This window comes from Diospyros lotus, chromosome 5 (assembly GCF_014633365.1).
Source record: "Diospyros lotus cultivar Yz01 chromosome 5, ASM1463336v1, whole genome shotgun sequence".
In the NCBI taxonomy this organism is placed as follows: Eukaryota; Viridiplantae; Streptophyta; class Magnoliopsida; order Ericales; family Ebenaceae; genus Diospyros; species Diospyros lotus.
The window spans coordinates 19,562,300-19,634,388 of record NC_068342.1 but is presented as its reverse complement, the minus strand read 5'-3'; the positions used below and the strand labels follow the sequence as shown (position 1 = coordinate 19,634,388).

The 72,089-nt window shown below is 36.2% G+C and overlaps 2 protein-coding genes and 1 pseudogene across 2 annotated transcripts; all 3 read left to right on the top strand.

Annotated features, from left to right (window-relative positions):
• Window positions 1-761: 761 nt before the first annotated feature.
• On the top strand, window positions 762-2,120 carry LOC127802141 (receptor protein kinase CLAVATA1-like; annotated as a pseudogene).
• Window positions 2,121-19,182: 17,062 nt separating this feature from the next.
• Window positions 19,183-69,327, top strand: LOC127801043 (histone-lysine N-methyltransferase ATX3-like). The gene is made up of 24 exons (XM_052335843.1): window positions 19,183-19,478; window positions 19,618-20,587; window positions 20,693-20,748; window positions 28,310-28,508; window positions 30,198-30,320; window positions 30,492-30,560; window positions 30,666-30,734; window positions 30,845-30,936; window positions 31,056-31,148; window positions 38,999-39,134; window positions 39,796-39,868; window positions 39,984-40,083; window positions 40,230-40,354; window positions 40,447-40,592; window positions 40,993-41,097; window positions 49,785-49,849; window positions 54,662-54,884; window positions 66,327-66,410; window positions 66,567-66,623; window positions 66,713-66,802; window positions 67,089-67,175; window positions 67,538-67,612; window positions 68,785-68,882; window positions 69,031-69,327. The coding sequence occupies exons 2-24, from the start codon at window positions 19,838-19,840 to the stop codon at window positions 69,110-69,112; spliced, it is 2,997 nt and encodes a 998-aa protein (XP_052191803.1). The 5' UTR covers window positions 19,183-19,478; window positions 19,618-19,837; the 3' UTR covers window positions 69,113-69,327.
• A 315-nt stretch (window positions 69,328-69,642) lies between these two features.
• LOC127802140 (non-specific lipid-transfer protein-like) lies at window positions 69,643-70,142 on the top strand. The gene is made up of 2 exons (XM_052337837.1): window positions 69,643-69,995; window positions 70,112-70,142. Exons 1-2 carry the CDS (start codon window positions 69,643-69,645, stop codon window positions 70,140-70,142), a joined length of 384 nt encoding a protein of 127 aa, XP_052193797.1.
• Window positions 70,143-72,089: the final 1,947 nt, after the last annotated feature.

Sequence of the window (72,089 nt, the reverse complement as noted above, 5' to 3'; positions counted from 1 at the left end):
AGAGACAGATGTTTCGAAATATGAAAACTAGGTTTCGAAACATACTTTAGAAATATGTTTCAAAACATGTTGAACCAGAATACACTGCTGACAGAAGTTTCGAAATATACTAAATATGTTTCGAAACATAGGCTTAGATTTCAAATAGATTTCGAAATACATCATATAGATTGAGCAAAACTTGAACCCTTTTTAATATGCATCTTGAAACAAGTTTAGAGACATGGCAGACTGATGTTTCGAAATATGGGAACTATATTTCGAAATACATCATATTGAAGAGCATTTCGAATAAACACTACAGAACTATGTTTCAAAACATAGAAACATAGTTTTGAAACATGATGAGATAAAAAAGGATTTTTAAAATATTTGACCTTTAGCGCCAAAACACTAATCATACATATTTCGAAATATGAAAAACATATTTCGAAATATGAAAAACATATTTCGAAATATGAGATTTTCATATGATTTTTCATCAAACACATTTTCTCATATACCAAAAAATATGATATAACAAAACACTAGTAAGGTGCACTTAAATACCTCACCAACTTTTCTTAATACCTTATAAGCAATCAAACTGCTTTGCCAAACTAGCCCAATAATCTATATGTTGTTAAAACCTAAAATTGTAATTTAATTGAACTCGATGAATAATAATCTATTCATTCGCAATTCTCCTACTATGTATTTGCTTATTTAAGCAGGCTGCTCGAACCTGTCGGAACAAACCCAATAAAGTAGGAGATATGAGAATGCCTTGTTCATCCCTAATTAACACTTGTTTTCTTCTCCTCATCTTCCTGTTACAGTGCTTTTTGCTTTCATCTTATGATGCGTATTCGAATCTTGAAGTGTTGATGAAGCTTAAGTCTTCCATGATCGGAGTGGCGGGCTCTGGACTTGATGATTGGAACCCAGAAACCTCGTCCTCACATTACTCATTTTCTGGAGTTATTTGCAATGAGGCCTCCTGGGTTATTGCTCTCAACATCTCCTCCATTCCTTTATTTGGCACCATTCCTCCCGAGATTGGCCTTTTGGACCGTCTCCTCAATCTCACATTCTCCATCGACAATCTCACAGGTCCTCTTCCCCTTGAGATGTCCAACCTCTCCACTCTCAGGTTCATCAACCTTTCCTCCAACAACTTCAGCGGCGACTTCCCTGGAAATATGGTGCTCACCATGATGAACCTTAAGGTTTTTTATGTTTACAATAATAACTTCTTCAACAAGTTCCCTCTGCAGTTTGCCGGCCTGAAGCGACGTAGAATGCTCCATCTCAGCGGAAACTACTTTTCCGACGGGATTCAGGAAGCCTATGCCGATATACAGAGCTTAGGTCTTCAAGGCAACGGTCTCATGGGAAGAATTCCAACGAGCTTGGCTAGGTTGTCCAACCTTCAAGAACTATGCCTAGGTTATTATATTCCGTACCAATAAGGTATTCCGCCAGAGTTAGGATTATTGAGCTTGCTCCAACTCTTGGATTTGGGAGGTTGTAACCTCTCCGGCAGGATTCTGCCGAGTTTGGGAAATCTAAAGATGTTACACACTCTCTTTCTCCAGCTTAATAACCTTTCCGGCATCATCCCTTCGCAACTTTCCCATTTGGTGAGTCTGAAATCACTTAACCTCTCCATCAACCAATTCGATTGAGAGATACCTGACAACTTCATTGAACTTCAAAACCTCACCCTACTGAACCTCTTCCAAAACAACCTTCAACATCATATTCTATCATTAATCGGCGACTTGCCGAATCTGGAGGTGCTGCAGGATTGGGGGAACAATTTCACCTTGAAATTGCCCGAGAACCTTGGCCAGAAAAGAAAACTACTCCATCTCAATGTCGCGATCAATCACCTAACATGTACGATTCCTCACGATTTATGTAAGGGAAGTAGACTGAAGATGCTGATACTGATGGAGAATTACTTTGTGGGGCCGATTCCTAAAGAAGTCGGTGAGTGCAAATCACTGACTCGGGTTTAAATCACGAAGAACTACTTGAGCGAAACAATTCCCTCTGGCTTATTTAGCATGCCGTTATTGGACTTGCTTGAGCTTAACGACAACATGTTCACCGGCCAATTTCCTTCCAAGATATAAGGCAAGACACTCGGCTTACTGTCCCTGTCTAATAACAACATCTCCAGCGAACTTCCTACTTCACACCACTTCAGCTGCGTGATCTGGGAAGTTGCACCCGAATAGAAATGGTCGACAACCTTAAAGGGACCTTTCAACAACTTCTCGCTTCCCATCTGAACGATTGATAATTTAGGGAAATCGTTTGACATTTTGGGTATTTAGCAAAACGGTTGACAACCATAAAACAATCAATCGATCGTTGCCTCTTGCCACCTAACCCTTAAGCACCCTGCATGCATCACAACGTCAATGCCACTATAAAACTTAGATGACACAACAACCTAGCCCCGTAAACTGATCATTATAGTTATTATTCTTGTAACATCTCGCATCGAGCGATATGAAGGACCAGAAGAACTTATCCTAATGGGCCTGCTCGAACTTCCCAATGGGTCACCCATCCTTAACTACCCTAGCTTAAGCACGCTTAACCCCGGAGTTCTTTGCCTACATTCAACCCAAAAGCTATTCAACTAGTGTTGTTTCTTTCCTTACTTATCCTCGATATATACTACCCTTCTCTAGGCTCTCGGGGTATTACATTCTCCCCCATTGAGCACATGACGTCTTCGTCATGGGATCTTACAACTGGTCCTATATCTCCCCCCTTGCATGGCCGATGTGGGATTCGCCTAAGGTGCTTACATGCACCCCCCTTAGGGACTTAGTGACTTCGCTGAGGTTTGCCCCACCACCGCGTTCAGAGACTTAAGGGTCGACTCTAATACCACATGTAACATCCCGTATTGAGCGATAGGAAGGACCAGAACAACTTACCCTGATCAGCATATGCGAACTTTCCAAGGGGTCACCTATCATTGAACTACCATAACTCAAGCACGCTTAACCCTAGAGTTCTTTGCCTACATTCAGCCCAAAAGGTATTTAGCTGGTGTTGTTTCTTTCCTTACTTATCCTCGAGCACATGACATTCTCGTCATGCTATCTTACAACCGGTCCTAGATCTCTCCCCTAGCATGGCCGATGTGGGATTCGCCTAAGGTGCCTACACGCACCCCCCTTAGGGACTCAGCGACCTCACCGAGATTTGCCCCATACTTACCCTGATGGGCCTACGCGAACTTCACAGGGGGTCACCCATCCTTGAGCTTCCCCATATCAAGCACGCTTAACCCCAGAATTCCTTACCTATATTCAGCCCAAAAGGTATCCAACTGCTATTATTTCTTTCTTTACTTATCCTCGATATATACTACCCTTCTCTAGGCTCTCGGGGTATTACAATCCTTGTCATATTCTCCATAACAAAACCCTAGCAAAGGGCACACCCGTTGGATCTTCAAACCCGTTGGATGCAACCTATTTACTTTGTTTCCCATCATTTGAATTTTAGTTTAGTTAATTTTCTCACAAACAATTTCAACTAATTTCATGTCATTGTTTCTTATCCACCTAATTTAATTTGGTTGCAAAGAATTTTTTTAAAAAGCCATGTCGTATTTCCTTATTAGTAGAAAATAACAGGGTGTGATGGTTACAATTGAAGTTAAAATAAAAGTTGGATATCTCAATTGCAAGAATCAAAACTTGTACATACAATTTAAAGAAAGTTGAAAGTTGGTATTTTTTAGGTAATTTGCCATGGTATTTTTACATAGCAATTAAAACTTGATTTTTGGGATGAATAATTTTAATTAATTGTAATTCTAATACTAATTATATAAATTATATTATTAATTAATGAGTATTTTTTTAGTTTTATACTCAACTTGTAATTCTATCAACAGGGGCATTCAACTTTCCACTTTAGTATCAATTTTAGAACATCATTAGGCCATATTAATTCATGTTGTCAATTGTTGATACTCTACTTCTCTACCTTTTCTACTGTTTCGTTCACGACAATAAACCCAAAGAAAAAGTGTTTGAAAATTTTCTTTAGTAGAAATTGAGTGTTTCTTTTTATGAACACATAACAGATGAAGGTAATCAAAATTAAATTAAACTTAATTTATTCTTAATTTATTTAATTAGTAAATTTAAAAAAAAAAAACAATAAGGAGGTAAAACTATTCACTACAAGAAATTTGGGATTTAGCGACCGTAAACACCTCTGCTCGGATATCCTAACCATCCAAATTACCCGAACGGGAGCGCTTACGGAAGGAAAATGAGTGAAACACAAGACAAGAACTACACTGGCATGCATACACAAGAAATAAAACAGTGAAAGCAAAACTATACATATGCACGCACACGATTATCCCGCTAGTATAGCGGTCACATAGTATATAAATACATACAGACACATGTGCCAACATATAAAAAATACAAGGAACGACCTGGCACAGTAAAAAATAAAGGGACAAAATCCTATCAAAACATCAGAGACAATGATGGGGAAAACTGACTGTATTCCATACTGACGCGGCTGCTAGGTACTGCGATCCTTGCCCTCGACTTTAGCTTTACCCTTATCTGGAATGATGGAAAGCAAGGTCAGTCGCAAGACTCAACAAGTTTATAAGAAAAAGAAAGGTTATAAGTTGAATAGAAGGATCGAACTCCCTAGACATAGTCTCACACATACACACAAACCATGAGACGCTACAACACAACAGAATAGCATAATGAAAGCACATACCGGTCCCCAGGGCCCACATAAGACACCTGACACCCAACTCTCATACCAACTTACCGCTACCCTGAAAGGAAACATAACTCTTCAACAAACATGTGCGCACTTTCTCGGGTCGGTGCTCCTGACACCCGAGCCTCTGAATAATGGAGCCCTAGGCTCCCTCGGAACAGTACTCCTATCCGAGACTGTTGAACATATAGTAACCATGCAATGCGCATATAAGATACAAGGCGTAGTAAGCATCAACTAGATACACTAGTGCCCATACATCAAGGCATCAGGCAGATGCTTCGCCCACATAGTAAACCACACGCGATGCATATGCCCGTGCCAAATCTAATCTAACAATACTAGGATGTTCATGTCCAAGCATAAACAGAACATGAAAACCCCAACATGCACCCCGTACCCATGTGCATACCAAAACCATGAAACAGTAATAGAATATATCAAATCATGTAATAAATCACATAATGAAAGAGTTAGTCAGCAGTGCCTGGCACCGGTCGACGGTCAGTGACTAATAGTGTCCGGCCGATGGCCTAAGAAAGACCGTACAATAGTCAACTCCAATGTCACCAAACAGCCGACCCTTGCCCCCACTGCTCAATAGCTCTAGCCTACTTACAGCTAAAGATCCATAACTATATCTGAACATCTAAAAACCTAATCCCCAAATGAGTTCGGCATCATTCCCAAAGGCATGGGGGTGGCACAAACCCCCGTAGACAACCAACAAATAAAATCCCCGAAGATAGCTTATTAAATTTAATTTACATCAAAATGACTCATAACTCCATAATTAATAAAATGACCAAAACAAATGAAGGGAGGCTAAATAAATTCACAACAGAAGGAAATTCGTAGAGGGAGTAGGGAACTTGCCTCGTAGAGTGATTCTTGGGCTTTTTTTGTCCAAATACCGCAAAAATTATACAAGTTGGAACATCGTGTTATTTTGCCAAAATTAATAAAATTAAGCGCTAAATAAAATTTTGACAGTACAAAATGTAGTACTTGGCTCCGTGAATTATCTGGTATCTTTGGACTGCGATTAAAAGTGAGATTTTCTCAAAAAAACCCAATTTCCTCTTATTTTTGCTGCTTGTTCGTTGAACGTTCGCGTCTACTGCTACTCGAAATTTCCTCTCTGTTTTGCTTCAAAATCGCTTCAAATTAAGCGTTAAATGAGGATGTTGAACGCTATTAATAGGGACAATTAAAGGGCTGGATTTTGCTCTAATTTAAAAGAGATAATACTTGGTGGAGGGACAGCCATGGGCGGCCAAACTGCTGGTCGCTTGGTTCAAATGGCACCGTTTTTGGCGCTTCAGCTTGCTGGAAAATAATTTTCCAGCAAAATTAGCAAGCCTTCAGCACATGCAGCCCCCCATGCTCGATCCTACATCTGCCTGCAAGCTCCCCACGCTCCTGCCGTCCTTGCTAGCTGCATATTTACTTAATTGCGTGCATCCATTTAGTCTTAAATGTTAACTTGAGGCTGCTTCTATTTAAATTAGCATTTCCAGCGTGAAGTGCACAGCCACCCTCACCCATCCAATTCCTTAGTCATATTATAATATATTCCCATAACTTATATATTAAATATGAGTCCTACAACAACCTCTAAATTCCTTTATTTTTGTTATTTTTTTATTATTATGATTGTTATTATTATTATTCTTATAATTATTATTGTTATTAACAAAATATATTAATATCCCCTTTAAATTAAATTAACACAATAAACTAATAATTAAATTAAATTACGATTTATGGGTCATTACAGCTATGGTCTTTTAGCGATGGAAATTTTCGTCGCTATATTGCGATGGAAATTTTCGTCGCTATATTGCGACGGAACAAAGACGGATTTACACCGTAAATGTAACGACCTGTTAATGTGTCTAGGGTTTTAAGAGAAATATGGTTTTATTAAGTGTGATGTGATTCAGTCATTGTCCAAATTAAATGGACCAAAATATTTGATGCGTTTATAAAAATGCAAAATTATGAAATGTTCATTCATGAAAATTATGTGGAATGATTGATAAAAACTAAAGTTGAAAAGTCAATGTGAAATTAAGTAAAGTTGTAAAGCCCATTGGGGTTTATGATGGAAATGGGCCATTATATTTAATTAGGCCATTGATTTGGGTTTGGGCCCATGTATTAATGAGTAATGAAATAAATGGGAAATGAAATAAAAAAAAAGTGCAAAATGTCTAAAGTGGGCTTATGTATTATATATTGTGTAAGAAAAAGAAAAGGATAAAATGATAATTGGCATAATGGGTTGAATAAAGAAAAAAGAAGAAATGGTAAATGAAGCTAAATGACCACAAAGGGCATGAGATATTTGTGTGTGTGTGTTTTATGTGAAAGGCATTATGGCAAAAGCAACGGGGAGAATGGTTGGCAGACCACTCCCTTCCCCTCATCTCTCTATTCCCTCATATTCCTTCCAATACCCAATATCTCTCTCTCTCTCTCATGTCTCTTCCTCTTTTTCTTCTTCTTCTTTTTCTTCTTCAATTTTCTTCTTTTTGCTTGGAGCTTCAAGGAGTGAGGGGTCTAGGTTCGTTGGAAGGCTTTTATTCTTCTTTTTCGGTTTTCATCATCAAATGCAAGTTCTCTTACACTCTTTTTTTTAAATGGTTGTGCAAGTTCTCCTTGCACTTTTATGGCATTTTGTGCAAGCTTTCTTTTTCGTTTTAGCAATGAAATGTTTCATGGTTGTCCTCCCCCTCATTGTTAAAAATTATTTTCAATATCGGTTGTATATTTTCTCCATTTTTTTCCTTTGATTCGCATACCATGTCAAAGCGTTTGTTGGGTCTTGTTGATGGTTTCGTTGGAGCTTGTTTACCCCATATTTCATTCATGGAATGACATTTGCGGGTTAGGAAGCTAGTGTTGTTTGTTTTGGGGTGGTTTGTGTTAATCTCGTGCATTTTGGTTCAGTCAAGTCGACTTGTAATGGGTTAAGTCGACTTGGCTAAAGCTAGTTCTTTTGGCCATTTTCCCCAGTTCTCAGTCGATTTGACTCGTCAAGGAGATCAAGTCGACTCGATTTGCCCTCATGTCGACTCGGCTGCATTTTGACAACACTGTGCATGCTTCGCCATTTTGGCCGTAACTTTTTATGTAGAAGTCGAAATTGCAATTCGTTTAAAGCGTCATAAACTAGACTTTGAGGGATTCAATTTGATATATAATATCATATGTTTTGGTTATGATTTGAGTTGCTTAAGGATTTTCTCAATCCAAATCAAGTAAGATTGTTAAAGTAAACTACTATTAAATGCTTCTTTTGATATCACTCAATTCTCAAAAATGATAAGATGTGTTTGAAGATATATATATATATGTAAATACATGGGATTCATGAGATAATAATATAATTGAGTTGCATGAAGAAGTATAATAATAATCATTGAGAGGTTGCTAAGAAATGTTCTTGGTTGATAATAATATAATCGGACTCATGGATGATGCATGGCTAGCATTGTATGAATTATTGCCCTTAAATGATGGGGCTGCCATAAATGGATGTGAATGAAGTCATATGCATGATTATGGTGTGATGTGGCCTTGCATCCTAGTGGGTGATTTTAGGCATGTTGTTGTGAAGTTGTGAAGATGCTTGAATGTGTATGCATATGTATGTATAAATATATTGTCTTAGCGCACCTATTATTTTGTGCGGAAGAAAGTAAGTGGATGACCCCAAGGCATGCCATGGCAAGAAAGGCGGTTCGTTCGCAAGGAGAAAATGTGAAAAAATGCGGTTCGTCCGCAAGAAAGAAAAAGGTATATCCTATCAAGGCGGCTCGCTTACATTTATTTTTGTATGTGCATCATGTATTTTCTTATGCTATAAGTTATGTTGATGAAGTGCGTTGCACTATGGCATCAAGTGTGTGAATGTTACTCGTTGTAATTGTGCTTGCAGTTGTGTTGCATTACATTGCGTAAATATATTGTAAAAGGCGGTGTATCGGCAAAAGAGCGGCGTATTCGCAAAAAGAGTGGTGTGTCTGCATTATTTTTGTACTATAAGTTATGTTGATAAAATGGCTTTGTGCTATGGTCTAATTGAGTAAATGTTATCTCCCATGGTAAAGTGTGTGAATTTTTGGTAAGAAAAGAAAGTATGACATATATAAACTAAATCATGGTTAATGAAGAAGGCATAGATTGGTGTGTCATTTATGCTTGATGCTCGGGGTAAATCTAGTCATATCCAATTTTCGTTGTTTTTATACACTTGCCGAGCCTTATGGCCCACTTTGAAAAATGTATTTTGATGAAATGTAATGATTGATAATTTCTTGAGAGATGATGTTGTGAAGTGTGGAACGCATGAACTCAATTGAGGTTTAGTGGTCGGGTAGTGAGTTTCATTTGGTTCTTTGTTATTCATGCCTGCGTATATTGATCTTGTTGTAAATTTCATTTGTTATATACTTGTTGAGCCTTGCGGCTCACCCTTGCTTCTTTTGTCATTCCAAGAAAAAAAGAAGATAATTATTTGGGACGAGTTATGGATAGATGTGTACAGAGATGTCCTAGCCTCAAGATCTATGGGTGTAGTTGGGACGGCATGAGTATAATGCTTCATTTTGTATTTTAAGTCTTAGTGCCCTATTTATTTTGCAAATGTATGGGCTGTAAACCCGAGCTTATAATATAAAGAGTGTTATATAATATTTTATGGCTCCTATGGATAGTGAACAACTATGGGAATGAAAAGAATTTTGAGTGATATTTGTATTAGTATCCATTTTGAATGGATCTTCTCTCAAACTTCTAGTGGGTAATCTAGGAACGGGCCCTAACAATAAAACTAGTGACGGATTGGCCAGGGAAAATAGTGAGGAAAAAATATTCCGTCACTAAATTAGATTTTCAGCGACGAAAACACCAATCTGTTGCTAATTTTAGAGACGGATTAATATTTTTAGTCGCTAAAATTTAAGAAATAAAAGGAAAATAAAATTAATTTTTTATTTAGCGACAAAATTAATGCTTCATCGTTAAAATTATAGATGAAAATAAATACTCCGTCATTAATTTGTGATCAAAAATTTATTTCGTCGCTAAATAAAAAATTTATTTTATTTTCCTTTTATTTTTAAATTTCAGAGACGAAAATATTAATCCGTCGCTAAAATTTGTTACGGATTGGTATTTCCGTCTCTGAAATTAGTGATGAATACATATTCTCGTCATTGAAATCGAAAAATAAAAAAAGAAAAATTAATTTTGCTAACGGAATATTTAATCTGTCGTTAAATATAATTTTTTTTTATTTTTTTATAAATATATTTTGATCATTATAAAAATATTTTTAATTTAGTTAGTGACGGAATAGAATGTCTATAGCTAAAAGTTTAGCAACGGAAATGTTTTTCGTCGCTAAGTGGTAAAATTAAAAAAATTTAAATATAATATAAATTTATTTTAATATAAATGAGTTTAGATTTTTTTTTGAAATTGAATAAAAATATGAATCAAATTATATATTAAAGTTGACATTTTATGTTCTTATAAAGTGATACATATATAATCTTAATATAGTTGTATGTAATTAAATATAAATTAAATTTAAAAAATATTAAAAATTAAAAATATATTAAATGTATAATAATTTACTATTAATATTGTACTCATTGTTTCTATTTTGAGACTATATAAATATACTTTGAGTTTTTGTGATAACATTTTGAATTAAGATTAATAATATATATATCAAAATCAAGTTGTACATTTCTCTGTATAGTATATATCAAATTGATCTTTATTAATTATATAATTAGTATTATATTTATGATATATTTATTCATTTAATAATATATTTAGTATATTAAGATATTTTTTAAAGAATTAGCGACGAAAAATACATTCCGTCGCTAAATAAAAAATTTATTTTTTTATTATTGAAAGTTAGCGATGGAAATACGTTTCCGTCGCTAAAATTAGTGATGGATTATTATTTCCGTCACCAAAATTAGCAACAAATTTGGATAATTCATCGCTAAAATTAATTTTTTTTAATTTTTAAGTTAATTAATTTATAAATATTTAAACTTGAGATGAGTATTTAAATATTTAAATTTTATAAGAAATTAAATATAATAATGTATAAATATATTTAAAAAATTAAATATACATTTAAAAATGTGATGAATATACTAAATTAATTTGAGTTAATTTGAAATTTTTAATTTAATTAAATATATTAAGTTTAAAAATCATAATATTGTTAAATTCTAAATATATCAATTAATATATTTCATGTGCATAAAAAAATATATTTAATATATAATAATTAAATATTAGTAATATTTATTTAATGTGTACAAAATATAAACAAACACTATATTTGAGAAATAAATAAAAAGTTTAAAAACCATAATATTGTTAAAGTTTTTATTATTTTAAATTTTAAAAATCACAAAAATAAAACACTATCAAGGGATTGTATTATATAGAAAGGAATCTAGTGGCAACCTTGTCAGTATCTTTCTTTCTACAAATAGGAAAACTTTCCGCTAAGATAAGATATGTTCATAATCTTAGTGAAACTATAATTTCATTTCAAACAAAAGATTGACTTATCATTTGACATTTTTGTATGACAGTCGTATATTGTTAGTTTTGAAAATTTATTCTCTTTTGCAATATTTAGTTTTACTTTTGTTATTTACGAGTTTTGCCTCATTATTTTTTTGTGAGACTCGAGATCTACCCTGATAATCTGCAGATGTTTTGCGATCTTCGTTTAATGTAATTCTTATTTATAGAAAAAAATAAAATATTTGAGATAACAAACTAATAATAATTAATTCAATATATCAAACTAATTTATTAAATCTGTAATATAATTAAATGTTTAAACAAATATTAATTATCGATGTTGGTTTGGAGAAATTAATTATCAAATGATATGTTTCTAACTCGTGTTCATTTGGATGCCATCAATTTAGCTGTCCTGTCCTTGGCAGCCTAATTCATACAAATTAATCAAAATGACTAATCTGTTCAATAGTTATTTTCAAAAATTTTGTTTGAAGAAAATGAATAATTAATATTAATTGTACATGTTGGATGAAAACTCATATTGTTTATTATCGTAAGGAAAATGCCCATCTGATTAAAAAAACAAATCAATCAGAGACAATTTCATAACATATAGGACTTGTTTTTGACAATTGAACAACCCCTTAATGTAGATGTGATGCTAACTCCTTAATTTATTTGAAACTTGTTGTTGGTATACTTACTTGAAATATATTTAAAAGTAAATTCAATATATATTTAATTATTAAATATTAAGCCAAAAATAAGAAAAAGGTGAAAATCTCCCTGCCTCTTTCTTTTGGCCAAATCCCGCCCCATATATACTTACTTGAAATATATTTAAAAATAAATTTAGTATATATATATAATTATTAAATATTACTTAAAATACATTTTCTTTTTGAATCCTATATTTGCTCTTCTTCTTTTTGTAATCAGATAATTTGCTTGGTTGTTTAGCAATAATAGAGTTTATATAGCCGACCTCACATAATGGGATAAATACTTGATATGTTGTTGTTGTTGTTGTGTTGTTGGTAATCTTTGTTTGTGGGAAACGAAGGAGTGTAATTTCTAGAAATAGTTACAGTAGTTTTTATGTTTAGTGTTCCCTATTTATTGGCTTGCTGATTTCTTGTCCTTTATTACATGCTGGTAGCTTGTGCATTGGTCCGTTCCAGGCTTTATGATGCTGAGACATCACCTTCTATCTTTATATTAGTCCTTAAGCACTACCCAGTGGGGAAGAGATGTCTGATGAAGAAGTTTGGACTGCCCATAGATTCCTAGGAATTCTGTTCGATGGTCACCATCTATGGGTTTATAAGAAGTTTTCACTCTCTTTTAAGTGCCAATCCATTCTTTGGAATTATATTTGATGTTCACATACTCCATGACTAATCCATGTATGGCACCCTGGAATCTGAAGGATGGTTTTGGAATTGGGGAGCCATCTTGGTACAAATTTTAAAAAACTATGCCTCCATATCCAAACCCCAACTCGAAGAGCTTCAGTTTATATTTGCTAAAGTGCTCCCCAGAATTTGGTTCACCACATGTTCCATGATGAGCAACCATAATAATAATCGTTGTTATTACAAATAAACAATGAAGCCTGTGGTCCACAACATTGCACCTTATACACATATTGACTATCATAATAATATTTAAACCTCTTCATTCATAGATGCTGAACTTCTTTTGTGTGATCAAGTAAAACAATATTGTCAAAAAGAAAAAAGAAAGTATTCTCAGCAGTATTTCATCTTTCATGTGTCTGCCAATTTGTCAGATTATCAATTTGTCAATATAGACTGGTATAGTTGTTGTTGTTGAACGATAGTATTTTTGTAATAGTGAATTATAAGTGTAAGTTTGACACAGATCTTTTTTATCTTCTCTTTGCTTTTGTTTAATGCTCATGATTGAGCTTGATTCCCAGATGATGATCCACTAGTCCTTTGTGGGAATAGCTTATAATATATATTTATGCATAGTTATATCACAAGTGGGGGTCTTGTCATGTGTAGTGTAGTTAATTACTTGAAAAAATCATTAGTTAAGTGGTAGAAAGATTAAAGTTGTAATTTATTCCTTGAAATTAGGTCTCCTTTGAAAGTAGAAAGTTGAGAATACTTACTTTTTTGGTGTTAATAGGAGTTTTTTTGTGAGTTGATTTGCTGGTGTTTTGTTGTTATTAATATTGTTTTTAATCCATATACATACAGGACAAAATTTATGAGATTGAGAGTCAAGGCACATCTCCACAGTCAGTCTCCTTGCATGATTCACTTGCTCAAGTGCTAGGAAAAGAACACTCAGGCCGAGTCCGAGGTTTGGGATTTGGTCTGAGTCCAAATCAAGTTTTTGGGATCGCTAGTCAATTGAATGGGATATTTTCATCTTCCAATAATACTAGTCCATCATGTCAAGAACAAGTGAACGTTTTGACAGAAGAATTATGAACTAATAAACAAAAGGTTCAAAGTTTAGAGTCGCAGTTGCAAAATTTTCAAGGTGTAGTGAGTTTTCTTTTGACAAACGTTGTGGGGAATATACCACCTGAGTTTGCTGCTATACTCAATTCAATGGTATGTTAATATGTTAATTTTAAAATTATTAATTTTGATTTTTCATTTTAAGTGATTGTTTATGTTTATGCTTACAAATACTTTTAAGAGTATGTTTTTATCTTTTGTATACATCTAATACAATTTTAATTATTTCAAACACCAGATGCAAATAGTGCACAAGCTTCACCAGTGGGAAGGCGGTCTTCGATATCTGGTCATAACATTCATGATCCAGACCAACCTCCAGATCGACCTCTAGACCAACAAAATTGATGTATTGTTAAAATATTTGAACGACTTAACCTCTAAACTTTTTAAATTTCATTTTGATATGTAAGTCTATTATGATTGGACTTTGACATCTAAATTTTAAGTTGGAATCTTTATAGTTTGTTGATTAAATAGATGGACATATTGTGTTTGTGAATTTGGTATATATATAGGTTATAGGTTTGGGTATACAAGTTATTATTGGATATTTATGGATGAATATTTAGGCTACAGGTTTGGGCATACAGGTTATCAGGCGGTTTTAAGTGGGATTTTATTGAATTTAGCGGCGGTTTTAAAACCACCGCTAAGTTATTTTACACTAGCGGCGACGGTTTCTTAAACCGCCGCTAAATTCAATAGGTTAAAAATTATTAAATTATTAAATTCAATGATTTCAGCAGCGGTTTCATAACCGCCGCGAAATTTAAAAAATCGCCGCTAAGTTCGGCGGTTATACCAACGATTGCTAAAAATCGTCGCTAAATGACTTTGCGGCAGTTAAAAATTACTGCTAAATGCGAAAAAAAGCGTCGCTAAAAACCATTTTTTTTTTAGTGTTTCCCTGTCTCTTTCTCTTGGCCAAATCCTCTCTTAAAAATCCCCCAATTAGTCTTGGCTCCCCTTCTGCAAACCCTTCTCCGTTGCCCTAGCCCTCGCCCTAGCTCTTACCCTTGTTCTCGCTCTAACCTCTCGTTCGTTGCCTCGCCCTCAGCCTAGCCCTAGCCTTTCACTCGCTGCCTCGCCTTCGCCCTAGCCTCTCGCTTGCTGCCTCACCCTCGTCTTCGCCCTAGCCTCTCACTCTCGCTCGCTACCTCGCTTGCTCACCTCCCACTGGTTGCCTTGCCCTCATCCCTCATTTCCTCGCTCTGGATCGTCCTTGCCTCTCGCTTGCTCACCCTTACTCGTGACTCGCCCTCTCTGCCTCGCCCTCGCCTCTAGCTTTCTCGCTCTTACTCGCTCGCTCGAGGTTTAGCTGTTTCTTTTTCTTGAAACTTGAATGCTATTAAATGCTATTTGTTTCTGTTTTGTGGTATTTGAATGCTATTGAAACTTAAATGCTATTGGAATGCTCGAGATTTAGCTGTTTCCCAAAACTTGAATTCTATTTGTTTCTGTTTTGGGGCATGTGACAGTGCATACAGTGTATAAGTGTCACTTATATTTGATAGTATTATTAAAATAATTTAACATGAAATTAACCATATTACATCAAGACAAGTTTCAGCCTTCTATAAAGAGGTGTGGCAACAATTATGATTTATGTAACTTCAATTTGCTTTCAATATCATCATATTATGATTTATATAACTTCAATTTGCTATCATCTAAACAAGACAACTACTAGTGGTGTGGCAGCAATTTTCTATTATAAATATTTACACTATACAAAAGTGTAGTTGTGTTTGGAATTTTGTGAATGAAAAAGTAAAGTCAAGCTGATATATGTGTGTGTGTGTGTGAGGTGAATGGACAGGTCTAAAATTTTTGTTAGGTTTAGTAATGTAACAGCTTAAAATTTTGGTCATGATTGCAGTATTTATATAACAGGTTTAATCGTTATTGTTTTTTGAATAGTGATGTCACCATTTTCAGCTATATGATCTTGGTGAGCTATATTGAAGTGTTATACATTAGGTTTAATTATTAATGATATTAATTTTGTAATTGATTTATTTTATCGAAAGTATGATGGGTCTTAGAGGACGTTATTGTCCTTGTGCATGACACAGTGGTTCTACATCTAATCTTCTAAGTCCATTGCGACTTCTACCTCATCTACTACAACACCGCATATTGTATCATCTCCAACAGCATCTCTACTGGTGGATATTTTAGGGTACGTTTCACCAGCCTCCCTTCCTCCCACAACATGTCCATCATCTCACTCAGTTGTCGGTCCTTCTACGTTCGAATCACAACAAGTTATAGAGATAGATGGCGATGGGTATTTTTTTTTTTTTTTACATCATCTCTATTTTTTTTTACATTATGACATATGTTATTTTTTATATTAATTATTATTATTTGTATACATGAGCATTTTTTGTCGTAAAGTTAACATCTCCTATGTTATATCGACAATTTTCAAGAAACGTCTTCATAAAGAGGGTCATGTTTGGAAAAAAGTGCTTTCGGAGACGAAGGACTTGTATTGGGATGAATTTGTGGTATTAAATTTAAATTAATAATATATATTTATATATATATTTGGTAATTATTAATGTAGAAATGTTTGAGTTATTTAATCTTTTTTTTTTTTTACAAAAATATTTTTAGTAGGATACTGCAATTGATGCATTAGTGAGAAGAGAATGGGTACAAAAAGCAACTAAGCGATATATTGACAAAATTTGTAAGTGGCATACGAATGGAAAATCGATCTTTGTGCCAGATGATGTTTGGGATCATTGAATGCAGAAATGGGAACAAGATGAAACTTTGAAGAAAATGTCTGTACAAGCATCATTGAACCTTTTGAGTGAGACAGGTGGTCCTGGCGCTGGTCCTTCCCTCCATATTGCGGGCTCAATATCCTCAACGGAGCATAAAAGATGAATGGTGAGAAATTTAATTTATTTAATTTGTTAATATTTATAATTTTTTATTATTGAAATTGTTAATTCTATATTATTTTTTTTTAGACACGGGAGTTTGGGAGGGAGCCCACACTAATTGAACTTTTTAAACGAACTCATTCTAAAAAAACTGAGGAAGAACAGAGGACATACGTCGACATATATTCTGCGAGCGTCACTGTAAGTCTTTTTTTAATTATAAATAATATTATTTTTATAATTAACGTATAATTTAGTATTCGTAATTAATTTATTCTATCTTTTTCGTTAAATTGTCGTATGAAATGTACGGACAGTTGTTGGAGCAGACGACTCAATCGGATGAGGGGTCTAAAGAGCCTTAGCAGCTAGATTGCGACCAGATATTCATTCAAGCTGTCAGCAGGAAAAATAAAAAGAAGAAGATTTACGGCATGAGATTCTTATCCCAATTGAAATTTTTTGACGTTGGCAACTCATCCACTATCTCATATAGTTTTAATGAAAATCTGGTTATACAAGAAATGATGGAGAAAATAAAATTGTAGACGGAACAGATAAATTCACAGGCTTAAGATATGAATGACGTTCTATAACAAATGTCAGAGATGCGAACTTTGATTAAATAACTTACTGCATCTACTTATGGCATGTTTCCTTTTTCTCACTAGCCTGACTCACCTAATGTTGGTGACGATTTAGATGATTAGTTTTTGTAGTTATTTTTATATAACAATTAGTATGTAACAAATGATTATTAGTATTTTGTTTGAATGTTAATTTTTATATTATAAATATAAATTTTATAAGTTTTATATAATTCTCTTTTTAATTTATTTAAGATTAATTTAATAATTAATTATAATTAAAAATAAAAAATATATTAAATTTATCAAAATATTTTTTTAAATTTTTTTTTGGATTCTGTGACGAAATTTCCTGTCACTATATTTTTTAATTTTTTGAATTGATTTTAGCAACAAAAATTCCTATCGCTAAAATTAATTCTTATTTTTTAATAAAAAAATTTAAAATAATAGCGATGGAATTTTTCATTATTAGATTTTTATTTTAAAAAAATCTTATTTATTTAAAAAAAGTTAAAGACGAAACATTTTTTTATAAAAAATTTAAAATAGAGCTGAGGAATATTTTGTCGCCAATACAAAATTCTTTTTTTTTAAATAATTTTTTTTTTTTAAAATGACGACAGAACATTCCGTCTCCAAAAACAGCGATGAAATATTCCTTCACTAAACCATCTTTGTTTTGCAATAGAAACTTTCATCGCAAAATTTTAAAAAATTATATTTAACGATGGAAATATTTCCGTCGCTAAATTGACAACGAATCAATCGTAAAAGAAATTTAGCGACGTACGTTGTCCATCGCTGATCTGTCACTAAATTGATTTAACGACAAAAATATTCCGTCGCTAAATCTCGAAGTTCTTGTAGTGATTGATGATGATGGCAAAGAAATCCATTCCTATAACCAGTGATAGGTTCCATTGTCTGATCTAATGATGGAAACCTAACTTACTTGATTATCTTGTAAATAAAAGCTCAAGAATTATGGACAATAAGAGAGAGATTGAGAAAAATGAAGATTGAGTAGGTGAAAAAGATAATGATCTTGGAGAATAGAAAAAAGAAACCGGAAGAAAAAAAAATGATGACCAAGATCAGAGATAGAGAGAAATGATTGGTAGATGGGTAATGGTACTGGTAACAACAAAGAATAACAATGATAGCAGGGCTAAGATTTTTCGAGGAGAGAGATAAAAGAAAAAAAGACTAAGGGACACGGTTGTAGAGGAGATGACGTCGAAGAGGTCAACAAAAACAAATATAACTGGCCTATTATATAAAGTTTCTGGTTATATTTATATTATGTCGTTGTTAAATCCTAAGATTAAAGCTTTTGATTTCTAGTGCAATGACTTTAAATAGTTGAAAATCTCTTTAATTTATTGTTGGTCCCAAAAGAATACTAGCCAAATGATAAGGTGAAACGCCATGGTGTGAAGAACCTAGTAGATGTTGGGTTCATGATTGATATTAATTTTCAATGATTTGCGTTTATAGAATTAGCAAAAAGAGATATAATACGATAAAAAGAGAGTGAGAATGAAAAATGATGAAAGTTATAGTTGATTTTATTATCATTTGTGAAGAAGAATAAAGATAGCACGAATCGAAGAGAAAATGAGTAAATAAAGTAAACATTATACCAATGTAAACTTTAACTTTTAATGGAACGAAAGTTATAAAAACAATAGAAGTTGTTGTTATTTTAAAAATTAAACAAAAAAATAATGCATAAATCTAAGCAAAACCTAAAAAATATAAATATAAAATGCATTTTTCCCTTAATTTTTTAAACGACGTAATGTGTTGCCAGGAGGCTACCAGGGTGCAACGCCCGCCCTGCTACGAATTGGTTTCCCGCTCGCACGATGAGCCCAAAAGAATTTCAATTCTAACGTTCGAATGGCGCCGCAATCCTATTGGTCCAGAGCCGCCCAACACGAAAATTGTGGCGGGGCTTCAAAATCACTTGAAACGGCCGCGTATGAATGCTTCTTTTGTTCGATTAAAATAATAAATTTGCATTCAATTTGTAGCTTTGTTCCCGACGCATGCGTTCTTCATCTCCAACAAACAAGTTTCTCCGCCGCTTTCAATTTCCCATCCGCGTGATCGGTTGCTTGCTTTTCCATGGAAAGGTGCGTTTTTTGTTTGGTGAACATTGTATCTCCTTTTTCTCGTAGTGCTTAATCGGTCGAAGACTGAATTCTCAAGAATTGTTCCTCAATTTGGTTAGAGGAACTTAAGTTTCATTCTGCGTTTTGCTGGATTTCGCAGGTTTGCTGTTTCTATATTTGCGACTTAGGGTTTTGGGTGGGATTATTGTGAGCTAAGGTTACTACTGGAAAGTCGTTTTAGGGGTCGAATTTGGAGCATGATTTTGCTGAACTGAGAGTTCTAGCCAGGGGCTTGTTAAAATCGATGTTTGGTGCGAAGCTAGGGCTTTGTTTTTCGGGTCGGAGAGTGATTCTCTGAATATCAATTGTCGGCGAAGAATATGATTGTTGAAGGGACGGTGAAATTCGCAATGCCGAACCTCAAGCGGTGCAAGGCGGAGGGCATTGGTAACCCAGGAGACGACGAGTTGTGCTTTGTGTATCCCAAGGTGCAGAAGACAAATGTTTCTCACTCGGTTCCTCTCAGCGGCTCCGGTCAGTTGCACGGCGAGGAAGTTAAGAAGGATGGTGCAGCACTTTCTGAAGATTACGAATTTTCTTCTGATAAAGGTGAACCTGCGATGCTGAGTAAGAACATAAAATATTGTGAAATCTCCACTCAAAGTCAGCAATTGTCCACCGAAGAGGACTTGGAGGATGAGTTCAATTTCCATAAACACAATACTAATCTCTCTTCTCTGAAAGCTGAGGGAGGAGAGAGCGTCTGCAATGGGTTGAAGGATTTTGTTACTAAAATAAATTCAATGTCGCATAGTTCTGTCACCTCGGTTCGTGATGGTAGTGCTTCACCTTTGTTAGAAACTGCTGAGTACCCACAATTATTGGCCAGTACTTCTGAAGGCAATGAGAGATTGGCAGAGCAGAAAGCTGCAAAGAGGAGGGACTTTTATAAGCCAGAGGATTTTGTTTTGGGTGATATAGTATGGGCAAAGTCAGGGACGAAATACCCAGCCTGGCCAGCTATTGTGATTGATCCTATGCAGCAAGCTCCTCAAACAGTCTTGAGGGTTTGTGTTCCTGGATCTGTTTGTGTGATGTATTTTGGCTATTCAAAAAATGGAAAACAAAGGGTGATCTCTCTCTCTCTCCCCAAATACAATCAGGCACATTCAGTAGTTAAAATTTATACCTGTTTATTCTACTTTTGCTGGACCTCACTTAATGATCATTGGCAGGACTATGCATGGGTGAAAGATGGCATGATTTTTCCTTTCCTGGATTATTTGGACAGGTGTGTATAATGTGGAATTTTTTCATAATTGAAAACCACTTCAAAAAGAAATTTAAGAAAATCAAACTCTGACAAACTTTTTTCCAATTCTAAAACTCTGACATGATTTCCTGTTCAAAACAAATTTAAAACTCTTGATTGAGGAGGTGTGTAATGACAAATACCAAAACTGTAAAAATGGTTTTAGAAAAAAAATGAATAAACCCCTTTTGTCATTTCTGCATAAGTGAAGAAACCTTAAAACCGGTTTCACAGTTTTGCTTAAGAAGAAGAAACTCTATTTATGGTTTCTGCCTTCTTTATTTGTTCCTGCCAAAAAGGTAGGAACATATTTTCTGCCAAAGGCAGAAGGCAGGAAACATATTCCTGTGATTTCCTGTGGTTTCTGCCCAAGGAAAGAAACCATTTGGTGGTTTCTTGTGTCACACCCCCTGTATGGGTTGTATAACCAGTTATGAACCCTAAGCTAAGATTTAAAGTTCACGAAACCTAAAATCCACTCATTTAATTTCATTGAAAATCTCCAATATTTTACAGAAGAAATAACTGAAATAAAAACCACTTGTATCCTTAAAGATTTCATAATTAAAACCATTGATAATAGCTGAAAATTAAACTATTCCAAATTGAGTCCACTGGTAATCTTCTGACCCGAGTCCACATTTAGCTTCGTTAATCCTGCTTACTTGAAAAATATGTTAGAAGAATGGTGAGCTTACAACCTAGTGAAGGTTGTTGAAGGATTGGTTTCAGACCAATCAAAGCAGTGATTGTATTTTTATGTTTGTGTTTGCTATTGTAGAAGATTTGTTTTATTGTAGGCAGTTAAAATAATTTGTTAGGTGGTTGAGGCTAGTATAAGCTAGCCTCGTCATTGCTCTCGAGAAGGCTTGTAATTCTTTTATTCTTTCAATACAATTTATTGAGGAATTTTTCTTCCTTTTGTTTTTTGTTTCTTTCCACTATGAAGCTCTTGCTTCATGGTATCAAAGCCATCGACTAACGTCAATGGCTTCTCACGATTCTATCTCTCCGTCATTGCCTCATTCTTCTTCTACTTTGTCCTCGGCCACTACATCTAATTTTTTAGCAGTGGCAAAGGCTTTTAATTTCATTCCTACTAAGCTTGATTCCGGAAATTACTTGTATTGGAAGGCGCAGATCTTGGCCATAATTAGGGCTTTTGATCTGTTGCCTTTCATCAACAAGGCCACACTACCTCCTAAGTACATCGCGTTCGAGCATGAAGAGCCAGTTGTTAATCTGGAGTATCTTAGCTGGATCAGGTTAGATCAGTTACTCTTAGGATGGCTATTCTCTACTATAGACAAGGATGTTCTCCTCCAGGTAATTCACTGTGAGTCAGCGACTGAGGTATGGACAATTCTTGAGAACTTGTATTCTCAGTAGACTGTTGCTAGGTCTTTTCAGTTAAAGCAACAACTTAGATTTATTAAGAAGCATGATTTGTCCATTAATGGTTATATCTTGAAGATTAAGACTATAGGTCATGCCTTAGCGGTTATTGGAGAGCCTCTTAATGATAAAGATTTGTTAATGGCAATTTTACATGGCTTGGATGATGATTATGAAACTGTTATAAGCTTGATTACATATCAAATGGATGAAATCAGTATAGAAAAGGTTCAATATCTCCTACTTATGCATGAACAAAGACTTGTTGGGCAGCATATATCTAATTAGTCCTCTGTACATGATTTTGATTCTACAATTGTGCATGTTAATGTGGCCTCACAATTGTTTAGAGGTGGAAGTAGTTCTAGCAAAGGAATTTTTTTCAGTAGAGTTCAATTCGATGCACAAAGCAGTGGTTATAGAGGAGGTAGAGGTAGAGGTAGGACCTCTGGCAGATGCATTTACTACCAATTGTGTGGGAAACCTGGCCACTTCCTTGATAGATGTTTCCATTAGTTTGATAGGACATTCCAGCATAATGTGAGTTCCTTTGGTAGAGGAGGTTGTGTGGTCCAGTTTGATCCTCAGGCCTTTGTCACATCTCAGGAGTCTAATAGCGATTTCCATGAGTCTAATGGAGCTTTATTGACTGATCTAGGGTTTGCACCTAGGGCTCACTACGACTATTCACCACACTCTTCAGAAATAGTCTCAAGTCTACTCATCAACACCTCATCCTCATGTTGACCTTGGCTGGTGTGTAGACTCTGGTGCTACAAACCATATTACTTCCAGTTTGAGCAATTTGTCTCTCCATTTTCCCTATGGTGGTAGAGATAAAGTTGCCGTAGACAATGGTAAGACTCTTTCTATTGCTAATGTTAGACTTCGCCAAATGTTTACTCAAACTAACCCTACTTCTCTTCTTTCTTTACCACGCATTCTTCATGTTCCTAGTATAAAGAAGAACTTGATTAGTGTTTCTTAGCTTACTAATGATCATCCTGTGGTTGCTGAGTTTCACTATAATTGTTGTTTAATTAAGGACAAGGATTTTGGCCAGGTGCTACTTTGAGGAACACTTAAGGATGGTCTGTATCAGCTTGCACCATCATTTGTTCATGCTAATTCCCAAGTTGTTTCTACTTGTTCCTCTAGCCATCCTGCTGTGGCCGTTTTTCCCAGGGCATCTAATGTTCTTTCAAAGATGTCTAATGAGTCTTTTGTTTCCTGTTTGAATAATTGTAAAGGACAGAGTCTGTCCTTTTCTAGTGGATCACCTAGCATGCTAGGTTGGGTTATCCTTCTTACGGTGTATTGCAACACATTCTTAATACAATGAATATTCCTTGTTCTACTACCAATTTTTCATTTTGTGACTCTTGTAAGATGGGTAAAATTTATCAGCTTCCTTTTGTTAATTGTCCAATTACAGGAACGAGTCCCTTGGAATTAGTGTATTCAGATTTGTGGGGTCGTTTTCCTGTTCTTTCTACTGAGGGGTATCGTTATTACATTGTGTTTGTGGATGCTTACACTAGTTATACATGGCTGTATCCTTTGAGACGAAAATCTGATTCTTTGTTTATCTTTAAGACCTTTCACAAATTTGTTGAGCTACAATTTCAATCTAAACTTAAGGCCCTCCAAATAGACAATGGTGGAGAATTTAAGACCTTCCTACCTTACCTACATGCCTATGGTATTCAATCTCGCTTTTCTTGTCCTTATACACACCAACAAAATGGTGTTGCTGAATGAAAACATAGACATATAATTGAGATGAGACTTACACTTTTAGCCCAGGCTCACGTGCCTTTAAAATTTTGGGTAGAAGCCTTCCAAATAGCTGTTTATATCATTAATTTGCTAACGGCTTCACCCATTCAATTCCAAACTCCTTTTGAAAAACTCTATCACAAACAACCCAATTACATGCAGTTGCAACCCTTTGGTTATGCTTGTTTTCCATACCTTAGACCTTATAACAATTACAAATTCAATTTCCACTCTACCAAGTGTGTATTTCTTGGCTACAGTCATGTGCAAGCTAGGTATAGATGTATGCATCCTTCAGGTAGTGTCTATGTGTTAAGACATGTTAATTTCAATCCCGAGGAGTTTCCTTTATCTCAGTTGTTCTCTGTTTCACCAACCCCTCAGTCAGTGTCCAATGGTTCGTCAACTGATATTCTAAACTCTACTTGTCCAACTCCTTCTTGCTCATCTCCTCAAGTAGCACCACCAAATTCTTCTGTTCTTCCTCCTATCACCAATTATGTTTTACCTTTTCCTGAGCAAACTTCTCCTTCTCTTTCTTCTTTTGCTATTCCTATTGAGCATGTTGCTCCAGCCAAGCCAACAAAATCTAAAGCTGCTCCAATGTCTTCTATTCATCCAATGATTACTAGAGCAAAAGCAAAACATATTGGTCTTTCTCCTCATGCCTTAGTGAGCTCTCTAGAGCCAAATTATGTTCAAGAAGCTCTCTCAAACCCAAATTGGATAAAAGCTATGGAGGAAGAGTATTTTTCCCTATAGAGGAATCACACATGGGATCTTGTTCCCTTCTCCTCAAACATGAATCTGATTGATTGCAAGTGAGTTTTCAGGATTAAGTACAATTCAAATGGCTCTATTCTTATGTACAAAGCTCAGCTAGTTGCTAAGGGGTTTCTCAAAACACCTAGGGTTGATTTTGCTTAAACATTCAGTCTAGTTGTTAAGGCTCCTACAATTCGAGTCTTGTTTTCTTTAGCTATGACCTTTGGCTGGGATATCTAGCAGGTTGATGTCAACAATGTATTTCTTAATGGGGATTTACATGAGGCAGTGTTTATGTCATAGCCTGAAGGTTTTGTGCATCAACAGTTTCCTTCTCATGTGTGTCGCTTGAGAAAGTCTCTCTATGGACTTAAGCAAGCTCCAAGGGCTTGGTATGCTAAGTTGCGATCAGCTTTGCAAGATTGGGGCTTTATTAGAGCTGTTTTAAATGCTTCCTTGTTCATTAAGAGGACTCCAACTTTTGTGCTGTTTGTGTTGGTATGTGTGGATGACATTCTGATTATTGGGTCTGATTCTATGGACTTGCATGCTTGTATCCAGGATTTAGACACCTATTTTGCCCTCAAGACTCTTGGTTCATTTAACTATTTCTTAGGGTTCAAAGCTTATAGGGACTGTACGGGTATCTACCTAACTCAGTCCAAATATACCCTGGATTTGTTGAAGAAGGCTGCAATGCAAGATTGCAAGCCTTGTGCCACCCCTATGAGTTCGGGTGTCTCCTTAACTGATGAGGGGGATTTGTTTTCAGACCCTTCTCTTTATTGAACAGTCGTTAGCTCACTTCAATATCTGACTTATACAAGACCTGATGTGGTGTTTATGGTATACAAGTTAAGTCAGTTTTTGTCCTCTCCCAAGGTTCAACATTGGTTGGCTTGCAAGAGACTGCTTCCATGTCTCAAGGGTACAGTTGGTTAGGGGCTGGTTTTCACTCATTCCCCTCAAGATTTATCTCTCACAGTGTACACCGATGCTGATCATGTAGGGTGTAAAAGTTACTAGACATTCTACTAATGGCTTGTGTGTGTTCCTTGGCAGCAACCTATTGGTTTGGAGTTCAAAGAAGCAGACTGTTGCGCCCAGATCTGTTGGAGAGGCTGAATATAGGGCAGTGGCACAAGGTGTGATAGAAGTTCTACGGTTGAAGTCTCTGTTTTTAGAATTAGGTTATCCATGTGTTCATACGCCTATTCTTTGGTGTGATAACCTAGCAGCCAAGTGTATAGCAGAAAATCCGGTGTTTCATTCTAGAACTAAACATATTGAGATTGATGTACACTTTGTGAGAGAGAAAGTTGAATGCGGTGATGTTGAGATTCGGTATATTCCTACATTGCATCAAGTGGCTGACATATTTACTAAAGGGTTGCCAAGGGATAGATTTATGTATTTGTGTGATAAGCTGGGCTTAAGGTGTCAGCTTAAGGTGACACCTATGCTTCAGCATTCAGCAACTACAGGAAAGTCTGCTATGGAGTCTGGTTTGAGGGGGCATGTGGAAGGATTGGTTTCAGACCAATCAAAGCAGTGATTGTATTTTTATGTTTGTGTATGCTGTTGTAGAGGATCTGTTTTATTGTAGGCGGTTAAAAGAATTTGTTAGGCAGTTGAGGCTAGTATATAAGCTAGCCTCGTCATTGCTCTCAAGAAGGCTTGTAATTCTTTTCTTCTTTCAATACAATTTACTAAGGAACTTTTCTTCCTTTTGTTTTCTGTTTCTTTCCACTGTGAAGCTCTCGCTTCAAAGGTTACCCTGCATAATAGATCAATAATCAAAATATATGTAAACAATAAAAACAAATTTCAGTTTTAAGTATTCACTAGTATTCCCTATGCAACATGTGTCAACAAAAGAAATCAATTCATGTAGCATCACTTAGCATATCTATCAAATTTCCATGAACAAAACATTCAACAAATATTTCAATGGCAATATAGCTTAGATTCATTGATGCAAGAAGCAGACCCAGTACTCTTCCTGATTCTAGCCAAGCACTACCCAGTACTTTTCTTGGATCTAGCTAGTACCCTTTGTTCTTGGATTCACCAGTACACGGTAATCCAGTACTCTTCTTGGATTTAGTCGGTATACTTAGTTCTTGGAGTCTGCCAATGTGCAAGTTCAAAACATTGTACAACCGTATGCTGACACCTTTGTAAAACCTTTTTCATGTTTCAAAACACAATTTCACGTTCTCAATTTGATTTCAAATAAAAAATCAATGTATATATACCATGTAACAAAATAGGAATTTGTATCATATTAAAATAATTTTTCGAAGATGCATAGGAATAAATTTCAGAACATGTAATACAGCAGAAACCACTCACCTAACCCCCTTGTAGAGAAAATCCACAAAAATCCAGTGCCTTTGCTTCTCATTGATTCTTATAGCTCAAAGTTTGATGATTTATCCTTCTTTAAGCTTGTATTTCTAAGCTTCTTAGGATTCATCCAGTTCCTCTTTGGTTTTTGATTCAATTTCCCCCTTTGTTTCTAGTTCTCCATTTAATCATAACCCTTATCAAATCCTAATCAATAGTATATATGTTTTGCTTCTAGTTTATCCCCAAAATTTACCTCTTTAATCCTAATCCCTTTTCCAACAAGGAATTGGTTTGTTTCCAAATGGACAAGTAAGTCTTCAACAAAGAATTGATTTGTATCCAATTCTTTAATAATCCTGATCCTTCTCAAGTTCTCTTCCAATAATATATGAATGTATATGTATATATCATTCTGGTTTATCACAATTTGCCTGAAACTTAATTTCTGAAATCTAGTTTATCCTCAATTCAAAATTCCAGCCCCATTTAAATCCCTCCACAACTATGATAATCCCTCTCATCTCAATCTCCATTTAGAATCTGAACTCAATTCTGAATGTCTTTGAAATTATGATTAAATTATCCTAATCTACAATTGTTTCAGAAATTTTATTTCCTCTTGGATTTATCTCTTTCTAAAAATTCTGTTTTTGCCTTTTTAAGTAAAACCATGGTTGTGGTTTTGCCTTTGCAGTTTGCTTTCTCTTTTCAAAAGCTTTGTGGTTTATTTGTTTTATCCAGAATCATTTCCCCTGTTTTTTCCTTTTTTCTGAAACAGCTTACATGGCTTTGGTATTTGTTATCACTCGCCTTGTCAGCCAAGAGTTTTGGCAGAAACATGTATAAAAGGAAAAAACTGCAGCACGGTTCTGCATTTTTAAGCAGAACCGTGCCTGTGGTTTTGCCTTTTATTTTAAAATATTTGAAAGAACCGCTTTGTGGTTTATTTGTTTAATTCAGGATCATTTTTGCAGTTTATTCACTTTCTTCGAAACCACTTTCACATTTTTGGTATTTGTTGTCACTTGCCTCATCAACCAAGAGTTTTAGAATTTTTTAAACCATCAAATCATGTCAGAGTTTTAGTAATGGAAAAATTCTGATGCGAGTTTTATTTTCATATATTTTTTTAAAGGAGTTTTAAAGTAATTAAAAACTCTGTATAATGTGAGCTTTAACTTGTAACTAGATTGAGGTTCCAAACTGTGATAATGTTATTAGAGGTTTGACCACAATTTTCCTCCTCCAGATTTCACAGACAGACCCAACTTTATGGCAGCAAGCCAAAAGACTTTGAGATGGCAATAGAGGAAGCGTATTTAGTAGAAAATGGTTACATTGATGCAGGCCTTGGGACTGGGCAGGAAACTTATCCTGCAATGAATCGCGGTGAGGTTGAAGAAGGAACCGGTTCCAACCAGGATCTGGAGTGCTACCCAAATAGGCAGGCATGTTGCTTCAGAGTCTAGTTTTTATCTTATTTTCTTACAGCTTCTTGCAGATGCCGATGCATTTATCGTGAAGCCACTAAAACTAGGCCTGGCACAACTTGGCCAGTGCAAATAGCTGATTCACACCTGAAGAATACTTAAATATCAATTTGTGGGCTTGTACATGCCTGCACTTTTTATTATTTTTTTTGAATTTAAAAATAGATGTTAAATTATTGGTGTGTTCCAGATTATCCAGTTTAATTGTTGCTGTTTGCCATATCTGTTTTATATTTATTAGGAGCATGATTTTTGAGTAATCCTTGTTCTTGGCTTTAGGTTTATTTTCAATTCATTAGGTTGATTTTTGCAAGGTCTTTGGTCTAACAAATCATGAAGTGACAAGGTATTAATAAGCTTATGGGTTCATCCAACTACATTATAAAAGATGTTGCACTAGCTTTAGGGTTTCTTTGTAGTCAACTTGTTGCAGACCAAATGAATATTTGAAATTTTGTTCACCAGCTGAGAGGACAAAAGAATTGGTACCTAATTTGATCCCTGTAAGAATGCATGACACTCATAGGTTGGCCTTATAAAGTGCTAAAACTGACAATAGTTGGTAATCCAAGTAGTGATCCATCGTCTAGGTTTCAGACTGGTGAGTTTAGTATGAAATCCAGTCAAATCTGGGGATTTCAATGGTCAAGTTTTGTGAATCCAGGATCACTTTAATTTTCTTATTCTATGCATCAGAGGCCATGTTAATCATATCAGATAGAAGTGTAAACTTGCATAGCATAAAGCTAAAACTTGAGACCTATTGGCTAATCAGTTTTCTTCCAATAATCAAACGGTTGGTTTTGTTTGGCTGGTAAATGCTGTATTCTTTTGTTATTTGATAGGGGCTAGAGCATATTGGATACATGCACACCCAGCATTTACTGTTAATATAGTTAGTTACATGAACTTGATGAATATAACTTGCAAATTGTTTAAATGATTCTACATATGTATCTATTTTTTGTATTTTCTTATAAGTACATATATAACCTTGAAAGGAAGGCTTTCTTAAACAAAAAAGGTGCTTTTGTTCTTGTTCTTGCAATCTTGAAATTGGTTACTTGATTGGTGATGTTTAACTTAATACTCAGAGAAGCTTATTAGAATGCATTTTTATAAAGCTTTTCCATTTTTCTTTGGATTCAGGATGTGGTAGATCCAGGTTCAATTTCATGCTCTTGAAATTTGAAGATTTTGTGTTTTCCTATGTATAATGGATGTATTTGTATAATTTTTTGTTTTGAAAATTTACCAGGTTTTGGCATTAGATTAATTTTAACTGTCACATTTTGTTTAAAAATGCAACCACTTGGAGAAGTTGGTCAGTTTACTATTGGAAGGAAATTTGTGAAGAAAACCACAGCTAGGGATGTAAATGGGTCCCAATTACCATTTAAAATTAAAATAAGTATAAAAATGAGGATATAGGTATATGGCTTCTTTGAAAATTTATTAAAACAAGAATGTAAATGGGGCTAATTGGGGCCCAATTTACATCTCTAACCAACCACAGCTCAGCAATGGAACTATGCTGAATTCTTATCAATTACTTAAACAGAATGCAAATTACTGTTTTTTCATGGTTCTTCAAATATGTAAACTGTTTCAAGGTGTTTGATTTTTGCTGGATATTTTACCTTGCAGGATTTATCTGTGAAGGACAGACAATGCTGTGATAGCTGTGGTTTGATTGTACCATGCAAAAGAACAAAGAAAAAGAAGGGATCAAGTCATGAAGCTCTATATTTATGCCGGCATTGTACTAAGGTTCGTATCCATTACCTAATTTTTTTTCATGTTTTTCTAAGTTTAGTTTTTGATAATCCAAATTCATATGTATTGCCTCTTTTTTTGGGGTGGGTGGGTTGAAGTTTAGTTTGTAAGTTGAAGGTACAATTCTTATTTTTCATACATGGTTTTCATGTGCGGTTGTTTTAGTTACGGAAATCAAAACAATATTGTGGCATATGTAAGAAGATTTGGCACCATACTGATGGTGGGAACTGGGTGAGATAATCTGCTCCTTCATTTCAGTTTATATCTTTTTGTCTGCCATGATGATTGAATTATTCATGGGATTTTTGATTGTTGATTGGAAAAACTCTTGATTAGGTATGCTGTGATGGTTGTAATGTTTGGGTGCATGCTGACTGTGCCCAAATATCCACCAAACTTCTCAAGGTCTGCTCTTATATCATGCTTAATCTGCATCTTTAGGATTTTTTCTGCATATTTTTGTTTGCATGACTTGCTGAGGTTGAAGAGTCATTGAATGTGTTTATGTTTTGAAGGATCTGAAGGACATTGAGTATTACTGCCCTGAGTGCAAAGGAACGTCAAGTTATGAAGCATCAGCTGTAGGAAAGTGCCAGTCAAAAGATAGGTACATTAGCTCTCACTCTTATCTGCTGTTTGTTTGTGAGAAACAGTGTCTGTCTTATCCTGCAATTTTCCACAACAGAAGTTTTGTGCTTAGTGATATTATGATAATCATTCAAGCAGGTTTCCAGAGGATACTGGAGAAAATGTACTGCCAGATAACCTACCTGTTGTCTGCACTGGCATGGAAGGGCTCTACTTTCCAAGTGTTCATTTGTAAGTTTTGATATTTATTGGTGATTTTTCTAATAAGATCTTCAGAGTTTCTTTACCCTCTTGCAGTTCTTGCTGGAATTCAGCATCTAGTGATATTTGGATATAGCCTTCACGGTATCTCCTAAAAATGGCCCTCCAATCATAGAAAATTTCAATGATTCTCATGTTTGTATGTTGAAAGCAAAGGGGATACAGATGATAGGAAATGTATTCCAATCAAAATTTTCCTAAATTTTCTATTTCAAAGAATGGGCTCCCCTATCAGAATTATAGGTAGATACTGAAAAAGACTGGACCCCTTTCATTTGATATTTTTTTCTTCCCCTCTTTACTGTTCAAAGAAGAAGTTGTTCTGTTAAGTGTATACATATTTTCTATGAAAAACAATATAGAAATAATGGTTATCTAACAAGATACTATGTATAATAAGATCTTGCCTTGGGCGAGTCACAGAGCATGCATTTTCTGCTCGTTTTATTATTTTATAAATTGGATTTATTCTCTAATGGCTCATTTCATATCATGGTTCAAGCGTTAAAATTCTGGAAGGCTTACTATACTTTCTTGAAATTCAAAGCCCATAGAACTCCTGTCAATAGCTCAATCAATTACTTCTTTGGAATGCTCCACCACCACCTCCTTTGCTAAGAATAAGAGAATCAAGCTTTTAGAGGCATATTTACTTAGGAAACCTGAATAATTGGCAATTAAATTGAATCAGATTATTTAGGGATTGTTTGATAGAGCTTATAGCATTATGTTTTTAGTTTTTCATTTTGGGTTCTCATTTTCTGGGTTTGGATTTCATTTTTTAGTTAAAAAATTAAAACTTTTAACATGTTTGATAACTTTGTTGTTATTTTTTTCTTCAAAAAATTGAAAACAGAATCAAGATATGTTTTGATACAAATTTTGTTTATTTTATCTGGTGATTAAAAATATGTATTATGTAACAATTTAATTATATTGACAACTATGCCCTTAATTTAGAAAAAATTACCCTTTTTTGGTTAGAACCCTCTTAGTGATGCATTGTATTGCTCAAGCGTTGTGAAAAATGAGTTAGGGCTCTAGCATTGGCACTTGGATGTGGTGTTAAATCTGCAAGGGACCCTACATTTTCATAGATGGATATGAGTAAAGAAGTTTGTCAAGGATCAAGGTTAAGGATTGGATTATGGAATGTTGGAACTTTGACAAGAAATTCTATAGAAGTGGCAGATGTCTTGATCAAGAATTTATTATTTATGATGTGGAACCACCAGAATTTTGTGAAAGATTGAAGAATTGAAGAATTAGAGAAGAAAAGAAGAGAAGAAGTTTGAGAGAGAGAGGGGGTGGGAGGGGCTAGGGAGAGGAAATTATTTGTATTTAGTATCATCAATCAGTAAAAAATATAAAATCTAAATGTAAATAAAATAAGATAATCGAAAATAATTAAATATCCTATCAATTTGCTAACAAGAGACAAAATCGATTGGTGAGAAAGCTTAAATATTGATTGAATTTGGATTTAAACTTCAATATTCAAAACTTAGTCGGATCCAAAACATGAACTTTAGACAAACTATGAAAAATCATTTGGGTGTAACCCTTCATAGCGATGCGCTACACTGTTCGTGTGTAGTGTCAAGTGAGCTAGGGCCGCTGCATCGGCGCCCGGATGTAGTGACAAATGAGCAAGGGTCCCCGCATTTACTTGGACGGATGTGGGTAAAGAAGTTAATTCAAAATCAAAAACAAAATCAACTTCAAAGTCAAGGCCAAAACCAAAATCATAGATTAAGGATTGGGTCATGGAATATAGGAACATTAACAGGCAAAGCTATGGAAGTGGTAGATGTGATGATTAGGAGAAAGATTAATATTATGTGCCATTAAGAGACAAGATGGGTAGGGAAAAAAACAAAAAATTTATCAGAAACTGGATATAAAATATGGTATACAAGAAATTATCGAGCGAAAAATGGAGTGGGGGTTATTACGGATAAAAGCTCAGTAGATGAGGTAGTAGATGTAAAGAGAATAGGGGATATGATTATTATGGTGAAGATTGATATATGAAGAATGACTATGAATATCTTTAGTACATATGCACCACAAGCGGGGTTAGGTGAGGAGATAAAAGCAAATTTCTGGGAGAACTTAGAGGGACTCATACAAATGATACTAAGAGGAGAGAAAGTAATTATAGGAGGTGACTTAAATGGTCACGTGGGTAGAGATGGAAACAGCTATAGAGAGGTACATGGAGGGTGTGGATTCGGGGAAATTAATAATGAGGGTAAGTCTATTCTAGATTTTGCTATGGCATATGGGCTTATCATAACCAATACTAGGTTCAAAAAACGGGATGAATACTTAATCACATATAAAAATGTTACATCAAGCACTCAAATAGATTACTTCCTCATGAGATAAGAGGATCGGTTATGTTGTAAGGATTGTAAGGTAATACCGGGGGAGTGTTTGACTACTCAACATAGACTTTTGGTACTTGATGTCCAAGTAAGAAATTGGAAGAGAAAAAATTGCATAAAACAAAATCCAAGAATTAGGTGGTGGGATTTAAAAGGGGAGAAACAACTAATCTTCAAAAAAAAAATTAAGGGGTAGAAGGGAATGGAATGGAGAAGGATCGACAAACCAAATGTGGAGGGAAATGGCATTGCCCTCAGAAGCACGACAAAGGTAGTCCTTGGAGAGACAAATGGTAGAGCCCCAAACCTTAAAGAGTTTTGGTGGTGGAATGAAGAGGTATAATTGAAAATTAGAAAAAGAAAACTTTCTATAAGGCTATATATTAGTGCAACAATGAAGAAAACCTACAAAATTATAAAGGAGCAAAGAAGGCAGCAAAAATAGCTGTTAGTGAAGCAAGGTCAAAAGCATATGAGAATCTATATAAACGACTTGATACAAAAGATGGAGAAATGGATATATATAAATTAGCTAAAGCAAGAAAAAGAAAAACAAGAGATCTAAACCAAGTGAAATGCATAAAAGATGAAAACCAAAATGTATTAGTGAATGAGGGAGCGATTAAGGAGAGATGGAAGGAGTATTTCACAAAATTATTCAATGATGGTGGGGACACAAGAGTTAGGTTGGGACATCTTAGTAATTTCGAAGGGAACGTGAACTATACATTTTTATTGATGTATAAGTTCAAATGAAATAAGGCAAGCATTAAAAAAGATGAAAAATCATAAGACGGTGTGATCGGATAATATACTAATAGAAGCATGAAAATGCATGGGAGAAGAGGGTATCTCCTAGTTTACGAAATTATTTAACACAATCCTTAAATCAAAAAAGATGCCAGATGAGTGGAGGAAGAGTACTTTGGTTCCTATATATAAGAACAAAAGAGATGTTTAAAATTGTGAAAACTACAGAGGAATTAAGTTAATGAGCCATACCATAAAACTTTAGGAGAGAGTAATAGAGCAGAGACTCAGAAAAGAAACATATGTCTCGGAAAATTAGTTTGGTTTCATGCCTGGTAGGTCAACAATGGAAGCTATATTCCTACTAAGGTGCCTAATGGAAAGGTTCGGGATAAGTAGAAAGACCTGTATATGGTGTTTATAGATCTAGAAAAGACCTATGATAGGGTCCCTAGAAAAGTATTATGGAGTGTTTTAGAGAAGAAAAGAGTCCAAATAACCTATATACAAGCCCTTAAGGACATGTATTACGATGCAAAGACAAGGGTCAGAACATGCGAAGGGGATACTGAACCGTTTAAAATTACAATGAGACTGCATCAAAGTTTTGCACTAAGCCCATACTTATTTGCTTTAGTAATGGATGAACTCACTAAACACATTTAGATAGAGATGCCATGGTGTATGCTATTTGCAGATGACATAGTGTTGGTGGATGAAAGAAAAGAGGGAGTAAACACTAAGCTTGAGTTGTGGAGAAACAATTTAGAATTTAAGGGATTTAGATTAAGTAGAAGAAAAACAAAATATATGGAATGTAAATTTAGTAAGAATGCAGGAGTAGAGGATGTTATAATAAAATTAGAAGACCAAATCTTACAAAGAAAAGACCATTTTCGATATTTGGGATCAGTGATTCAAAAAGATGGAGAAATTCACAAGGATGTCACGCATAGAATTAAGGTAGGTTGGCTAAAATGGAGAAATACATTGAGGGTGTTATGTGATGGTAAAATCCTATTAAAACTGAAAGGAAAATTCTATAGGACAGCTGTAAGACCAGTCTTGTTGTATGGCTCAGAATGTTGGGCAATCAAATACCAGCATGAGCAAAAGACGAGCGTAGCGGAGATGAGGATGCTAAGATGGATGAGCAACCATACAAGAAAATATAAAATTAAAAAAGAAGTTATTCGTAATAAGGTAGGAGTAGTGCCCATCGAGGAGAAAATGAGAGAGTAGACTAAGATGGTTTGGTCATGTGAGAAGGAGACCAAGAGACGCTCCTGTGAGGAGAGTTGATGAAATGGAAGAATTAGTCAAAAAAAGAGGTAGAGGCAAATCCAATAAGACTTTGGGAGAGATATTAAGTTTGATATGAAGTATATGGGCCTAAATGAAGATATGACAAAAGATAGAAATACATGGAAGTCTAGAATTCATGTAGCTGATTGGATATTATGTTGTTGTATTCAAAGAAGGATTGTAAAAGGAATGGAGTGGGGATTATTACGGATACGAGTAAAAAGGGGCTTATCAACTACCCAAATAAATTACTGATGTAGAACCCCCCCCCCCCCCCCCCCAAGAAAAAAAAAAATAGTAATCCCAATTACTCAAATCAATATTCAATATCAATCATCAAAGTTTGCTTAATAATACATCCCTAAGGGGTTTATATAGACTAGAGAAGGAAGCTAATTAGGAAACACATCAAAGATCAAATCGTATCCTGACTAGAATGGAAATATAATCTTCCTAAAACTACTTATGATAGAAATAAGCAAAGATATTCTAAAACAAATAACAAAATGTATCTTAATAATATAATCTAAAATATCTTCCAAAATATTCTTTACTTGGTCCCCATCAATTACTTTTTTATGAGACAAGAGGATTGCTTATAACAACAACAACATATCCAGTCTTTATCCCATTATGTGGGGTCGGCTACATGAATTTTAGACTTCCATGTATTTTTGTCTTTTGTCATATCTTTATTTAGGCCCATACACTTCATATCAAACTTTAATATCTTTTCCAAAGACAGAAATACATATCTTCATTTAGACAAGAGGATTGCTTATATTGTAAAAATTATGAAGTCATATTAGTAGAATGGCTAACCCCTCAACATAGGCTTAAGGTCTTCAATATACATATAACATTGGAGGGAGAATGATACAAATTGAAGCCTAAGAATCAAACGGTGAACTTTAAAAGGCAAAAAACTAGTCATGCTCAAGGAAATGTGTTAGAAGAAATTGGACTATAAACTCCGAACAAGAGAGAATCTTTGATATGGAACAACCAGGAATTTGTTAAAATTCATAATACATGCTATAATGAGAAAATTGAAAAGGAATATTTTTGTAGAAAAGGAAGCAAATAGTGTAATTTGTGAAGCAAAATTAAAACTTTTATGAAAATTTTGCATTGGCACTTGGCACAAAAGATAGGAAGATATTTATATATATATATCCACATATATATATAATTTATCTAAATCAAGAGAAAGAAAAACAAGAGATTTGAGCCAAATGAACTGCATAAAAGATGAAAACTAAGAGGTGTTAGTAAATGAGGGGCCGATCAAGGAGAAGTGGAAGGAGTAGTTTTTGAAGTTATTTGATGAAGCTGGAGAAATTATTGTTACAGTAGTGCATTTTAGTAACTCTGAAGAAGATAAGAATTACATGTTCTATAGAAGTATTTGTCTAAAGGAAATAAAACAAGCTACAAAATAGATAAAAAATATTGAAGTAGTTGGACCAGGTAATATTCCAATGGAAGCATGGGAATGCATGGGGAAAGAGGGCATTTTTTAGGTAATAAAAGTATTTAATGCAGTCCATAAGTCAAAAAGGATGTCGAAAGAGTGGAAAAGAGATGATCAAAATTGAAAGTTATAGAGAAATCAAGTTAACATTGGGAGAGGGTAATTCAATTGAGCAAGCGTTAAGGTGAGAATGAAGGGCTCCAAAACTCACTTTGGTTTTATGCTTGGTAGGTGAATAATGTAAGCCATCTAGTTATTGAGAAATCTCACGAGAAGGTTTAGAGATAAATAAGAGATTTACATATGATATTTGTAGACTTGAAAAAGTTGATGGTGTCCCTAAAAAATCTTGTGAAAGGTGTAGGACATGAAAGGAGTCTGGATTGATTATATACTGGTTACTCTATACATATATATAATCAGCAAAAACATGTAGATAAATTCTAAAACATTGATACTAAAGAGAGAACATTATTTCTACGAAAGAATTTTTGATTATATTTCACTGAGGTCCATGTTCTATTTTGTATGGTGGCAGATCGAAACAAAAGAACAGGAAAGAAAACCAAACCCTCTAATCATGCTACTCCTAATCCAATAATTCTAGCAGTGTAATCACAATCTCATCAATCTCCCCATCCCACAAATTTGGCTAAATCAATCCCATAAATCTTGCTAACACTCCCTCAAGCTGAGGCAAATATATCTTGTACTCCCAGCTTGTCCAAGATTTTGTGGGAAAAATTGCTCGTAGCACCCTTTTTAACATGTTATCTAGTTTTCACGAGTCTGCATATGGTGTTCAAATTGTTCTATTTAGAGTTTTCTTTGAAATGTCTGTCAATTTTAAATGTGTTCAGTTATACTGAATTGGATTGTGAGCAATACTAGTTCCTTTGTCATCACAATACAGTCTGGTAGGTTCTTCATTCATATATCCTAAACCTCTTAACAAGATCTTCAACCATTTTCACAGTTCGTTGGCCACAGCTCTGAATTCAGTTTCAGCACTAGATCTTTCAACCATAATGTTTCACAGTTCATTGGCCATGGCTCCGAATTTATCTTCAGCACTGGATCTTTCAACTACTTTTTGCTTCTTGCTTCTCCAAGTAACAAGGTTGCCATCTAGAAAAGTGTAAAATCCAGTGGTAGATCTTCTACCAGCCCAATCTGCCTATAAAAGCCTGTCTTCATATGACCATATCTTAGAAAGCATCAAACCTCTTCTCGTTGATGAATTAAGTGACAGAGTATCCTATAGGCTGCTTCCATGTGTACTTCTCATGGTCAACAAATGAATTGACTAACCATACTTACAGCATATGCAATGTCTGGCTAATAAATAGTGTAATTGCCCTGCTGATTGCTGATTTCTCGCTCTCTCTATAGGTGGACTTTTGCTGATATTGCCCCTTTGATTTGATGCTGTAGAAATAGTGACTTGATATATGAAGAAATTTGCTAACTTGATGCTGTAGAAATGGTGAAGGGAACCTGAGTTGGAGTAAGAGAAAAGATGGATGTCATAGCCATTGGTTCTGAACATTGTTGTGAAACTCACGAGTCAACTCGTACGAGTTTATGAGTCATGTAGCTTTGATAAGCTTGGGTCAATTGTTGAGTAGATGATTTAGGGTTGCAATATGGGACCATTTTCTTTCTGTATGAGCATATTGCAATATGGGTCAAGTGTTGAGTAGGTTCTCACTTTTAAGAATGAATGCGAGAACCTAGGAACTTGATATTTTTCTTTCCAGAGACATGTATGCTAGAAAATGAATCAATCAGAAATAAATTGTCTTGGAAACTAGGAACCTGAAACTAGGTTGGTTGGTTAGTCTTGACTTGTTTCTACTTGGCTAGAGAGAATTTTTGTTCACTTCTGTATTATTTTCTAGAGTTGAGTGCAAGTGCGGTTCATGTGGCACAAGGAAGCGCACACTTGGGGAATGGGAACGACATACAGGTTCAAGAGCAAAAAAATGGAAGGTTAGCATTAAAGTGAAGGGATCAATGCTACCACTGGTGAAATGGGTTTGTACCATATCTTTTCATTCTTTAGCTTTGCCATCCATACTGTCTTCTTTAATTGTTTCTTTTATAATGTTATCTCCTTACCTTTCAATTTTATAATCCTTTGTTAGCATCTCTTTTGATCTAAGTAAAGATCAAGTTTAGTGCTGTAGCTTGCTGGGGGAATAGTTGATGTTATTTGGTTTTGATTCACTAACTTTTTCAAAGTTATGCGTTGAATGTTCTGCATTAAATTCTAATGTAGTACTGTGGGTCAGGTCAACTATAGCTGAGTGGACAGGCACTGGTGATGTCGACTTTGTTTGGACTATATTATTATCTACAACAGTAACAAAATGTTTGTCTTGTAATGTGGATAAGTCCAGCATGCATCTTCACTACTGTGTACCCAGTCATGTTACTTGTTTCATCATGTCCTTTTATTTAGTCAAGTCATTGGCTAGTGTTGGAATTGTTTTCTTTTAATTTCCTTTTCTCTAGATTATTTAATCAAAATTTCCTGTCTTGGGTTGGAATAGCTGCAATATAATTTTTTTTTTCCTGTCCCATTAGTCTTGTGAATCTCTAAGATTAGCTGTCAGAAGACTGTACTCGTGTTATTAATTATAGATAATGAATCCACATTTCTCATTTGTCCTACTAACAGTTTTTTTTGTTGCAGATGGAAGAGTATAATGTATATGGTTTTAATCCTCTGAAATTAAGTGAACAGAAGTTTCCTTCCTTTCTCAAAGGTATTATTATACTCCACTGAATATTTTGCGTCCTTAATTTTTGTTTATGTACCCCTTTCTGCATACCTCAAGGTGTGTGCAATCCCACTAACTAAAAATTGATTTACTGCAATAGAGAAATATGAACCTGTTTTTGTAAAGTGGACAACAGAACGGTGTGCTATCTGTAGATGGGTTGAAGATTGGGATGATAACAAAATTATTATCTGCAACAGGTGCTAACCATTATCTGTGAATCTGTGGTGTTTCTTTATATTTTACACATTCAGTATGCATTATACTTGCTGACGAGAGGTTGTACTGAATTAGCCACTCCAGTTGGATTATTTAAGTCAATTTTTTTTCTCACTTTTTGATTCAGGTGTCAAATAGCAGTTCATCAAGAGTGCTATGGAGCAAAACATGTTCAGGATTTTACTTCGTGGGTTTGCAGAGCATGTGAAACTCCTGATATTGAGAGGGAGTGTTGCCTCTGCCCTGTTAAAGGCATCTTACTTATACTCTTATCTGTTAAATATCCTGTTCTTTTTTCTTTTTCCATTCTTTTTGTTTCCATATTTAAACTGCTGCTTCTGTAGGAGGTGCTTTGAAACCAACTGATGTTGACAACATGTGGGTTCATGTTACGTGTGCATGGTTCCGGCCTGAAGTTGCTTTTTTGGATTTTATAAATATGGAACCTGCAGTTGGTATTCTAAGAATTTCTTCAAGTTCTTTTGCAAGGGTATAATTCTTCTTTCAGAGTTATTGTAAAAATATTATTGCTTTATTAAAACAGCCATGGTATTTGCTGGTCATTAAAGCTTCTGACAGATTTCTTTGAGAACCGGAGTATTTTTTTTCTTTTTGGTGATCAAGAAGAAATTAACACATCCATTCTAATTGTCTTCATTCTTGTCACTAATTTCATTCAGCTGGTTAAGGGTGCATTCCACCCATTTGAGTTCAAGTCTCCTCAAAGTTAGCAACGCTGCCAGCCAAAACTTTTTTTTTGGGGGGGGGGGGTGTTGGGGAGTGATTGGATGTCTTTGTTGAATTCTGGAGTTATTGTTACCTGTTAACTGCTGGAGTTGTATAAGTTTTCAATTAACTAACTAAATTTCTCTCATATGCTTGAACTGCAGGTGTGTATAATTTGCAAGCAAATTCATGGTTCTTGCACTCAGTGTTGCATGTGTGCGACTTATTTTCATGTAATGTGTGCATCAAGGGCAGGATATTGTATGGAAGTAAGTCTGTAATGTTACTTATATGTTTCTCCTTGAATGAGTGAAAAATTGAATTTACATATGCTACATATCAAATGAAATGAATTGCTGGTGTTGTAATTTCCTTGTAATTTACATATGTCTTTTTCTTTATTTTTTTTTTCATGTACGTTTACCTTCAACTGTGTTCATGTATCAAAAGCTACACTGTGTTGTGAAAACTCATTTGGATCTCACAACAATTACTATCTTATTCTTGCACCTTACTCAACTCATGCTGGTCAAATTGCAAAATTATTGAAGGAATAATCGCTTTTGTGCAAGGACTCACATTGGTAGGAGTTGCTGCACACATTTTCTTTCATCCAGTGCTGCACATTATAAACATTTTAACTGTTTTTGCTCATTCCTTGCATCTTCGGCATCTTTTACGAGTTCTACACTGTGCCTTGTATTTACAGAAATGTGCAATTGACTACAGTTGTGAAAGTGTGCGAAAGAAATTAGGATACCATCAGCAATTGAATTTTCTTGGGTTAATGCTCATTTATAATTTCTAGGCGGTCAAGCAATATAATAGATAGCAGAGAAGAGAAAGAAGGTGCCTGATTTTTGTAGGACATAGAATATGTTAACTGACTTGAATTCTGTCAGCACTGAAATTTTCTACTGGCTAAGTCGATTAGACCCAAATAGATGGAATGCAAATAAAATAGAAATGTGGATGATCTCAAGTTATTCCAAGAAAAGACCAATTTAGATATCTCAAGTCAATGATCCAAAAAGACAGACATTGAGGATATTATTTATAGAATTAGGGCAAGATGGTTGAAATGAAGTATTGCTTCTAGCTTTTTATATGATTGTAAAATTTCTTTAAAATTGAAAGGGAAGTTTATCAGACAATTATTAGACCGGCTCTATTATATGGCATGGAATGTTAAGTAATAAAGCACAAATATTTGTAGAATATGAGCATAAATATTGGTAATAATAACAAGGTTAGACGAGTTCTTATTGAGGATAAGGTGTGGGAGACGTGACTAAGATGGTTGTTCATGTGTGAAAAGATCAATACATGTTCTTTTGAGGAGATTGGATGGAATGGAACAACTTTGTACTATAAGAGGTAAAGAAAGACTAAGTAAAACTTGGTGGGAAACTCTTCGGCATGGCATTGTTTGTAAAGTTAGGGTTTCAAGATGTAAAATAGAAAGAGACAAAGAAATGAGAAGAAGAAGTCGAAAATGAATTTCGGTAGATCTGAATTAGTTGAATGAAGAAATAAGGCATAGTTGGATATATATACACCAACTATCCTTACTAACAAACTATTACAAGTTACAACAATTGTATTAACAACTTAACTAGCACAACCTTCTAAATACAACATCAACACAACAGCAAAACTAATTATGGTTGTAAAACAAACTACTTGACATTAATTTCTTCTACATTCCCCCTCAAATTAGACTCCCTAGCAGACGTAGAAGACTTGAGTTTAGGATCAATTGATGCTGTAGTTAATAAGGTGTCCATAGGTGACAATTTTAGTCCCAGCTTATCACCCAAGAAAGAACATCTGTCCCTTGACAAACCCTTGGTAAAAATATCAACAATATGATGAAATGTAGGAACATATCTGATTTCAACCTCCCCATTCTCTACCTTCTCACGAACAAAGTGCACATCTATCTCAATATGCTTGGTACGAGAATGAAACACTGGATTTTCTGCTATACTTTTGGCTGCTAAGTTATCACACCATAGAATAGGAACACAACCACAAGGATATCCTATCTCAACAAGCAAAGACTTGAGCCACAATATTTCAGTCACTCCTTGTGCAACTGCTCAATACTTAGCCTCTCTAATAGATTTGGCCACTACAGATTGCTTTCTTGAGCTCCAAACCAATAAATTCTGACCAAGAAAAACACACAACCGACTAGTAGAGCGCCTGGTAACTTTGCAACCAGCATGGTCAGCATCTGTATAAACTGTTAAGGATAAATCTCTAAAAGTAGGAGCAAATAGCAGTCCCAAATCGATAGTTCCCTTAAGATACCTTATCAACTGTTTGCAAGCGAGCCAATGTTGCATTTTGGGAGAAGATAAAAATTGACTTAACTTGTTCGCCACAAAGGTTATATTTGGTTGAGTATATGTCAAATATTGTAGAGACTTAATGATAGTTCGATAAAGAGAAGGATTAGAAAATGAATCACCCTCATCAGTCAATGACACTCCCAAGTTCATAGGGGTAACAGAGGGTTTGCAATCTTGCATGGCTGCCTTTTTCAGTAGATCTAAGGTATACTTTGATTGAGTGAGATATATACCATTAGTAGGGCTGGCAATGACCTGAGCTACTCGTGAGCTGGCTCAAGACTCGACTCGAAAATTGGCTCAATAAGCTAGCTTATGATACAAATGAGCCAAGTTTGAGCTCAAATATTTGGCTTATTTAGTAAATGAGCAGAGCTTGAGCTACCATTAGCTCGACTCATTTGGCTCACGAGCCAGCTTAATATACTTATATATATATTAATTTTATAAATTTATTAAATAAAAAAATATTTATTACTTAATACTCAATAATATAAATATATACTTAATAATTTTATAAATATATTATTTAAATATATATATTATATATATCGCATATATTATTTAAATATATATATACATAAAAGTAAGGTAATAGTCAATTTCAAGCCGAGCCGAGCTGAGCCAGCTCGTAGTCATCATCGAGTCGAGCTCGAGCTAAAAAAATTAGCTCATATCGAGCTCGAGCCGAGCTATGAGCCAAGCTAAAGTCAATCGAGCTGAGCTCGAGTTGGGCTTAGCTCGGCTTATTGCCAGCCCTAACCATTAGCATCTTTAAATGCCTCAAAACCTAGAAAGTAGTTGATAGATCCTAAGGTTTTGAGTGCAAAATGTGTGTCCAAATCTTGAATGCAAGCTCGAAGAGTGATAGGGTCAGAACCCGTAACAAGTATATCATCAACATACACCAATATGAATAGAACATGCTTAGCAGTCCTTTTAATAAACATAGATGCATCAGAAACAACCCTTATAAAACCCTAATTTTGCAATGCTATTCTCAACTTTGTGTATCAAGCTCGAGGGGCTTGCTTAAGACCATATAATGACTTTTTCAATTTACACACATGAGAAGGAAACTAACAGTTTTCAAAACTCTCTGGCTGTGACATGTAAACTTATTCAACAAAGTCTTCATTAAGAAAAGCATTGTTAACGTCTAATTGTTGAATGCCTCAACCAAAAGTAACAGCCAAGGAGAATAAAACTCAAATGGTTAGAGCCTTAATAATAGGACTAAATGTCTCAACATAGTCTATCCCAGGAGTTTGGAGAAAACCCTTGGCTACTAATCGGGTCTTGTACTTAAGAATTGACCCATTAGAATTATATTTGATTCTAAATACCCATTTGTATCCAATGATGTTCATATAAGAGGAAAAAGGAACAAGATCCCATGTATGATTAGGCTGCAGTGCAGAAAACTCTTCTGTCAGGCCTTATGCCAATGAGTATCTAAGAGAGCTTCATGGACTAAACTAGGTTCTAGGATACTCACTAGGGCATGAGGAGAGGTGACAGTAAGTTGTTTAGCTTTGGATCGAGTGATCATAGGATGAACTGAAGGAGTTGGAGCAACCCTAGATATAGGTAAAGATTGTTGAACAGATTGACAAGCCTGCTGATCCAAATTAGGTTCAAAAGGAAGACTAGAAGAAGAAGTAGGACCAGCAGATATAGAAGAAGACAAGATAGGAGTAGAGGACTGTGCTACTTGAGGAGATGAGGAATTAGAAGAAACAATAGGAAGAGAATGAAGAAGAGTAGTAGAAGGGCCAGGGAAAACAAACTAACTATGAGAGGAAGAACAAGAAGAAGACGAAAATAGAAACGGATAGGGATATTCATCTGGATTGAATTGAACATGTCTAGAGACAGATTCTGCCTGAGGGATGCAAACATTTATACCCTACTTGTACATGGGTATAACCAAGAAACACACATTTAGTGGAATGAAAATCAAATTTATGCTTGTTATAGTGTCTAAGATAAGGAAAACAAGCACATCCAAAGGGTTGTAGCTGCATATAGTTAGGTTGTTTGTGGTAAAGAAATTCAAATGGAGAATGAAATTGTAAAGGTAAAGAAGGTAAAAGGTTGATGGTGTAGACAGCCATTTGAAAGGCTTCTACCCAAGACTTCAATGGCATATGAGCATGAGCTAATAATGTGAGGCCCATCTCAGCTATATATCTGTGTTCTCTTTCGGAAACACCATTTTGTTGGTGTGTATGAGGACATGTAAAACGAGGTTGAATACCAAGACTTTGAAGGTAAGGTAAAAAGGCTTTAAATTCTCCACCATTATCAGTTTGGAGAGCTTTAAGTTTGGAGTTATATTGTAACTCAACAAATTTGTGAAAGGTTACAAAAGTGGCTAAGGCATCAGATTTGAGTTTCAATGGGTATAGCCATGTGTGTCTAGTGTGAGCATCAACAAAGATTTTGTAATATCTGTACCCTTCAATGGAAACAATAGGAGAAGGACTCCATAAATCAAAGTAGACTAATTCCAAAGGTTTCTCGGCTGTAATTGAACAATTAACAAAGGGAAGCTGATGTAATTTTCCAACTTTACAAGAATCACGGAAGGAAACATAAGATTTTGAACAAGAAACATGAATTTTATTCAAAATTGACTGTAATACAAGAGATGATGGATGCCCTAACTTGGCATGCTATTGCTGCCATACATTGTTTGTGTGAGCTACATTTGCACCAGAGGACAGATCTGAAGCAAGTAGATTCTGTCTTTTACATTTATTAGAGGAAACAAAAACAGGAGCTGCAAAATTTGTAGGTTGTTTGGACTTGACAACATGAGAAAATGCTGACATCAATTGATAAAGTCCACCTTTAAGAGTTCCTCGAAGTAACACCAATCCGAAGTCCTTGTCCTTAACTAAACAGGAATCAAAATTAAACTCAGCAACAACATTATTATCTTTAGTAAGCTGAGAGACAATAATGAGACTCTTCTTCATATTAGGATCATGAAAAACATTAGGTAAGTAAATGAAAGAATATGGACTAATTGGAGTGGATAATTGACTGATACCAACATTAGAAATAAACCTCTTACCATCACCAATGGCAACTTTATCAGCACCAGTGTATGGAGAGTGAAGTGACAGATTGTTAAGATTGGTTGCTCCAGAATCAACAAACCAAGGAGAGTTGCCAAGATAGGAGGTCTAAGATTGAGAATCGGGAGACTGAGGCAAAAAGCCACAGTGAATACCTGACATAGACCCTATTTCAGCCATAAAAGCTTCGTTAGACTCATTTGGACTAGCAAGATATACTCGTGGATCAGATTGCACAAGCGAACCATCTCTACCAAAATTCTGATTAGGAACTCGTTGAAAATTCCTATCAAATAGATGATAACATTTGTCCACAAAATGACTAGGTTTTCCACAAAGTTGACAATATATTCTTCTACCACTAGACCTACCACGACTTCTTCCTCATCTATTCTGGTAATTACCTCCTCGAGACATAAATCCTCCTCTATTATTACCAAATCCATTACCATTTCTAGACCAATATGAAGCAACATTAACATTCATAGATGAGGAAGTAGCAGAATCAAAATTAACCGACGAAACAAATAAATTCTTGGCTGTTAAACGTTGTGTTGGTCCCTTGACACACGATGTCCACTCAAGAGGGGGGGGGGTGAATTGAGTGATAAAAACTTATTAAACCGAATTCTTCCCTTTTGAAAACTCTTGAATTTTTCTTATACAAAGAAAATACTTGTTATAAATATATATGTTGTTTGAGAGTGATAGCAATATAGATACACAAACAACCACAATATTAACACAAGATATATAGTGGTTCGGTGTCTCCAACACCTACTCCACTCTCTCAAGGTTAACTCGACACTTGAGGTTCCATTAAAACCACAACACTATGTTTCCAAACAAGATCACCTAGCAAACTTGTACACCCCGAGGTTTTCCCCTTAGCTCACCCCGGAAACTAAGACAACCATACAACAACAACACCACCTAGATTACAATAGGCTCTAGGATGCCACACCACAATCCAATACAAATAAATCATATGTCCAAACAACCTTGGACTAATATGGAAATAAATACAATGATATACAAGGCAAAATAGAAATAATACAAGTTACCACAAATGGAGAGAATGTCTTCTCCTTTGCCTTGGGCTCCAATGGATTGATCTTTGATGCTTGGGCCTTGAATTGCTTTTCTTGAGTGCTTGAGAGCTTAAGAGTGCCTTTAGAAAGATTGATCTTGGTTGTGTATTAGCCTTCTCCAAAAATCCCTTTTTGATATTTATAATAGAGCTTCAAACGGATCTGTAACGGCTAGAAAAAATTCGACCGTTGGACTCGAGGAGTCGACTTCTCTAAAATAGGAGTTGACTCTCATTTTAAGTTGGAGTCGACTCTAGTTATACAAGAGTCGACTTCTCTAAAGCTAGAGTTGACTCTTCAAAATACACCAATGTTGTTAGGTCGACTCTGCATAACATGCTCTCGGTTGGGTCGACTCTAACTTTGCAAGAGTTGACTTCAACTTAAGGGCAGTCGATTTTAGATATACAAGAGTCGACTTCTGAAGCCAATTTTACAGAAAATTGATTTTATACATATAGTAATTGTTTGAAGATATAATCCATATAGCATGTATACATTACAAGATATTTAAGTAAATGTTCATTTACTTTAATACATAAATGTAAATAAGAAAGTACCCCCCATTTGAATTCAATAAAAATATCTAAAAAATCAAAATCCAAAACAATACGAAAGTAGAATTTTGGTTTTAGTACAAAATCGGAATTTAGCGATTTTAGCACCCCCAAAATATTTACCTTCTATTTCTTGAAAAATTCATTAAAAATTATTTTAATAACAATAAATATTAGCTATCGAAATACCGGGAGATAATTTTCTAAAATGAAAACATTTTCTTTTATGTTCCTTTATAATGCGCTAATCTTCCAGTCTTAGAAAAATAACATTTCTTGGTTCATTTTGATACACAAAATACTATAATACTTAAAAATATGTTTTCCACCATATGACATATAAAAAATCTATCAGGGGATTTAAATATACCGAAAATAGTTTTACTAAAATTATATTTTGTTAATCATCAAAACATACAATAGGTTATTTGGCTCAACCCGTTGCTCATGCATTAATAGCAAATATTGAACCTTGTCCAAATTTATATCATCCATCTGATATGTAATGAGACTAACCACGGTCTCATAACTATGATCAAGTCCATTTAGAATACAACAACAACAACAACATATCCAGCCTTTATCCCACTATGTGGGGTCGGCTACATGAATTCTAGACTTCATTTAGAATGGTTAGCAATAAATCTTTGTCACTTAGGGGTTCACCAATGGCAGCTATTGCATGACCTATGGTTTTGATTTTTAGAATATACTCATTGACAGAAACAAAATCCTTCTTAATTGATCGTAGTTGTTGCTTCAATTGAAAAAACTTTGCTACCTTTTGTTGTAAATAAAGATTTTCAAGTGAAAGCATACCTCCGTAGATGATTCACAGTGAATCACCTGTGCGAGTACCTCCTTATCCATCGTGGAGAAGAGCCATCCTAACAGCAATTGATCTGATCGGATCCAATTGATGCAGGCAGGATTAACTATTGGAGAATCAGATCCATCACATGCAGGATTTGGAATATATTTCAACGGTGGTGGAGACTTGTTGATGAATGACATCAAATTGAATGCCTTAACTGTTGCCAAAATTGGTGCCTTCCAAAAGAGATAATTGCTGGTTTCTAGCTTGATTGGAACGAAGTTAAAAGGCTTTGCAACCAAGGAGAAATCAGATTGTGATTCCGATGATAGAGAGGAGGAAGGACGAGGCAAGGAAGAAGAATTAGATTCATGATTAGTAGCCATGGATGCTAGTCAATGGCTCTGATACCATGTAAAGTTAGGGTTTCAAGATGTAAAATAGAAAGAGACACAAAGAAACGAGAAGAAGAAGTCGAAAATGAACTTCGGTAGATCTGAATTAGTTGAATGAAGAAATAAGGCACAGCTAGATATATATACACCAGCTATCCTTACTAACAAACTATTACAAATTACAGCAACTGTATTAACAACTTAACTAACACAACCTTCTAAATGCAACAGCAACACAGCAACAAAAGTAATTACAGTTGTAAATCAAACTACTCGACATTAATTTCTTCTACATAGTTTATAAATGTTTTACAGAACAAAAGATATAGTCAAGATACCACCTATGGGATTAAGGTTTTGGTTTATTGCTGTTATTGATGACTTAATGTACATTCAAAATTTCTGGGTGGCTGAGAATATGAGATATAGTAGAAAAAGAGGAGAAACAAATAGGTAGCCAATTTGTTGCAATGGATGAGTCATTTTTTGTCAAAAGTTGGATGTTTGGTGATTTTGTTTCTGTTCCATTAGTTTAAATTGACCCAGTGACTGCAATGTAATGTCAGAAATGTTCTATCATATCCCTTACAGAGAAGCCTTTATTTTTTATCCGCTTTTGATTATATATTGGTTGTTCTGTTGTGGTTAACTTCCAGTTACACTGTGTGGAGAAGAATGGGAGGCTTGCTACCAAATGTGTATCATATTGTGCTGTTCACAGGTTTGTTCTACCCCTTTTTCTTTTTGTCTTTTTCGTCTCTGTTGATGCATGGCTATGCTCCTCTTCTAAATTAATAAAATTTTATCTTTTTTCAAAAATGCATGGCTATGCTAATGTTATTTGGTATGTCATACCAGCGCACCTTTGTTTCTTGATAAAGTAAGCTGTCTCTCAGGTGGTAAGTGGTAATCCATGTAAGAGTGTTACAGATATATGCATGAGTGTGCGTCCTAAAATACAAAAGGTCATGAGGTGTCCTCCACAATCACAAGACAAGTGTATAGGCTTTCTCAAGAATTAGTTATGGAACAGTTTACAGTGGTAAAAAGTGGAGCAACAGGTCCTGTATTGTCCCATCCTGACCAAGAACAACTAGCTTGGACATTGGGGACACTTCTGTCTTGTTTGCTTTTGTAGGAAAAAAAAAGTATTGAAAACTTCATTAGCATTGCAAGTCATTCCCTATTGATATTGTAACTATGTGTTGACTTGTACTAAATGCTCCATGGTTTTAGTGAGGGCATCTAATCGGTATAATTTGTTGGTAATCGGGCCTTGTAGATTTTGAAACATAGGGGCTGCTGCTATAGAAAACAAGATCTCTTTTGTGGAAGATGTGTTCAAATGAGAGAAATTTTCAAATAGAAAGTAAAAATTCTGTTTCCCAAATTTATATTAGCTTTTAGAAGACATCTTTAATATGTTTTCCATGGTTTTATTCACAAAAATAGGAGGAGTTTTCCCTCATTTTTCAAATAGAAAACATGAGATTTTAGTTCTATCAAAATGAATATAAATTATATTTACATTAAAATCATTATAAATAACAAAAATTTGAAATTTGAAATTAACAAATAGTAATATTATAATATAAAAATATCAACAATATCATAAATAGCAAAGTTGATTGATGATAAATAATTTATTACACAATAATATTATAATTTTAAAATTGATTAATAATCTATAATATAAATAATATCAAAATATTAGTATTACAAATTGTAAAACTATTAATAATAGTTAAACTGATTAGTAGTAAATGGTGAAAATATTAATAACAAGTGTATCATTGGGGCATCTTAGTAAACTCTTAAGAAAATAGGAATTAATTGCTCTATAAATGTATATATTCAAATGAAATAAAGCAAGTATTAAACAAGTGTATCATATGCCCATGCTCCTACTTTGGTTCCAATTTATCTTTTTCTGAAAGCTCTGTTATTGACATTTCAGTTGACTAAATGCTTTACTCGGGTCAATTGAATTGTCCCAATAAGGTGAACCTTGGCTGAGTTGCCTTATTAGTCGATTGAGCTGTTCTAATAAGCAAATCATCTTACTGGGAATCAACTTTCAGTCAACTGAATTCTTCACTCATTTGAATGTGTCTCAACAGTGACCAAAAGTCTTACCTAGCAACAGTATGTCGTCAGCTATATCTCCCTCTCAATTGATTAAATTGCAACAAATTGCCTAGATGTTCTTATTTCATTGGTTGAATTTAGTTAACTACATCACTAATTCAGTTGACTGAATGGAGGCAGAATGCTACTCCCTCCTTAAACCTTTAATGGATTGCCTCAACTAGGTGAATACTCAATAAACTTGCATAACTTGAGCATAATATAACCCTAAGTTATCTTTTGATGATGAACTAATGACATTAAAGGTGCAACTCTCAAGAGACTCTTAGTCGCTTAAAACACTCAGGTGAGCAATTAGTTGCTTGCCTGCATACTAGTCGACAAGAAGTTGTATTCTAAACACCATCAGGTGTTACATTAGTTGCCTGAAGGAAAGTGTAGCACGAGCCAACTGCCCAAGGACCACTTGATGAACCTTTAGATTTTGGACTCCATCAAGGACCAATTAGCTTGAAGGGTCGCCTAAAGATTCTGAGTCCAATCTAGTCAAGTAATTGTTTCTCTCAGAAGCATGTGTCCTACTGAACCTGTCAGAATCATGGGTTGATCTATCAGTCACTTGAAGGATTAACAGGCAATGAAATTTGGATTCCGGAAGGGTTCAACTACCTGTTCAGTTGCCTTAAGGTTACTTTAGCGTTTAGTAGATGAGATCTTAATTTTGGAAAACACCACTAGAAGCTGCCTGAGTTTTGGGGGCAACATCAGCTGAGCCATTAGTCTCTTGATTGGGGAATCAATTGATTTTCTGGAATGAAATTTCAAATTTCTCTTATGCCAACTACCCGCAGAAATGCATTTAATGAGTTTGAAAATGAATGTTGAATGTCTCAAAATATAAAAATTCTATGTATAAGGCATTGAAGACAAAAACAAGGAAGGATAAGCATTAATTTCAAACATTCTCTTAAGTTTATTGAACAACTATGGTTTTCACTGTTTTACATTCAATAAACTTGCAAGAGGAGTGTAAAAAGGCGGAAAGAAGAAAAATCTTAATTTGTCTTCTTTAAGAGAGTATGAGAAGGAAGTTATTGCAATTTTAAACTAGAGATTTCTCAAGAGGATTCTCAGCTACAACAATTATTCAAAAAGTATACATTTGTTTCTTTGTGAGTTTTTGTTTTGGTACATGTCCACCTATATAAAGGCATTTTCATTGTACAAAAAACATTGACACTATTAAAGTGTTGAGAAGGGAAGTGGTGAGTTGCTTGAAACTGTGAGGTTTTTGGGCGAGCCTGGGAAATTGAGTTTTGGAGTTTGGGTAAGATCCAGAATTTTGATATTGTCTGATTGGAAGCTTATTTAAAGTTAGGCTAGGAAAAATTGTAGAAAGGGCTAGGGGTTTGGTATATAATTGATTGATACACAATTTAGAGGTAAAAGAAGGTTGAAAAGATTAATTTTAGTGACTAAAAGCTAGTTTGGAAGTAGGCCTACGAAAATAAGAATTTGAGATTGAAAGATAAGGAAAGAGAAATATTTTCTAGTCATCACACCTTGGGTTAGAATTACTTCAGACAATTCAAAGAAAGTATGCTGCTTAAATTGTATTGCCTCAAATGGTGTTATCTTTGTGTTAGATTGGTAGTTATTATTATAAGCAAACTCTATCAGAGGAAAATGGTTTATCCCAACTACCTTTGAATCCCTAGTGCATGCACACGACAAGCTCCAAGTTTTTGTATAGTTCGCTTAGACTGTCCATTGGACTAAGGATGGTATGTTGTACTAAAACTCAATCTTGAACCTAGTCCAGCTAGAGCCTCCCAAAATCTGGATGGAAATCTAGGGTTCTTGTTTGAGATTATAGTTAGGGGAATATTATAGTCTGATGGTCTCATCAATGTACATTCAGGCCAATCTAGCTACTGTGGATGGTCAAGAAATATGCAGTCTTGGTCAGTCTATCTACATTGACTCAGATTGCATCACAGCCATGCAGTGTCTTAGGCAATTTGCTCACAAAGTCCATAGCGACATGCTGCCATTTCCATTCTAGAATAACCAATGATCGAAACAGTATTGTAGGTTGTTGATACTCTGTCTTGGTCTGCCAATGCACAAGACATCTAGACACATACTCAACTTTTCTTGCCACCAAAATGGCTCTCTCAAGTCTCATACATCTTGGTACTATTCAGATGAAGCGTTTACTTCCTCTATATTTGGAATGCATTATCTATTCTGAAACTTAAGAATTCAATCTTCTATTAACACAAATTTGTATCCTTATCCAATTGCATTTCTTCCTTCTTTATCAAGGAGTCATAATCTTGTCTTTGGGTTATCATATCTTGTACACATTGCTGTGCTAGTACCTGTGCAATTTGCACAATCTATTTCTGAACATTGGGCATCAACGGGTAGCTTACTAAAATTCTTAAGTAACTGCCATTCACTTATCATCAAACTTGACAATGTTGTCACCAGCTACCACATTAGCTTTCCCTGGATCATACAAGATGGTGCATTCATAGTCCTTTTGGAACTCTACTCACCTTTGTTTCATGTTCAACTATTTTCAGGAGGCCAAATACTTTAATCTCTTATGATCTGTATACACTTTAAATTGTTCCCCATATAAATAGTGACACCATCCATATCTTCAATATGACGCTACTGCTACCAACTCTAAATTAGTTTTGTTAATCATTACTTATTAGAACCATAGGCCACTACCTGCCCGTGTTGCATCAGCATGCATCTAAGTGTTGTCTATGAAGAATTAATGTAAACAACAAATCCTCCCAATCCATCTGGAATAGTCAGGACCATTGTTGTGGTCAGCCTGTGCTTGAAATCTGAAAACTCTGCTCACAGGCTTCAAGCCACTGAAGCTTTACAGTCTTTTGGGTCTATCTAGTTAAAGGCACAACTTTCTTTGAAAATCCTTCCACCAAAATGTCTGTGACAAACTGTCAGGCCTAGAAAACTGACTTTTGGTGCATTGCACAGTCCCTCCGATCTAATATAAGTCATGGGATGAAAGATGCCTGCTTATTGTTTTTCTCCTACACTTGAATCTCTTGTTTTCTGCTGCCTTTAAAAAGTTAAAGAACACTCAATTAGCAAGGAAGTTTTGGCTTGATTTGCTTTAGATGGCATGAAAGTCACTACATTGTTTAAATTGTAATGACATTGCTAGCAATCTTTGTTGTCTGATTGAGATTGCTCTATGATTATATATGGCTTTATAATTTTAAAATTTAGCACTCTAGGTTCTGGTGATGTTCCAAGATGTTGGAACTATGGATGTACTTGTGCTTAAAGATCACCATACGTCCCCTTGACCGATAAATCCTACACTGAAAAGGAAAAAATGAGTGTTTTGCACTAGCTATGGCAATGCAGAGTCTTCATACCTTGTTCTTTGGTGCAGAGTCCCAAACCCAGAGAATGTTTTAGTTTTGCAGACTCCAGAAGGGGTATTCTCCACCAGAAGTTTCCAAAATCAATATCAGAAGCAAGAACATTGCTTCAAAGATTCAAAGGTAGTTTCATCAAAGGCAACAGAGCTTCCTGTTTCCTCAAATGTACAAAGTAATGACTCTGAGCCACTCTCCGCTGCAAGGTGTCGCATGTATATAAGATCAAACAATAAGGTAACATTAATGCATCTCCTATCTTTATAATTTAATTTTTTAATTCTTTCTGGAAGTTCTTGCACTTTGTTGCATGCTTATCATGTTTCCCTGAGCTTTCATTTTTTGTATTATAAACTATTCTGTCAGTCTATAAGAAGCAGGATATGAATATGAGACCTGATAACAAGACGTGAATATCTCAGTGTGATAATATTCAAAAAAGTCAAATAAAAATGTGCATGCTAGCAACATATCACGAAATAAATTGCATGTCTTATATATGCACGAGAATAGCTCAAATTCTACTTATAAAAGTCTGATTAAATTTGCTAATATAAATTCTAGAAAATTCTATGCATAGACAAGGTTAGAGTTCGTAGTTCAAAATTGTTATCAATGTCTAAAGTTGGGAGACTAGATGAAAATTTGGCTTGTTTTGATCTTAATTGATTAGTTCTAATATCTTTTAGTAATGGACAAGAGGTATCCCTTCATGGACAACTTCTATCCCTTCATGGATAAGTTTTTTTTTCTTCCAAGATTAAAAAGTAATATCACACAAAATATCTTGTGATGGAAGTGTGCAATTGTTGCTGATATGCAACACTGACAACCTTCATAAAAATGTACTATCATGACCCTAGGAGTAATAGAAGGGTATTATTGTAATAGGGTTATAAGAGTTTGTTAGGAGATATTTTGCAAATTGTTAGGAGCACATGGGTGCTGTTAAGAAATCAATTAGCAACATGCTATGCCTATAAAAAGGCTACTTGTAAGATGATGGACATCATGTGAAATGAAATGGAATTCCTTCCTTTCTAATTCTCTCTACCCTCTCTCGTTTCTCTCTAATTCTCCCTCCCTTTTCTGCTAATTTCTCTCCCTCCTTCGATTCTATCATTTTGATTTCTCCCCTAATCCCAATCACAAACCTAGGTAATCCTAGGAATGTGGCAAATGGTATCAAAGCCAATCGATTCTCAATTGTGATTCCTGCAACCCATATCAGTTCTTGGCTCGAAATTGATGGTGAATTGAGCCAATCATCCACAGTTGTGAACCCTGGTAGTCCTTGTTTGACTCTTGAAGATAGAACAGGTTAACGATCATCGGTTGAGAAATTTGGAAGTTTCTAGCAGTGATTAAGGTCGAGATTGTGAAGGCAAAACAGACCCAAGCAACTTCGACGGTGATTCTGGAGTGACTGGATCTGGGTCGTTACAGGTGACTGAGGTGATACAGGTCGCGAAGCAATACCCATGCAAACTCTCATGAAGTTACATTTGAGCCGGTGGTCCTCAGCTGTAGATTGGAGATAGTAGTGAGAAGGGAAGCACGGTCAGAAGTAAATCTAACAAATTGACGAAGCTGAGCCAGGTGATTCCCAATCAACTCTTGGTTTGACTTGAAGGCAACGGAGAGTCGGTCATCCTCGACCATTGAATTGAGGCTCGGAATTTGGAAGCGGGTACTAGAAATGGGTGCAATAAGCGATTAGAGAGGCGTTACCTGAGTTTATTGCTTTGGGGACTGCAACCGAGCAATTTCGTGGCCTTTGACTTCACTTTGAAGGCGAAGGTAGATGTTAGTGCCCGAGGTACTCACAAGGGGGATTGTAGAATTTTGATGAGGAATTCGGTAGTTGTCTTGAGAATGAAAGAGAGAAAGGGAGAAAGAATAGAGAGAGAGGGGGAATAACATGAGAGAGAGAGAGAGAGAGGCATATTAGAATATTCTCATCGATTGCCTTTTTAGGAATGTGTGGCTCTTACATGTATAGGTGGTTAGGGGCTTTCTAGAAGGTATCCCCTTGCCCAATAGCTTGTAACGACTCTAGTACTCCTTCTCAGCATAATGGCAATTACAAGAAATTTAAAGTAATAGACAATTCTACCTTAAGAGCGTGACAATACCCCTTCCCTTAAAACATTTCTTGTCCTTAAGAAATTACAATAGTCTGATCACTTGGGAAAATTGTGTGAGTAGCTTCGATAGATACTCCCACGTGGTGTGATCTGGATGGTGGTTGGTCCATTACACCAGCACCTGTGTCAAGGGTAGAGAGTCTTGGTAGATGACTTTCTTATCCAGCACGGCCAACAGCTCTATCGTCTGTAAGGAGGGCAGCTCTAGATTGATTCAGTCATGGGCTACAGACTTCTTCAGGAGGGACACGTGGAAGATTAGGTGGATTCTAATCGCTTCGGGAAGTTGTAGTTGATAAGCCACCTTTCCCACTTTAGCTAGCACTTGGTATGACCCAAAGTACGTAGGCCTAACTTATTTGGAGGAAGATTGGTGAATAGCTGTTGTTGGGACCTCCTTACTTTCAAATATACCATATCACCCTCCTCAAAACTCCTTTCACTCCACCGGTCTGCCAATTGCTTCATCCTGTTCTATGCCACTGTTAGCTCCTTTTTGATTCCTGCAGGGCCTCTTGTCTCTGCCTCAAGTGTTGATCAGTTGTAAGCTCTACATTAGAATAGTGCATCACTGTGAGTATTAATAGGGGCTTATAGCCTGTGAGAAAATAATTATGAGAAAAAACCTAAGAGACTAGCCTCTCTTAGCTTGTTATTTATAATAAGCATAATGGGCCTTAAACTTATGGGCTCAATTTAATTACAAATAAAACACACACATATAATAATTATAATATATGCTAATAATTGTAACACTCCCCCTCAAGTTGGAGCATAGATATCATATGCACCATGCTTGTTACAAATATATTCCACTCGAGCACCCTTTAGAGACTTAGTGAAGACATTTGCAAGTTGATCATTGGAGTTAACAAACTCTGTAACAATAACACCTTCAACAAGCTTTTCTCTAACAAAATAACAATCGATTTCAATATGTTTAGTCTGTCCATGAAACACTGGATTGGAAGTAATATGTAAGGCAGCTTGATTATCACAAATAAGTTTCATAGGAGACACTTCACAAAACTTGAGTTCTTGCAGAAGTTGTTTAAGCCAGATGAGCTCACAAGTTGCATTAGCCATTGCCCGATACTTTGCCTATGCATTAAACCTAGCTACTACATTATGTTTCTTACTTTTCCAAGAAATCAGATTTCCTCCCACAAGAACACAATACCCAGAAGTTGGCCGACGATCAAAAGGAGATCTTGCCCAATCTGCATCTGCATAACAACAAATATCCGTGTGTCCCTTATCCTCATAAAGTAGCCCCTTTACCTGACGCTCTTTTGATATATCTTAGAATTCGGATAACATCCCAGTGAGAATCACATGGAGAACTGAGGAATTGGCTAACTACACTCACAACAAAAGCAATGTCAGGACGAGTGACTGTTTTCTATATCTTCCAGGGTTTGAATAAAGCTCCCCTTATCTGGGCAAGAGTCGGGCATTCGGATCCATTGGGGTGTCAATTGGTTTGCAATTCACCATACTAGTTTCTTCTCAGATGTCAAGTGCATACTTCCTCTGAGAAATTGAAATACCATCTCCTGATTGAGCAACTTCAATACCCAATAAATACCGAAGTCAGCCTAGGTCTTTGGTCTAAAAGTGCTGATATAGATGTTCCTGTATTCCAACCTGATCACTCCTTGTGATCAGGTTGGAACAATGGCATCTACATAAACAACCAGGTAGATACATAAGGAAGAAGAATGGCGATAAAAAACCGAATGATCAGCCTCACTTTGAGTGAGACCAAAGGCTTGAACCACAGTGTTGAATCTGCCAAACCACGCCCGTAGAGATTGTTTCAGACCATAGAGAGACTTCTTGAGTTTGTAGCAACAAAACTAGGTGGTTTCTCCATATATACCTCTTCTTGTAAATCACCATGAAGAAAGACATTTTTAATCTCAAGATGATAGAGTGGCCAATGACGCGTGGCAGCTGGCAGCTAGAGAGAGAAAAAGGTGAACAGAGGACATTTTCGCAATAGGAGAGAGAGTATAGCTGTAACCAAGCGGGCCTTAAGACATTCCACCTAGCCATCAGGACCCACTTTGGGAGTGAATACCCAACGACAACCAACGGGAGTCTTTCCTGACGGTAAAGACACCAAATCCCAAGTACCATTTGAATGTAAGGCGTCAATCTCATCTAACATAGCTTGATGCCAACCAGGATGGGACAGAGCTTCACTTGTGGTTTTAGGAATAGAAACAGAGGAAAGATTCGAAACAAAGGCACTATAAGAAGGAGACAAACGGTCATAGCATAAAAAGTTATAAATAGGATGGGCTTGACGAGTAGACTGTGTACCTTTGCGAAGAGCAATAGGGAGATTGTCGGGCTTAGGGCAAGAGGGACCACAAAGAGCGAGTTAGGAGAGTTCTGGGCTGGAGGAATGTTGGCGCTGGTAGCGGGATGAGGACGACGGTGATATGTAAGAAGTGGAGCCGTGGTAGGTGGACCGGAAAACGGTAGGGTAGGCGACGTAGAGGAGACAGACGGACCAGAGGAGGACAACGGAAGAAAAGAAAAAGGAATAGGAAAAACCTAGTGAAGACTCTGTGAATCAGGCTAAGCAACCGAAAAAAAAGACTGATGTTCAAAGAATGTGACATCAACAGACAAAACATAGCGATGCAACTCAGGAGAGTAACACTTATGGCCTTTTTGCACAAAACAAATACATACAAAAACACAAAGAGGAATAGAATAAAGTGGTGTGTAGGGAGCAAAAGGGAATGAGGAATTTGCTCCTGTAACACTGAAGATGGTATGTGATTGATTAGATAACATGTAGTTAGAACAACATCGTCCCAAAATTTGGTGGGAAGATTGGAATGTAAAAAGAGCATCCGTGCAGTCTTAATAAGATGGCGATTCTTATGCTCAGCAACATTATTTTGTTGAGGTGTGTAAGGACAAGAGGATTGATGCAGGATGCCATTAGCAGTCATAAAAGTAGTAAATGGAGAAGAAAAATACTCAGGGGCATTATCACTACGTAAGACACGTATAGAAACTCCAAGCTGTGTTTTTATTTCAGCAGTAAATGTCTAAAAAATAAAAAACAACTCGGACCGACTCTTCATAAGAAACAACCAAGGCAACGAGAAAAGTCATCAATGAAAGTAACGAAATATGAAAAACCAAGAATAGAATTGACGCGACTAGGCCCCCATACACTATAGTGCACAAGGGAAAAGGGAGTCTTAGCCCTATTATTGACCCGACGAGAAAAAGAATGACAAGCGTGTTTACCATGCTGGCACGACTCACAATTAAACATGGACAATGACGACAAACTAGGAACTAATTTCTTCAGTTTGGAGAGGCTGGGATAACCGAGACGATAATGGAGAAGATCTGGGGAAGCGGCACTGGTGCAAGCTACCGGCAAACTAGGCACAACAAGATGATAGTGACCTTGTGACTCACGCCCAACGCCAATCGTTTGCCTTGTACCCTGGTCCTAAACACAAACAGAGGTAGGAATAAAGATAACGCAATAGTTAAGGGTTTTGGTAAGTTGGCTAATTGAAATCAAATTAAAAGGACTATCAGGAACATATAAAACAAAATTTAATGAGAAAGACGAGGTGGGTGTGATTTGGTCGATTCCTTTAACTGCAGTTTTGGTGCCATTAGCCAAGGTAACAATAGGTAAGGTATTAGAATAGGTAAGCGGGGAGAAATGAAATTCATTACCACACATATGGTTAGTGGCGCTAGAATCTATAATCCAAGGACTAATTGATGAGCCTTGAGCAACACAAGTAACAGGATTACAAGGATGAGATTGTTGGGTGGCTTGGAACTTCAGGAAGGCATCATACTCAGCTGCAGACATAGGTACCAATTGTGAACCTGGTGGAGATTGAGCAGGATTAGGATTGCTCTGAAATATATGAGCTGCACTGGTAGATGACACAAGTGGAGCAGTTGACCGACTATGTTTTTTTCCAGCATTTCTCCTCAAGATGACCCAATTTCTTACAAAAGGTACACTGTGGACATGAGCGATTATTATTGCGTCCTCTTTGTCCTACGGTGGAAGCCTGAGACACAAGAGTTGAAGATTTGGCTGGAGGAATATGAGAAGAAGAGGACATACCATGTGCACCTATCATATTCAACAACCTTTTGAAAGAGTCCTTCATGGTAGGGCTAGCGGAGCTGGTCAAGATTTAATGCTTGATGGCTTCAAACTCTGGTTTCAGACTGGAGAGAGCAATAACCATAATAAACTTCAACGTTTGAGCAATTTGTTCGGTGCAGGTTGTAGTGAGAGGAAGAAGAGCATTAAATTCTTGCATGAGAGCCTGAACCTGCCCCATATAAGATTCCATGGACGACTCCTGCTTGAGATTCTTGATATTGGAAACCACAATGTACAAACGTTGGATGTCGTTTGTATAATACTTTTCAGCTTCCTTCCACACATCAACACAAGTTTCAAAGAGGCGAAAGAGTTGCATGATGGAATGATCAATAGACTGTCATAGGAGGCTACATAATTGGGCATCAACTTGTTCCCATCTAGCCTGATTCGCTTATGACACACTTTCAGCCTTTGTGGTAAGATGATCTGTTTGGCTTTGCTCTTTAAACCACATTTTGACAAAGGCTGTCCATGAGAGATAATTGGCCGACCGTATCAACTTGACAGTGGTAATATTGGTTGTCCCAAGATTGGTGACAGTAAAGAATTGAGAGGCATTAGGGGCAATAAGTGCTGGAGCGGGAATAGCACTGGCAGAAACGACGTCACTGAAATCGGACATGGTGAGAGTTTTGACACCAGAATTGGCTTCAGGGGTTGTCGTCATCAGATCTGGAGAAGCCAGAAAAGATTGGTCGGCGGACGTGCTGTCACGCGTCGGTGCGTGGAGACGGAGTCAACAAGCGGCAGCGACAAGTGGGTGGTCTAGCGGCGGCGAGTCTTCAGTGGTCGGTTGATCTAGTGGCGGCGAACCCGATGGTGGTGGCGGTGTTATTCAATGGTGGTCGGACAGTGGGGTTCTAGTATTGGGCAGTGATGGTTAGGGTTTGACAGCTAGGGTTTGACGGTCGTTGGAAAAAGATACACAGCGACGACTAGGGTTTTTTTCTCACCAGTGGCTCTGATACCTTGTGAGAAAATAATTATTAGAAAAAACCTAAAAGACTAGGCTCTCTTAGCTTGTTATTTATAATAAGCATAATGGACCTTAAACCTATGGGCTTAATCTAATTACAAATAAAACACACATATAAAAATTATAATATATACTAATAATTGTAACATAGCCTAACAATGCCTCAAAGGGGGATCTCTTGAGTGAGCTATGGTAGTTAGAATTATAGCACCACTGGACAAGAGGTAGCCACTGATTCCAACTCTTTGGTTTGGAGAAGTAGACACACCTTAGATAAGCCTCAAGACATTGGTTCACACGTCTTGTTTGCCTGTCTGTTTCGGGGTGGTAAGCGGTTGACATGTGCAACCCAACCTCCAATTGTTTGAACAATTCCTTTTAGAAGTTGTTGGTGAACAACTTATCCCTATCAGAAGTGATGGATAAGGGTAGGCCATTTACCTTTACCACAACGTCTAATAACAATTTGGCCACATTAGGGGCTGTGAATCGGTGGGCTATACTAAGGAAGTAACTGAACTTAATGAACCGGTCCAGAACTACCAAGATGGTGTTCTTACCTTTAGACCTCGATAGCCCCTCCACAAAATCCATAGAGATGTGTTGCCATGCTTGTTTAGGTATCTCCTGGGGTTGGAGTAGCCCCGGGTATGGCACCTGTTTGTGTTTGCATTTCTAACATATAGGACACCCTAGCACAAAGACAATAACCTCTTTCTTCATCCCAGGCTAAAAGAATAACTACCTTACCTTGTTGTAGGTGACGTTCAACCTTGAGTGCCCTCCAATAGGTGATGCTTGCAAGGCTTGCAAAATTCTTTCCCTAAGCTAGGGGTCTTCCCCAATCACCAGCCTCCCTTTGTACCTCAGTAGGCCTACCTTTAAGGTATATCCCTTTTGTTCTGTTGGCCCAGCTGCCAATTGTGTAATGAGGTCTTTAGCCCAGGCTAACTGCTCATAACTCCCTGATACCTCCTTTATCCAATCAGGGACTACCACTGATATGGCTTGGCATTCTCCTTTTTCCTCCCTTCTAGACAATGCATCAACCACTATATTCTCTTTGCCCTTTCTATACTCAATGGTATAGTCCAGCCCAAGCAATTTGGTCACCCCTTTCCTTTGAAGCTGCGTGTGCAGCCTTTGTTCCCCTAGGAATTTTATACTCTCCTGGTCTATTCTGATGACAAACAGATTCCCTTCCAAATAGTGTCTCTATTTTTCCACCGCTATGAGGATTGCTATGAGCTCTTTGTCGTATATGCTTAGCCCCAAATGTTAGGGAGCTAAGGCTTGGCTAAGGAATGCAATAGGTTTGCCCTCTTGAACCAGCACTGCCCCTACTCCTATGTCACAAGCATATGTTTCTAGGTTAAAGGATTTGGTGAAATTAGGCAGGGCTAAAATAGGGGCTTGGACCATAGCTCTCTTTAGAGCATTAAAAGCTGCTTCTGCCTTGTCACTCCATTCAAATCCATTCTTCTTAAGCAGCTTAGTTAGGGGTTTGCTGATCATTCAATAACCCTTAATGAACTTCCTATAATAGCCAGTTAGCCCAAGGAATCCCCTTAACTCCTTGATGGTCTTGGGAACCAGCCACTCCACCATAGTCGTGATTTTCTTAGGATCTATGGTTACTCCCTCACTTGTAATTATGTGCCCTAGATATTCCACCTTCCCTTCTGCAAAGGTACATTTTGACTTCTTTACAAACAATTGGTGGGATTTGAGGACTTAAAAGGTGGTTTTGAGATGGTTTAAGTGTTGTTCCAAGTTAGGGCTATACACTAAAATGTCATCAAAGAAGACTAAGATGAATTTTCGGAGATAGGGACTAAACACATGGTTCATTAGTGCTTGGAAGGTGGTTGGAGCATTGGTTAGGCCAATGGGTACGAAAGGTGGTTTTGGGGATGTCTGAACAACTCATTTGGATTTGGTGGTACTTGGATCTGAGATCAAGTTTTGAGAATATGGTTGCTCTTGCCAATTCATCTAGCAAGTCATCAACAATGGGAATAGGAAATTTGTTTTTTATGGCGTGGGAATTCAATTGTCTATAATCTACACAAAACCTCTAGCTCTCATCTTTCTTCTTAGCAAGAAGAACAGGGGATGCAAAGGGGCTTTGGCTGAGTTGGATTATGTTCTTGGAAAGGATGCCTTTTACGAGGCGTTCAATTTTTGCTTTCTGAAAGGGGGAGTATTGGTAGGAACAAACATTTATAGGTTCTTGTGTTAGGCTTAAGGTGAATGGTATGTTCTAAGAAACGGTTAGGGGGTAGGGATGAAGGCTCTAGGAATAAGTCCTCAAACTCAATCAATAAGGAGTGTTAAGAGTCATTAAGGTTTAGCTTGCTTGGGGATCCGGTGAGGGTGTCTAGCTTGAGCCATTGGTGGTCCTCTATTCTGGACTCGCTATTCCCCTTGCCATCCTCATCCACCTTAACAGCAATTACAGAATGCAGTTGGGCTATAGCTCATTCTTCATGCTCAAATAGCCTCTACAGGTGACTTCTTGAGATGGCCCTGCATTCTCCTTCTTCCATATCTGGTCAATGTCAATCTCCTTCCTCCTTTCTCAAAGGTCACCTCTAGGGTGTTGAAATCAAAGATTAGAGGACTCATTGTCCTCATCCAGTCCACTCCCAACATGATTTGACACCCTCCTAGTTGCAGGATCGTCACGTCTGTTGAAAATTCATACTCCTTCATTTTCCATGTAAACCCCTGACATTTGTACCTACTAATCATTCAGTGGCCATTGGCCACAATCATTGAAAGAGGTATGGTGGTTTGCAGCACACATGAGAGTTCCTTGGCTATATTCTCATCCAAGAAACTATGCGTGCTCCCACTGTCCATGAACACAATCAGCTTCTTTCTTCCCACCGTTCCTTTAATTTTGATCATCTTCTCCGAGGGTTGGCCCTCCAAAGGAAGGAAAGATTGAGCTTGGCCACGAGCTACAATTACCCTCTGTGAATTGGCTTGTTGCAAACCAAAAATCATCTTCCCAATGTTATGAAATATCATATGTTTATCAGAGAGCAATTTGGTATGGGGCAGGAATAAAGGTAAAGCATAAGCAGAAGGTGGAAGAGCTTTTGTCTTGGCTAGGCTCTTTGCATCCTCCGTCATCCAAAAGAAAGTAAAAAAGGGTGGTAATAAGACGACAAGTTCTGCAGGAACTCAATCTTACTGAAGCGATTGTAAATAGATTGCAGGTAGAAGGACTAAGGTTCTGTGCAATTGCAGACAAGGACCTTCCTAGGTTGTTAAGTGCCTTTCTTATTGACAGACTTACACTCAAGGCACTTGATGAATTGTCAGATCTCTCCAATTATTTAAGAGTGGAAAAGTGAGAACTGTGTTTGTTGATGCCCTAATGCCACCAACTGGGGGATATCATAGTGATTACCAATCAATCCCTTCAGGTACTGTTGGGATCAGCCTTACCCTGGAGATAATAATTTAGCATTCTCCTATGGATATTGGTCCATTTAGATATGATGGAAGTACTAGTGTACTAGTTTGTTCTAGAGGAGGAGATGGCTTATTGGAAGAATGCATGGAACTAGTCGTTGATCTGTGGGAGCAGAACATTAGGGCTAAATAGAGGAACTGCCATGTAGTTGGGAAGATGTTGAGAGAAAAGGTTGTTGGACTACTAATTGCTACCATGTACTAGCATAGTTCATGTGTGAAGACCCAAGACATTGTTGGGACTCACAGATCAGTGGGAAAAGAGAGCCTTTGCATGGAGATCTGCGAAGACAACATTTTACAAGTGCAGGAAAAGCAAAAGAGAAGGAACATAAAGGCAAAGAGGAATGGGCCTAGAAGGAGAAAGAGAGAGAAAGAGATTAAATAGACAGTGAGAATGGAAATTGGATGAAGAAACAATGGTTTAGTGGTAATAAGTTTCTTGGGGATAAGAAGCATTTTAAGACGGGGGAATTGTCATGACCCTAAGAGCAATAGAGGGGCATTATTGTAATAGTTTATAAGAGTTTATTAGGAGATATTTTGCAAGTTGTTAGGAGCACATGGGTGCTGTTAAGAAATCAATTAGCAGCTAGCTATGCCTATAAAAAGGCTACTTGTAAGAGGATGGACATCATGTGAAATGAAATGGAATTCCTTCCTTTCTAATTCTCTCCACCCTGTTTTGTTTCTCTCTAATTCTCCCTCCCTTTTCTGCTAATTTCTCTCCCTCCTTCAATTCTATCATTCTGATTTCTCCCCCTAATTCCAGTCACAACCCTAGGTAACCCTAGGAATTCTATCATTCTTCTTAACTTCATTTCTCTCAAATTTAGCTAGTCTCACAGTTTTTAAATGGATGCAGTCCAACTTTTTCTGTTTTTCTTTTGCAGAAGGCTGGAGCAAAGGCAATATTCCACCGGCTGGTGGGGCCACAATGTCATTCTTTTGACGCTATAAAGAATTTGTATTCACAAGTAATTCTGCCTACTTATAATGTTGAACATTTTATTTTTCCCCTTTCTTGGGTCCTTTTTGTGAGAATCCTTTGGAAAAATGATTTTAGCTTCATCTGTTAGGAGTCTTGTTTAATTGGTTGCACTTGTGGCCTAAATGGTTTATTCTTTCAACAGGAAGTTGAAGATCCAAAGGCTTTTATGACATTGAAGGAACGCCTCAACCATTTACAGGCAAATATATTTATTTATGGGGTTTATTGTTTTTTAGCGTCTATCTTGTGCATTTTTCTCATTCTATCTGTACATTTTCTTTTCCTCAGAGAACAGAAAAATATCGGGTTTGTTTTGGTAAATCTGGAATACATGGATGGGGGCTTTTTGCACGACAAGATATTCAAGAAGGAGAAATGGTATGCAATAGAATAGCAGAACTTTGCTGTCTATCTTGGGTTCCTTGCAGTTTCCTAATTACTAATATAAAAAGACTTCCTTGTGCTACCGACACGTAAACACTAAATTTTCTGGTTTTGCCATTTATTTGGAAACAATACCTCTAGTTCCATTTTCAATGCAGTTTCTTCGAGCATTAGATGAGTCTGGAGTTTGTGTGGCAGTCTAGTATTCATGTTAAATTTTATTTTTTCCTGGGGTTGCTTCATAGTGATAAAATTTTAATATTGGAACATGCATGCCCAGGTTGTTGAGTATTATGGTGAGAAGGTAAGGCGCAGCATTGCAGATTTGAGGGAGGCACGCTATCAGTTAGAAGGCAAAGATTGTTATGTGAGTTAATCCTTTATACTGGTCTTTGTTCACATACATGTGCACTTGCATGCCAATATTGAAACTGTTTCATAATCTTTGATTGCTTTAGTCTAATCCTAACAAGGGTTTTCTTGACTAGAAGGTTCGTTTTTGTGTCCATGATGTAACTATTGCTTGGTTTTTGAGTAATTCAATGTAGTATGATCAATTTCATTCTGAAATATGCTGTTCCCGATGCACTTCTTAATTGCTTTTCTGTACTTAAAACTTTGATATTGAAGCTATCTTATCATGAAATCTAATGCTTCTGGTACACCTTGTAATTGCTGTTTGTATTTTTGAGTGTGATGCTAAAACAGTGGTTTTTAATACTTGTGCAGCTTTTCAAGATTAGTGAAGAAGTAGTGATTGATGCTACAAATAAGGGGAACATGGCACGCTTGATCAACCATTCTGTAAGCCCTTGTTCTAGAACCCCAAAAAATAAAGCATGTTCTGGACATTGAAATAATATCCGTTTACCATATGCATTTGGACAGAGTTGCTGGGAATCTGAAAATTGAGCATGATTTAGTAGTGTTTGGGGCTTTAGGCATGAAACTTATCTGCCTAGCCCAAGTTGCTTGGCCTGGGCATGTCAATGGATCCCTAACGGGTTGGAATTGGTAAATCTATATCTGGACCCTTTGTTATATCTGTAATTGGATTTGGAATTGGGTCCGAGCAATTGGATATATATTTTGTACCAAACCCTAAATAAATTGGAACTAGATCCGGCCTAGGTCTAAATTGGATCTGTTGACAGGTTTATCATCACAATAGCCAAGCGAGAGAATGAGAGCAGTTCATCATACCAGAGAGAGATTGAGAGGCGAGTGAGATCGTAGAATGAGAAGTTAGAGATTGAGAGAGAGATGTCGATGGCGCAGTAAGGTTTGAGCTTTGAAGAAAATGGGTTTGAGATGGGAGACAATAAACAAATGGCTTTCTCCTAATGAGTATGAGTCTTGAGATGGGCTAGTTAGAATGGGCCTGACCATCTCTTTTAATTGTTTATAATTTTATCATTATTTTTTTTGTTATTTATGCATAATATATATTTATATATGATATATTATATATTTTATTTTTAAACGAATCTAGATACTAATTGGATCAAAATTAATAATATATATTTTATCATTATTCCAACTGTTTATTATATCTATAATTTGAACCAGGTTTGGTAATTCAATATATATTTAGTACCAGACCCTAGATAACTAAATCAAAACTGGGTTATTGGTTTCAGGTTTAAATGGTCCATTGACAGGACTAAGGTTAGGGTGCAGGTGGGTTGGGGAGATATGGTGTACATATTCCTGACAGATTCATTGAACAGATCAAATCAAATGCCCGTAGCAATAGCATGACCATGGGATACAAATTTAAACGAAATTTAATTTGTTTGTGCCTAGATTAGTTTCAGTTATGCAGTCTCTAAAATCTTGATAATAGAGTTTCACTAATATTTATTTTGATAATGCATACTGGAAAGTGAGAATTGAATATTTGATACGATTCCAGTAATTCATTTTTCTTAATTTCTTATGCGGTTCTGGCTTGACATTTTACTACCCTTCCACAGTGCATGCCCAACTGTTATTCAAGGATTTTGACCGCGGGTGAAGACAATCGGATTGTTCTAATTGCCAAGACTGATGTGGCTGCGGGTGATGAGTTGACGTAAGCTCATACAATTTTCCTCCCCTTTGACGTCAAGTTAAATTTGGCTGTGCTTGTTCCTTTATTTTTGGTTCAAATTTGGTTAACAAACAAGACCTGGCTTTGGCATTCCCTTTATTCTCAATGGCTTCTCTGATTTCTCTCACAGGTACAATTACTTATTTGATCCCGATGAGTCCAAAGTACCCTGTCTATGTGGAGCTCCCAACTGTAGGAAATTTTTGAACTAGGTTTACAGAAAAAAAGAAGACTCCCCCCCCAAAGTGAAATGCACAGTATGAAATTAGGCCTCACAGCTTCATAATGTGTTTTATACCCCATCTGTTCATGTAATTTCTTAGAATAAACTTAAATTAACAGCCTTTTATAATGATTGTAAATTTCATTGATAAAGTTGTTCATTTGGGTAATTTATATAAAGTTGTTCATTTGATTCAAAGCACAAGTTGAGCTTGTTTCCTTCTCAAATGTGAAAGATGATTTAATTTGTGGGGTTATGTGCATTGTGATTTGTGGACTTTTGCCTCAGTCATTCTCGAGTCTCCCATACGAAAGATGCCTTGCCTTGAGAAATGACAATTCCACATGCAATGCAAGTGCCGCTCTCCTAGTTTTATGGTCATGATATTTGCATGGTGGCAGCAGCAAGAGATTTTGTTCTAAACCAAACCATTATTGCCCAGGCGGCCTGGTATGTATATATATATATACACAACAGAAGGTGCTCTTCTCCGTCGCAATCAGCTCTGAGGTGCCAAAAATGGATCGATGTCGTCATCGACTTGTGTTTGCGAGTGTGCTGTTGCTGGTTTGTAAGGCGGCCATGGCAGCACCTTCATGCGGAACGGTGAGCACGGCTGTGGAGCCATGCCTCCCATTCCTGAAAGGAGAGGCGAATGCGGCAGGGCCACCATCCGAGGCTTGCTGTTTGGGTACTGGGCAGGTAAACGAGTTGGCAAAATCAAATGACGATAAGGTGGCTATCTGCAACTGCGCAAAGGACGCACTGCTTCAATTTGGCGATTACCTTCCCTCTCGCATCCCCCTCATTCCCCTCCAGTGTGGGCTGCCCTTTAATCTGCCTCCAATTGATAAAGATTTTGACTGTTCCACGTACCCCTCTCTCTCTCTCTCTCTATATATATATATATATATAGATAGATAGATAGATATCTATATATATGTATGTGTGCATGTTAAAACACATTTAATTTGGTTCTTTCATGCAGGATTTCATCGATATGGAAGCCAGAGTTTTAACAGCGAAGCTCATGAAAGTGTTGGAAATTAATCAAGTTGGAATCATATACATATATGTATAAGTAGTTGCACCTCAAGAACCTCAAGAAGAATAATAATGTTTATTGAGATTATTGTCTTTGCGTAGTCTTCCGCCGCTAATGTCTTTAATTTTGAAAAATGAAATAAATTACAAATAATAATATTTCTTATTTGTACTTAAGGGATGCCATATAATAAATCTTCCTCAATTTGGGTGCCCCTTGTATTTGGTTTTTACAAGCTTGATATTAGATTGTATTTGGTATCTCACTCTCTTTTTAAGCATTGGTTGTGCCATTGAACGTCTCTTTATTGAAATTTTTGAAACAACATAAACTCACTCGAACTTCTTGGCCCAAACTCATACTCCTTAGCTCACTTGGCTCCATTTTCCTTACTAGACCTTACCAATATGTGTCTAAAACATGGGTTTTCCATGAGATAGATTATTTAACTCCTATATTAATGGGATATAAAGTAATCCAGTAAGGAATATTATATTACACAATACTCCTCCATGGATTTCTTATGAGATGATTATTTAGCTCCTATATGAATGGGATATAAGTAATCCAATAAGAACTATGATATTACACAACACTCTTAACTGACTCTATTGGATTGCAACATGGAAGGTGAATGTTCCCTAACCCCACCGTAAGAGTTTTCTTCAAAATTGAAAACTCATCTATAATAGGAAGAAGATCTGTTCGAGAAGCTATGGGCTATCTTTGGTAGTCTTTGAATAGCCCCTAATTTATTAGTTAACCAATTTGACATTTTGTTTTCGTTCTAAGAAAACGTAATTAAACAACATAAGGGTCATCAGTGGACGAATAGTTATCTTGTCACTTAATAAATTGTAATATTTAGGTTAACAGATTTTAATGGGTGACCATTAGTCAACTGCAAACTTTCGAAGAAAGGTGCTTTACACTCACATTTTAGGCCACCACAAATTGAAGACGAGCTGAATATTGTTTTGATTAGTTGGTTGATCATGCATTGTTGTTTCAAAATATTCATTGGTGTGTTGCATGAGTTTATCATCAGTTGACTATCTATTTGGACAATTGAATTAAAAGGCGTATCAAGGAAGACACAAATGAGCATCTTACCCTGCGTTCGTTTTGCTTTTACAAGTCATTTTTAATTTTAATTTTTTAAAATAATAAAAACGAGTTCTCATTATTATTTTTAAAAATATATTTAAAAAAAAAAAATTATAAAGAAAACTCAAAACAAAAAAAAGTTATTTTGAGTGTTTTCATCCAAAACAAACTCTAAATTCAAAACATATTGTAAGCACCCTCGCCCGGATATCCCCAACCACCTGGACTACCCGAACGAAAGCGCCTACAGAAAGAGAAAAGAGAAAAACACATGACAAAGACCACCCTGGCATGCATACTTAAAAATGAGAGCAACGGAAGCGAAGTTAAACACATGCATGCATTACGAGTAACCCCGCTAACACAGCGGTCACAAGATAAGTAAAAGAATACAAACTCCTGTGTCGACACACACGAGACTCGAGAAATGACCTGACACAGTACAAACAATAAGAGAATAGTCCCTACACAACCATCAGAGTTGACAGAGATTGACGGGACTGCCTGTACACCATACTGACTCTACTGCTAAAAGCTGACTCCCTTGCCATGGCCCACGCCGCCACTACCTGGAATGATGGAAAGCAAAATGAGTCGAGAGACTCAGCAAGCATAAAGAAAAACAGGCTGAAGGCTGAATATAACCAGAAAACTCTCCCCAAAATAAACCCCCAGGTACACACAAGGCATGAGACGCTACAACACAATAGTAAAGCATAATAAAAGCACATACCGGTCCTTGGGGCCCACACAAGACAATCGGCACCCAAGTCCCATACCAACCTACCGCTGCCCTGAAAGGCAACAAGTATCT

Coding starts and splice junctions, on each gene's coding strand:
- LOC127801043 (XM_052335843.1), top strand. CDS start 19,838: ATGATTGTTGAAGGGACGGTGAAATTCGCAATGCCGAACCTCAAGCGG. Junction 66,411..66,566: donor TAAAGAATTTGTATTCACAA/GTAATTCTGCCT, acceptor TTCTTTCAACAG/GAAGTTGAAGATCCAAAGGC. Junction 68,883..69,030: donor GCTGCGGGTGATGAGTTGAC/GTAAGCTCATAC, acceptor TTTCTCTCACAG/GTACAATTACTTATTTGATC.
- LOC127802140 (XM_052337837.1), top strand. CDS start 69,643: ATGGATCGATGTCGTCATCGACTTGTGTTTGCGAGTGTGCTGTTGCTG. Junction 69,996..70,111: donor AAAGATTTTGACTGTTCCAC/GTACCCCTCTCT, acceptor TCTTTCATGCAG/GATTTCATCGATATGGAAGC.